We start from the raw sequence: 72,089 nt of genomic DNA on the forward strand, positions 1-72,089 counted from the left end.
GAGAAAAGTTGACATTTGGAAGAAGGAAATAATATATGAAGATTTTGCCAGTTTGTGACTTTTAGCCTGAAAGCAAGCTGAAATTGATTATTTGTGATGTGGTTAAAATTCTAATAAGAACCTGCACGCTTTTAGGCCTAAAGAAACATAATACAGACTTTAAGGAAACCATAGTCACTAAAAATGAGAGAGGATCCTAGAAAGGAGAGCTAGAAATGAGGAGGCTCAAATGCTGTGTAAAACTTTTCCCGAGTCTTTGTTTGAACTAGACACAGGACACAATACAGGAAAGGATAAAGGGCTGACAGGAGATTCGAGCAGCTCAAAGGACAGAGTTTACTTTTTGAGTCCAGCCAAATTAATGACCTGCTTGTACTAACAAATGGATTCTTCAGAAGTTAAGACAATCCAGCATCTTTGCAGCATAACATTGACAAATCCCAGCATAAAATTAAACTTACCTGGCATTCAAAGAGCTAGACAATGGACCCATCCTCAAGCGAAGAAATAATGGAGACCAACTTTGACATAACTCAGATGTTGGAATTTTCAAACAAGAATTTTAAAGCAGCTATTCCTTTGGTGTTCAAATATATAAAGGATAATACGTTCATAGTGAATGCAAAGATAGAAAATATTGTCAGAGAAACAGAGTATGTAATAAACAACCAAATGGAAATTCTAGAACTGTGATTTCAGAGAGCTAAAAAGGAACAGGGAAATCTTTATTTCATTGTGTTTATTTTAAACTTTTGATTATGAAATATTTTAAAACTATACAAAAGGTAAGAAAAGTATATAATGAGCTTCCATGTACCCATCACCCGATTTCAAAAAACAGAAGCAACATTAACTATTTTTTTTCTCTTCTCTTCCTCCTACATTTTTAGAGTATTTTAAAGTAAACTAATCATCCTGTCATTTTATCCATAAATAACACAGTATGTGTCTCTGATAAGGAAATTTTAAAAATTTATCTATGATATCCATGTTTATACCTGAGAGAATTACCATTATTTCTTTAATGTTATCTAATATCAGTGAGATATTCAAATTTTCTCAATTGTCTCAAAGGAAGCTTTTGCTAGTTGGTGGGTTCCAGTTTAATTCCAACCAACAAGGTCTACCCATTGTATTTGGCTGTTGTTTGTCTTAAGTCTTTTTTTTCTTCTTTTTTTCTTTATTTGATAATTCCCCCTTCTTCTCTTATTTTGAGAAACTTGGTTTTTGTCCTTAGATTGTCCATGTTCTGGTTTGGGTTGATTGCATTTTTATTTGCCTTAACTTGTTCTTCTATGCCTCATATATATCCTATAATCTGACAGTTAAATCTAGATAAAGTGGTTCTTTCTTTTGTAGATACTAAAATTTAGGTGATGTTATTCACCTCCTATTGCATGCCATCATTAGGTTCATAATGTCTGATTTCCCCAATTTTATCCATTTACCTTAAACTGGAAACTCATCAGCCTTTCTTTACATATGTTCTCTTTTCCTGACATCTTTAAGTTTTGATTCAAAGACTATGTCTTTCCCTAATGCTACCCACCTATTTTCAGAATAAGCAACTTACAAATGAGACTCCTTAGAAGGTGGAGAAAAAGACACATATCTGTGTTTTTTTATTATTTTGATTTCTGCCACACTCTTTATAGCCCTTACACTTTATCATTGTCCTTTTTTATGTGAATGTGAACTATTTAAAATCAAATTATGCCCTTTAAACTTCATCTCCAACACAGCACCCACCTCAGAGCACATGATAAATGTGTTTGCTGAGTAGATGACTACTTGAAATATTAGATTTGTCTTTATAAAAACTATTTCTCATTTTCCAATGTTATCTCACTGTTCTTCCAAACATGTAAGTGTAGATCCAAATAGATTAGTTGCAAATTGTTTTGACAGAAATCTTAAATAGTGTAATATTTTAAGTAATAAAACCACATGTAGATCAGCTTTCTATAGTTTCTTTTATCTGTATGTAAACTTATTTTCTTCTCACAAATTCAAGGAATTCTACTAGGCTCTATGAGGCTTTCAGTTCTTTTGTGAGAATTTGATTCAGATTAAATTAAATTCAAGTCTAAACCAGAAACTAAAATGGCAGTTCACTTGGTAAGTTAAAAGATGAAAAAAATGCATAAGCAGTTGTATATACACACTCTTAATTGAGTGCAATTTCAGTGAGAGCCATTTTACTCAGTTCAATTATAAAACAAGCAGAGCCACACATGAATAATGTACAAATCAGAAAGGTAATTGTGTCAGTCTGAGAAGTAAAAAGCATTATTATAAAATCAAATTGTACAAAATCAAATTATAAACATGTTTTGAAACTAACCTGACAATATTAAAAGGCTTTCTGGAAAATGACTATTGGGATATTTTTCTGGTATTAATCACATAATACATATTTATTGAGAATCTATAATGTATTTTGCACTAAGTTAAACAGATTCAATGATTCTTAGTGCTGATAGGAAAATAGTCTTAGGGCTGATAGCTCTTGACAAGTTTTTAAAAAGTCTTCTCATGGGTAGATACCAGATATTCTTTGGTGATAATCTCAGAGCATGAAACCAAAACAAATCAACTTTAGGTTTCAATAATAATTGGTTATCTTATCTAATTTTCTGGAACTATAGCATTTTCAAGGTAATCTTGCTTTATAGAATATTTCATTACAAAATATTTCAAGTAAATCATAAGTAAATATCACAACCACCAAACAATAAATAAAAAATCATTTGTATGAGAGCTTCCATGTAGAGCTGCTTTCTGTGGAGTACTGAGAACCTTGGCAAAGAAAGGTAAAACAGGAAGTATAGTCCCTAATATTTGTCAGGGATTTGACAGTTAAATAATGCTATCTGATTTACTCCTCACACAGCGTTCAAAGATAACTTTTCAATTTAATACATGAGGAAACAGTTTGCAGATGATCATATAGCTCACAGGAGAAATCTTCAGATTGAAATTTAGGACAGTTGACTATGAGTCTAAAAAACTTCTCACTAGAACATATATACGAAACTCACACTTATAATAAGGTAAATTTGACATTTCCCATAATGAACAACCTAAAACTTAATTCATGAACTCTAATCTGTAAAAATAAAATTAAACAATCTGTGTGAAAATGCTTTATAAACTAGAAAACAATAGAAATACATTTCTACACATGAATCGATGATCAGGGTATCGACATTTGACACTCAGAATTAAGTCTTCACATTTAAAATAGCCTTTTAAAAAACATAATGCATGCATTTTTTGTTTTTACCTTTTTTACTGTTAATATAGAAAATAATCTACTTAACCATAAGAAAATTATCAATAAAGATGGGAAAAGATAAATAATCTAGTAGTCATAGAAGAAACATAAATGGCCAACTATGGCAAATAGATGTTTATCCGCATTAAATATTAAGGAAACAGAATAAAAATTAGCAATGAAAAATAATTTTTAAACTAAACCAAAAAGTTATTAAAAAGTGATATAATATCCAGAGATGGTGAAGGTGCTGAAATATGGACTCTAATGAATTAATTGATACTGATTAATCGGTACCTAGTTAGAGGGTAATTTGACAAGCCTTTTAAAGTTACCTGTAATTTAAAAAATGCAGTTGCAATATTATAGGATTATATTTCATAACACAAATAAGAAAAATACCACAATGATTATATGATAAATTTCACATATGCGCGTATTTCTTGACACAGTTGCAGCCATTCTTCATAAACAGTATAAATATTTGTCACTTTATATTTCATAAAAATGTTTTTATTTTACTGTGTAAATGTCATAATTATTATTAGTAATAGTTGTGTTAACAATATCAGTCCAGTGTATGTAGTACAGTTTAATTAACATTCTTCTGTTGCTAGATGTTTAGGTTATTTCTACCTCACTAGTTTACTTAATGTCATGGTAAACATCTTTTACTCAACGCCTTTCTCCTTCCTTACCATTATTTTCTGTAGTTTTTGCTCTCAAAACTTTTAAATTTAGATACTTCCAAATTGTAAAGAATAATAACACTTTTACTTGGACATCAGCAGTTTATGTATACCAATATATTTTTGAAGATTTGGAGAATTTAATAGCAAAATGGAACCTTATTTTTGATCATTATTTAATTACTACCAACGTTTCTTTCCTATATATTTTATTAAGTTCTTTTTTTTTAACATTTTCATGTCATTTATTTACTGGAATGTTGATTTTCTGATTATATTCTTTTATCATTGCATTTGATACAACTATTTTCCTCAACCTACTTAATCTTTTTCTGAATTTCAGTTTTAACTTTTACATATAAAGTTTTTCATTCTTTTAATATCTTTTAACCCAAAATGTTTAGATTTTTAAATGTTTTCTTCTCTAACTCTCTTATAGTTATTTTGAAAGTAACACTAATACACGTGGATTTATTTTAGTTTATAGTGTGAGTTATAGGTCTATAATAGATTCTTGTCTTCAAATTCCTAACATGTATATTAGTGTCATTGATTAAATAAAAATTTTTCTATTGTTTTCAGATGCTTCTTTTATAAATATTAAATATTTATGTGTTATTTTATCTATTCCAGGAGATTTTTTTACACATTGTTTTAATTATTATTGCTCATAAGAAGTTTATTATATGGTAGGGAATTTTTTTCCTCCTTTGCTGAATATATTCTTTCATATTTTTGTCCAGTTTCCTGCTAGGTGAAAGATCTGATTCTTTTTTTTTTCTTCTACAACAATCTGTATTACCTTCTTGTTTAGTTCTATAAACGTAAATTAGTTGGAAAAAATTTACACATTTACAATCTATACAATATTCCAAGTTTTATATTACATCTTTCTGAAAACTTCATAGTTTTTCTTTTTTTCAGGTAGGTTGAATCATTTCATACAATTAAAATTATTCTTAGTTTATATATATATTCCCCCCCCCCCCCCGTCTACCCCCTCCCACCCCCACACTGTGGTTCAAGCCATTGTTTCTCAGTCTAGTTGTGTAGGACACAGCTCACAGCTCCCTGGCCCAGGCTGGTGTTATGAGCCTTGCGCTCCTCCCCCCCACCCCCCCAACCCCCCCCAGGTTAGGCAGTCGGTGGTGGGTCATCAGGTGGGCTGCTCACGGCCGACCTATGGCTGCTCATGGCAGCCCAGCTCACAAACTTAGCTGTAGAGGGCACAGCTCACTGGCCCATGTAGGAATCGAACCAGTGACCTCAGCGTTAGTAGCACTGCGCTCCAACAACCTGAGCCACCAGACCGGCCCAGTTTATATTTTTTTTCTCATTGTAAATGGTTATCTCCTGGCACATCTCAAATGACTCTGGCACATAATAAAACAATATATGTACATATCTATATGTATATATAAATATTGATCTATTCATTTATTTTATTAACTCCTTTGTTAACTTAATTTTTTAAATTTGGTAGTTTTGGATTTTTCTAATTACAATAGTATATAACTTTCCATTGATTCTTTCTTTGATACTTTTTATTTCTCTTACCATGTGAACAATGAAAAATGGCAACATGTTGATGGCATATCAGTACATTTTTCTGTTGATTTTAATGGCTGTGAAATTACTTTTATTTGGTAGGGCTTAACAATAAAGTCAATTAAATTACTTCTAGAAATATTGGTTGAAAATATACTGAAAATAAATGTTACAAAATATATAACATTCTAGGCGATGAGGAGCTAAAAATGTATGGTTCCACCCTCAAACTGCTTATACATACATATCCTTACATACATATACTCACATCATATTATAGCAAATTCATAAGTACCAAATAATGTGGTACTGTCAGTGAATACTACGGGTTAACAGAAAAGCTGACTGTTACCTGGAGAAGGTAGATCTTTAACGACGAATGGGTTTGAATGGATAGAGAGCAGAAGGAAAGGCATTCTTGAGCATGGAGAAAGAAAAGCGAAGACACAGATATTTTATTCTCAGGGCATATGCAGAGAATAGGCAGATCAGTCAGTCTTCCAGGTGACAACAGTGGGTGTTTGCCTTTCTCTGGCTCATTTATGTAATTTGACTCACTCATGATCCGTGCTTTTGCTGGTCCTTAGAACTGCCTAATATTTTGGATAGTGAGTTTGGATGAGAGTTTTCCCTTTTTCCCAAATTGAACCCAAATCTCTTTCCTTGGTTTCCTTTATCAAGATTGCACACGTTTTCCTTTGTATTCTGATTTACTCTCTAATGTAACCTCTTTCAAATTATCTCCCTGGCCTCTGGAGCTTGACTATTGAGCATGATTTGTGGTTTGGCAACTTTTTATTATTGGTTTTGGTATTGACTTTTATTAAGAAAATCTTTAGTAAATATTTTATTATTTGGTTTATCCCTTAAATATTTATGACATGTCTAGTCTTTTTGCTCTTCCCATTGGGGAGGAATTCTCCTCTTAACATGCAAAGCTAATATTGGGCAGATGAAGCTTTTGAATGCTAAGATAAGAAAATTATTCTGCAATAGAAAGCTCTTAAAGAGCGTATTCTACAGTTTAGAACTATAGAATAACTATGACTGAAAGGATGCTTTACATTAAAAACATGTTGTATAGTTATTTCTTCAAAATCAATCTTATGTGAAATATGAAATGAGGTAGACTTTCATAATAGGAAAACAAGCTTCTGCATGAATATGGAAGTATTTGCATCACCAAAAGAAAGAGTGGATCACAGTATTTGTTTAAGAATGAGTTGGTTAACTTCAAACCAAACCAAGTAATTCCCAGTTACCCAATCACAGTGACCGCAGCGATTAGTAATTTGGATTTCTCTGTAAACTCTTAAGATACAATCTTGTGGTAAAAACTGCATATTTTTTGCTTTTCTGTCCCCAGTTCCTGAGCAAAACCTTGAATTGAATTCTTAAGGCCTTCAAAGCCTGTGAGTTCATCTATGTTCCTCATCAAACATAGGAACCTAAAATGGAAAAAAGGAAATACTGCTTTTTGCAGTGATATTTTCATTTTTCCAAAACATCCTTCAGTGGGTGAAACTTGTCTAACTTTGCAAATTCTTTGAGGGACTCAGGGTTTTAACGTTTCTAATTAGTCAGTCATCTTAGAAGGCACTGCACAAGACTTCAGCCGTTTTCATAGCTCTGCCACTCTTTCAGAATTTGAGGATATTTGCATTGTGTCTTCATTAAATTAGGTGGAAATTCCTAGTCATCAATGTAATGAGGACTTTCCCCCTAACTGCTGGCGGATACTCAAGCCTGGAGCCAGTGACAATCCACAAGAATTTTAATATTCCAAAATTCTATGGGTAGTCAAAATTTGGAAGAACGTAGAGTCCTAATAGATTTTTGGTAAATCATTTGTGGATTGCTATTAAATTTACTATATGATCTCTATGATAAATGGTATATGTGACTGTAAATGGTATCACCAGCCATCATTTTGTCACCTAAAATATTATTTTCTCACTGATTGATTTGATAAACCTAGCAGGAAAGTAGGTCAGGTATGGCTACATTTTTAACTGTACACTTATTTATACTGGCTTTGTTTTTCATTCTACACTAATTCTACAAAAGTCAGTCATCATTTAACTGCTATTGTATCTTTAAGGGTCCTAAAAGAAGAAAGTGACACATTATGTAAATATTTCTTTTGCGTTTTTTTAAACGGAGCTCCAAGTGAAATTTGAGACAGTAAATTAACAATGCTTTAGAAAGCCTTGATATCTCAAGAATCCTCTGTACACTTTGGTTGATTTCCAGCAACTAAATATTAGAAAACAGAATCTGAATTTAGCATCTTTTCATCATTCTGACGACTATTACTGTAAAGTATATAGCATAAAGGAAAATCTTGTTTGGCTTAAAACAAAAAAACAAAAAAAACTAGATTTATTAGCAGCATTATGGTGACCCTGAGGACAAAGAAAACAACTGTGTTTAGTTTATTTATTCACTGCTGGCACTGTGTGTTAACAGTCCTAAAATGCTAGTTGCACTTTGAATGCCTTTTCTTGCAAGTTTTCCAGCTGCCATAGGAAAAAAGGATGTGAGAACCTCAAAATATTCTGAGTTCAGGAATGGTTTATATAAACAGCTCAAAGTCAGCAAAAGGTTTTCCAGAAACCCTTGTCAGATTTCTGCATATAGCTAATAGGCTAAAATTTTGTCCCATAGCCATGGCTAGCTACAAGGATGGTGATAAATGCAACTGTTTAACTTCCACATCCTCTGTAGAGGAAGTAGTCAATAGAGAAATTGTTTGGAAATGACTATTATTAGATTGGTGCAAAAGTAATTGCAGTTTTTGCAATTATTTTTAACCTTTTAAACTGCAGTTTCTTTTGCATTAACTTAATAGATTGGTCACACAACAGGATATGTACCTAAATTTTATTCCCTATGATGGACCAGTCTTAATTTCTTCTTTCTTAGATGTAAACAGATGCCTTTATTTATTATAATGACAGTAACATAATTTATGAAATATTTCTGTGTACAAGGTAGTATTCCTGGCACTTTCCTAATATTAATTAATTCTCCAAGAATCTCATGAGGAAAGTTTCATTATGCCCATTTCACAAATAAGAAAACCGAGACACACAGAATTATTTCAGGTTCATGCATCTAGTAATTGGAGAAACAGAAACACTCTTGAAATCAATGCCTCTCACTTTATACCACCCCTGAACTGTAGGTTAATGATTATGCATGGTACTCCTTCAATGTCTTTCTTTTATCCTACATTACATTATTTATATTTTAAATGGAATTCACTGTTTTTATTTGCAGCAAATGTGGATGAGATGATTTTCTGAAACATAATTAGAAAGACAACTTGGCTACACTATCATATGGTACATGTTACTCCAAAATGCCTCATTTTTCTTTTTGCAAAGTAATGGATTATTCTACATGTCCTCTGGCAGCTCTTTAAGACCTAGCACCGATCTCTGAATTTAAAAAAAAAAAAAAAAATCTTTGAGGGTTCAGCAGAATAGTTACCTCAGTCCATTTTTTTATGTTGGACAAAATTTTCAGATTGTTTGAGAGAGTCATCACTGGTAAGTTTACAAAGAATTTTCAGTAAAAAAATACAAAGATGATGCTTTGAGAGGAAGGCAAAGTGACAAGAAGCTGGAATGAATCAGTAATAAAGGAATAAGAGATCTTTTGACTTCTCACATATATTCCTTTGCATGAAAAGGAAAAAATGCAGAGTTGATAGCTAAAACTATATTTGATTCATAGGTTGATTTGGCTATAATGTAAAAGTAATTGTAGTAAATTACTCTGAGAATAATCTAAAAACATAAGGAATGCAGCATTTTCCTACTGTATGTGATCCCTCATTAGTAAAAAATGAAATAATGCAGACTCTAACAATTCTCCCACACTGGACAAGCAGGCCTCGTGCACGATGTTAATGACTGGAAAGACAGCCAACTGTGGGCAATGTTTGGAACTGAACAAGCACTCATACAAACAGGTAGACGTGATACGAACCTAGCACGGGCTCAGGTTTGGCTTGACCACACTTTAGGTTAATCATGCTGCACAGTAATCCAGAATGATAAGTGAGGAGATTTGAAAGCATGTTGTTTAGCGTTCAATGGGAGTGCTCTACTAAACATTTAAACAGTGATAACTGTGATTGCATAGATACAGCGTAAGACTGATAATGCATCAGTGAATAAAATTCAGATAGAAACTGTATCCTATTATGCAAGGAATCAAAACCCTGTGGAAATTCTGTCTACTTTCTTCTCTCTCCTTCTGTCATACCTCTATCTTATTTCCACACTTTCCTGAGAAATCCTTCTTTGCAAAACTGGATTTAAATCTTCCGGACTTAAATGGTATTGGACCACATAGCAAAGGCATGTTGGCTGTACAATGTAAGTGTTTGCAGACACATCTTCTTTTAGTACATCTCAAGCCAAGAAAAGACATCTTGAGTTAAGTGTAATGATTTTGTATTATAATTTGCATGCTGCAAGAAGTTCTGTAAAGCTTACGTTAAAAATCTTAGACCTGGCCATTACTATTTGAATGAACTGAAGTTATTTATTTAAAGACTTACCTAGGATGAAAATAGCATGGATTTGCTATTGTACCTGAGGTCATCAGACTCTCCCAGCAGAACAGTCTTCCATGTGTTGTAGTATCTAATATTCAGTATCTGGTGTTAATCAAGGACATAGGTATGTTCACTCACCTTTGTATTTGTACTGATTCTATTTAATAAATCCATCTCCTCAGAACAGCTAACAAATAAGTGCTATCTTAGCAATGACTCTATTGACAATCTCAGAACCACCAATTTATTAGCATTATCTTAAATAGTTCTTTTGGAAAATGGTCCAGGATTAAAACACAATTTAATGGCAGTGAGATTTATGCAGAGATAATTTTATTACATTATATCTCTCTTAATTAAATGAAGAATAAAATACCATGTTTCCCCAAAAATAAGCCAGACAATCAGCTCTAATGCGTCTTTTGGAGCAAAAATTAATATAAGATCCGGTCTTATGTTAGATAACACCCAGTCTTATATTACAGTAAGATACGTTTTAAATATATCCCAAGGATATAATTTACTGATTTTGCATAAATTCAATAATATCTCTTTCCACATTGGACCATGCTTCTTATTTAGTAACTAGCATAATGTTTCATAATTGTCTTTCTTCATTTCTCCTTAGATTCTATGTACCATATGGGCAAGACACATGTCTTATCAACATAAATAACTAAAAATATTCTAGAAATTATTTTTATTTTTTACTGTAGTTCAAGTAGCATTTAAAATAAAGACAAAAGGAGGCAGTGTTACTGGCTACAAATGCATTTTATTGAAACCAATAATTATCAGTACTTTTATAATACATGTTGACAGTACAGAAAATACATCTGAAGCTTAACAACTCTTCAAACAAATGGCCATCAAATGGTAAACACTTCAAGATAGGACAAGTCTGAATGAGTTATGAATCACTGAAATAAGTAAATGAAAATTATCTCGTGGACATTAAAATGTCCAGTTTAAAAAAATGGCTGATTTGTGCTCGCTTCGGCAGCACATAAACTAAAAAAATGGCTGATTTTCCACTTAAGCAGTGTGCTAGGGAGATTACAGAGAACACGACTGATCTGCCCATGTAAAATGGTTTAACTTATCCTCCCGCGTGTACTGTGTGCTTCTTAGGGAGATGTACTTTCAGGGCTTCCTCCTAGAGTACAGGCTGCTAGTGCTGTCACTAGCTGTTAGGAGCCCAGGGATATTTGTAGCATTCATCATGTTTATTCATGAATTTGGAAGGAATAGGAGTTTGGTCCCACAGGAATTGTCTTAAGACATGATTTATGAAAATTGTGGGCACCTGGCCAAATCCTAATGTACCCTCTCACTTATAATTTAGCCCAGAACTCTTTCTTGTTCAGATATATACTGTCTTCTTTGGCAGTGAAAAAGCATAGAACTAGAGCACAGAAAGAAATAGGTAGAGGCATTGTATTGTAAGGTAACATATGTGTAAGTTTTGAAGATTAGGATGTAAACATCTTTGGAGAGTCATTATACTGCATACCAAAGTTCATTCTCTGGATCCACATAATGTTTGTCCATTTTATATGCAAATTACATTCACCCCATTGCAACATCCCCAAAAGTCTCAGCTCAATATCACATCAACTTTAAGTCTAAAATCTCATTTAATCATCTCACCTCAAAAGTCCCACCCTTCTTCATATTATCTAAATCAGCGATGGGTGAAGCTCTGGGTATAATCCATCCTGAGGCACAATTTTTCTTCCTGTCAAACCTATGAAACTCAAGAAACAAGTTAATCTGCTTCCAAAATACTGTGGTGGGACAGGCATATAATAACAACATTTCAATTCAAAAAGGGAGAAAAGGGAAGGAAAGAAAAGGGTCATCAGTCCCAAGTAATTTTAAAATGTAGATGAGACATCAGCTTTAGGTTTAAAAGCCTGGGAATAATCCTCTGTGGTTTTTAGTTCTGTCCTCTGGGCTTATGACTTTTCCCTCAGAGCTTGAGGACCCGCCCTTGGAATCATCCTCCCTGTTTCATTGGAGTGGCATGTATTTGTCCTGAATAGTTTTATCAGCTTGTCTCTAGACTACAGGATTTTTAAGGATCTTACAGCCTTTCTTCATTTTGATCTATCTCTTCCAGTCCAAACTGGCAATGTTTTTGTTGGTATAACATTATCAAGAACCTTATGATTCTCCTGTGTATGTCACAGGAATTCACCCCATTATACAAGAAGCTTCTCCACGTGCTTCTTTTAGATTATCCCATGACTATTTTTGGTTTCTGCTGACATGGTTGAGGGGATCCAGGAGTCACATGCTTAATCTTTTTAAAGAGACCTCTCTGTAACTGAATACTCTGATCTTTTGACCCATGAGATATTAGAATAAGGTCCAGCTACACTCTTGCCTTTCTTGCCACAGCACGTTTTCTTGACAGCAAATCTGCTAAATTTAGTGTCTTTTATAGACTGGATAGCAAGGAATTTTCCATTTCATCAAGTCCTGGTTCCTCTTTGAGTAAGTTCTTCCTTCTTCCTTATATTTTTCCTCTTGCATTTTATTATTAGAAGTAAGAAGAAACCAGCCACATATTTAACCATTTTGCTTGGAATCTCCTCAGAAAAATAACGCAAATTCATCATTCACAAGTTCTGCTTTTCATATAACTGTAGGATACAGTTCTGCTAAACCTTCTGCCACTATATGACAAGACTTCTCTTTTTTACAGTTTCTAATAATGTGTTTATTTCCTTCTGAGCCCTTACCAGAGGTGCTTTTACTATCTGTTCTACCAATCATCAGCTTATGATGATTTAAGTATTCTCTAAAATAGTATGGGTTTTCTCTCCTGTGTTCCTTACTTCTGAGTCTTTACTAGCAAAGTTATTAAAATCCATATTTCTACTAATAGTCTGTTCAAAGCAATCTAGGCTTTTCTTAAATCATGCTCCTGAAAATTCATTCAGTATCTACTCTTTACTCAGTTCCAAAGCAACTTCCACATTTGTAGCAATACAACAACATCCAACTTCAAGCTACTGAGATATGTATTAGTTTCCTATTGATGCTTTAACAAATTACTATAAACTTAGTGGCTTAAAACAACACTAATTTATTATCTTGTAATTCTGGAGTTCAGAAGTCCAAAATGGGTCTCACTCAGTTAAAACCAAGGTATCAATAGGTCTCTAGGGGATATCTATGTCTTTGCCTTTTCTTGCATTTCTTGACTCATGGTTCTTCTGCTTTCATGGCCAGAGTATAACATAGTCACAACTCTTTCTCTGGCACCTCTGCCTTTATCTTTTAAGGATCCTTATAATTACATTGGGCCCACCCAGATAATCCAGGGTCATCTTCCTATCTCAAAATCCTTAACTTAATCACACCTGCAAAATTCCTTTTGCTGTGTAAGGTATTCACAGATTACAGGGATTAGGATACGGACATCTTTTGAGAGGTGGAGCATTATTTTTCCTACTAGAGAAACATACTTTACAAATGAGTTCCTTGAAAGCAAGTTTTATACTTTCCTCCTTTTTGCATCACCAGAACCTAGCACAATCATTTCCTGGTACCTAGAAGGCACTCAATAAACGTTTAATAATTGTTGTAATAAAAGTAACATGTACTTGGTATCTGCTTTGTAACAGACACTTTTGTAAGAGATATGGCAGTGAACAAAATACAGTTCTTATTCTCATAGACCTTCCATTCTACTGTGCGGAAGCAGAGAGCACACACACAAAATATGTATTAGGTGATGGTATGAAGACAAATCATCCAGGGTAAGGACAGAATGTGCCAGGTGTGCTATGTAAGAAATCCTCTCAACAAAATGCCATTTGATTGGAGACCAAAAAGAACTAGGGGATCAAGACTTATGAATATTTGGGAGAGTATTTCAGAAAGAGAAAATGATAAGTGCAAAGCTTCTGTGGTAGGAACATGCATGGGCTTATTGATTTTTAAGGAATAGTAAGGATGAAAATTAGGTGCACAAAGAAAGAAGGGGAAAAATGGAATAAAATGAGGTCAGACCGGTAGAAAGGTAGCAAATTGCCTAGGGTTTTGTAATCTATGGTAAAGATTTGGATTTATACATGGAGGGAGGGGAAGTATATTACGAGGTTAGAACAGAAGTTGGCAAAATCTGACTTGTATCTTAAAAGATTATTATGGCTGCTGTGTTGAATACTAACTGCCGGAAGGTAAGGGTGGAAGCAAGGAAGACAAGATGGCTATTTTTCCCTGGGACCGCTCCTTACCGCTGTCCCAGGGAGAGATGATACTGACTTGGATTCGAATGGTGGTAATGGTAGTGTGAGAATTTGTAGCTCATTCTGAATATATTTCTAAAGTAGAGCTCATGAGATTTGCATGACAGATTGGATGTGGTGTGAGAGAAAGAGAGCAATTAAGAATGACTTCAAGGGTTTGGAAGAAGCATCTGATTAGTGTAGGCACCATTTACTGCATTGGCGAAGATGACAGAACAAGCATAAAATTTCAGTTTTCGATATGTTTAGATTGGGATGCTTATCAGATGTTAAGTAGAGATGCTGTGGAGTAATATAAACATGGGATACCAGAGTTCAAGGGAGAGACTGTGGCTGGCGATACGCTTTCCAGAATCTCAGCACGCAGATGACATTTATACTGTGAAACTCGATGAAAACCATTTTTGAAGGGAAGCGGTGCCATAATTGAGCAAAGAGGCACTCTGGTGTTTGGAGGTCAGGAATTTAAAGAGAAAACAACAGCAGAGTGTGCCAACAACCAGGCAGTGGGATAAGGGGATCCAAGAGAGAGTGAGGTCCTAGTAGCCAAATGAAGACGGTCTTTTGAGAAAGGAGCCGTTAAATGTGTCAACTGTTGCTGAGATGTCAGTAAGATGAATCCCTCAAAATGACCATTTATTTTGGCATAATAGAGGTGATCACATTTTGATTCAACTGGGGATACAAATATCTGTTTGAAGTTATTCATGGAGTTCCAAGGGTCTTTATAATCCACCCAACAGCAAAGAATCCTTACTGTATTTCTGAACATTGACAAATACTTGAAACTTTAAAAATTTGTGTCTGACTGGTCATATAAATATTGCAGTTTCTTTGAAGTTTAATTACGACTTCTGAGTTAGTCATCTAGAGTTCCTTTATTTGCTGAACCCCCAAACTGTACAAGCTTTAAATTGTCTAAATTCCTTACCTTCAATTATCCTCCCTCTCATTATAAGACAAGTCCATAAAAATGGTGAGATTAATATAACTGAGGAAAATTCCATTTCTCTGGGAGAACACAACTCAGTGCATGCAGAATAGTTTGAAAGACACTTTTGCTTTAACATTTTTACTCCTTTTCCTTATGGTGCTGACAGAGATCAAATACTCTAGGTCAGAGATTAGTCATGGGGATTCTTTAGTTGAAAACACATTCATTCTCTTCAGACCAATGATGGTAATTAATGTTGTTTAATTGCGTATTCCCCTCCTCTTAGTAAAATCAAGTATCAAAACATTGTTGGCTTATATGTGACTCCACATATATAAGTCAGAGACTATATTTGGTGTCTTTTGAAAAAACAGGCATAACTGGGAAGCACATAAAATATGGAAACTCATAGAGGTAAAAAAAATTCTTAAGTATTTTGCCAATGTTCATTACAGGTTCCTTAAAATATAACATATAAATAAAAACTATTCCTTGCACTTCTTTCATATTATACTCTTATGATTTTTCATTTCCTTTCCACACGGGAAATTTATAGAAGGCATGGGATAGACAAATAGCAGGGAAAGCTGACTTGGAAAAGGAGGGTGTAAATGAAATTTGCCAGATTGAATTTATAATCTGAAACTGTGATCTGAGGACAGGCATGTCTTCAGCGTGCCTGGCTTGATCTAGGCAAATGTTGGATTGTGAAGGGGTTAGAATTTGCCCTTGATACCTCTTACACTCTTGTTGTCTGCCCACTTCCCTCTTTCGGGGGATGTGCTTGCAATGCCATAGACACATTATTACACATTTCATTACTCTCTATTCGAAATTCATCTGTCTTTGTTCTAAGAATGCTTTATTGGCTAGTTCATAACTCATACTCTTGGATTTTAATCTGGTAAACAATCTGCACCAAAATTACTTGGTTTAATTTCAGATTAAAACCAAACAAAATAGCCAACCAACCAGCCTTATTAAGTTGGATGTAAAAATAAGCAGAGAAGAGGAAATATATGATGAGAGACAGTTGGCCTGTGGCCAACACCCTGGTTCACCTATAGGCACAAAACTGACTCCAGACATGTGATTTCAGAAAAGCATTCAGAAAGCTCAGTATTGGAAAACGCAGGTTCCACTGACTGGAAGAAAAATGTTTGGTCACTGTTTTTTTTTTTTCCTTTTTCTTTTTTTTTTTTTTTTGTCACAGGCTTATATTTGCTTTCTCATCTACACTTTATTATTTAACTTTAATAGGTACCAGTGGGGTTACGGACGGAGTGTTGTTAGGAATAAGACAGACCCAGTTCAATGAGCTTTGACACTTTTCTGAGTGATTTCACCCAGTTACCTACCATATATGTGCCTGAGTTTCCTCAAATAAAGAAGGGACAGTTCCCACGTCATGAAATTGTTGTGATGAGCATTATACCAATCAATTTGTAGAAAAGGACCAGTGTAAAATATAGACCCTATAGGTTTTAATTGAAAAATGAATAATATATGTCCAGGAAACAAAAAATACATTTGACAAGTATATAATAGGTATGTAATAACAAAGGAAAATTTTGGGGAACCATGTCTTGAATATGGGCATTTTTCAGTTATACATAGAAAGATTTTTGGATTCATATTATAAAACACTAAGTGCAGAAACATGTATCATTACAAAAAAACAGTTTGAAATCTCACTAGATTCATTCACTAGGAATCACCAAGGCAAAAGAAATGTGGAGGATTAATAATAACACATCAAAACTAAATGTTCACTACATGAGTTTAATTTTCATGTCATTGCAGAAAGCTGAGAGATTATGTATCCATCACAGGATGAAAGGATATTATACTAGACTTCATAAATGAATTCTGCCTCCCAACCTATCCATCCATCCATCCATCCATATGTATATATCCACGTTTTTGCATATCCTATTAGAACTGAAAAATGTATACAAGTAAATGTCAACAAAACCTCAAAATACACTTTAATTTAGGACACCTTAACTTCTAATCACCTTCACATCTGATCTAAATTATTTGCAATTTAGGAGAATCATATATATTATCAGACAAGTTAATCTACAGTTTGAGTTAGAATTACTGAGGACAAAACGCTGATCTACAGTATGAACACAGTTTGAGCTGAACAGAGTGCATATATTTGGGGCTTCCAAATGATTGTCATAAGAAGTGTGTGACTAAAAGGATTGTTGACTTTACCCTAGGAAGTTGTGGCCTAGAAATAATGCCCAACTTTTATCTCAAACATTTTGTTCAACCTGATACACAAACAGCAATAAACCTCAACTTCTTCTGGAAAATGAAACTTTGAACCATTTAAGAATACAAGCAACAAAATTAACTGTTATCAGACTTTGGTTTATTGTAAAATTTAGCAAAGTTTTTCTTGTAATCCCTGACCCCTTGCTCTGAAAGCAAAAGTAGAAACATAATTATTGCTTATTCTTTCCCCCTTCTTTATTTGTGCCATTATAAAAGAAGGGAGAAAAATCATTGTAATAAATAAAAATAGAGATATAAGAAAGAAAGATAAATCAGTCCAGATTAGAAATATTAGGAGCAACAGAAATATCATCAAGCAGTTTCAAAATAAGCTTTTTTTCCCCCTAAGGCTGTCATATAAAAAAAGAAAAAAAATCACACCAAAATATAGCAGCGGAGAAGAAAGATAAATATGAGTTAATTGCACACCAATCCCATGCAAAAAACTGGGTCATTAGCCAAAGCAGTAGTATTCGGAATCCAATTTGGGAGGCTTGTGCAATGCCTGGGAGTCCTCTATTATGGAGCTATCACTGAATTGGTCCAAGTCTGACGGGGTCTGATGGCCTGGGACATCATCTGCCAAAGTGTCCAGGTAGCTTCCCACAGAAATACCATCCAGCCCATCACTGCCATCATGTAGGCTATTGTAGCTGCCACGCAAGGAGGTGCTCTGACTCTCCAGTAAACTACACAGACTGCCACTGAGACTGCTGCCTCGGCTAGTAATCGTGGCTTTCTCATCAATCATCCACTTGATGGACTCAATGCTCTCATTGATAACAAGCAACTGGCGCATGAGCCTGACGTCTGTGGCTCTGAGATTAACCTGTGGAGAAGAGGGGGAAAGGAAAGATATGACAGTTACTCGACATCTTTGAAAGACCCAAAATTCATTTGGATTCTGTCTTCTTCAGTCCATAATTTTAAATTTACAAAATTAAAATATAAATTCTCCTGATCTCAAGCTGTTTTGAAAACTGCTGACCGATGGTAGGAGTCATAATCAAATAACTTCCTTCCTGCCAGACTCCGAAAGGAACAGTAAAACTCCCACTGCATTCCCAATCCTGACCAAGATGCCTGGAAATATCATATCGAATGTCAGCGTCTCTGCTAAGAAACTTATTCTATCTCTGGCCATATTAATAGTTTATCCAAGTTTACTTGGGAATATGTGTGTGGATGCTAAGAGGTGGGGAGAAGAGGAATGAGAAATTAAGGATTTGTCCTATCATCATAGTAGCGTCTCCTATTTTTTGAGTGATAACGTGCCATGCATCTTTATAAAACCTCAACATTCATTATAGAAACAATCCTGTATCCTGTACCACAGGTATTATTATGTTTACCCCCATTTTATAGACAAAGAAAAAGAAAAAAGAGTACAGAAAAGGTTTGTTCTCTTTATGACTATATTGACATATACGTAGTATGAATAATGCTTTTATTTTTAAGAGGAACCAAATTGTTTTAATATTGAATCCAAAAGGGAACCAATACAATTGGCTGATACACGTTAAAAGATGAAGTGTATAGATATTGAAGTGTAAATCTATATTATTATTTGTTTCAGAGACCTGAAGGGCAACTCTGATCAAAATTGGTATATGAGACTCTGAGAAGGTTCTAAAACTTCCCTAAGTGACTTCAAGGTGTGTAGTTCTTCTGGTAGTTCTCAGTTAACTTCAGAGAAATGTGTTTTCAAAGCCACAAGGCTTTGTAGGCCTTACAGTTCAATGGGAACACCTAGGGTGTGGTGATACTGGGGAAGGCGGGGAGGGGAATGCTGCAAAAACTCTCAGAGTTGGAGACATAGCTCCTATAAAGACTCCACTGCCTGGACTGGGAGACAGGGACACATTTGGCCACTAGAGGTCCTAGTCATTCATTATGGTTTCAAATGGATTCCTCTTCTTTCAGTTGGGGTCTTTAACCCAAGAGGCTGGGTTTTGCTCATTCTCTCTTTAAGATCCAGGGCTAGGGCCGGCCTGGTGGCTCAGGTGGTTGGAGCTCAGTGCTCCTAACTCCGAAGGCTGCTGGTCCCATTCCTACATGGGCCAGTGGGCTCCCAATCACAAGGTTGCTGGTTTGACTCCCACAAGGGATGGTGGGCTGTGCCCCCTGCAACTAGCAAGGGCAACTGGACCTGGAGCTGAGCTGCGCCCTCCACAACTAGGATTGAAAGGACAACAACTTGACTTGGAAGGGTGTGAATTTACTAAGTCTTGAGATCCTTTTTACACACGGTTCTCCAATAAAGTCCCGTCCCCATCCCCAATAAAAATCTTAAAAAAAAAAAAAAAATGGATGCAGGGCTAATTCAGGTTTGTGGGTTTCTAGAATTAGTCATGAGTGACTCAAGCCATCAAGGAGAAAGGAGTCTATTGTCTTCAAATGTATGCATTCATATTGTAGAAATATTTCCTGGTTAGGAGTTAATCCATAACTGATGGTGAACTTTGGATTGTGTGAATCTGATGAACAAACATTAGGAGAGATGGAATTTCTACCAGTGACTTCAAAGATGTAAGATCACAGGTTAAAATATACATGTCTAAATAGAAAAAGTGCAATGTACAATTTAAAAACCCTTAATTTTGCTAGGATATTGAACAAAGTGACTTGGGTGATCTCCTTATCTTCTCTGCGAAAAGCACCGAAAATAAATTCTGCAGAAGGTAACCAGTGAAACTCATTTCTGTCTGAGGTGTTCGCGAACAGAAGGGTGTGAATTTAGTAAGTCTTGAGATCCTTTTTTACGTCTGATGGCATCTCAATGAACTTGCAGTAATGTGGTGTTGGGGAAGGAGGCTTTCTGGCAGTCTTCATGTTCAAATTCACCCACACACCCCATGAGCTATCAAAATACTGCTCAAGTTACATGTACTATAACAAATATTTAGAAATCAGTGACAGTTTACCTCAGTCCCATGAGGAGCCTAGAAAATCAATATTAGCCAAAGTCTTACAAAATTCTTCAGTTAGGCATCAGTAGCTGATAAAACTGGGCTGCCTACCGTGCCCATTGTAGGCATGGTACAAGGTAAATGTGACCATTTCCTGAGAGCACCTCAAAGGAACCACAGCTGCGTTTGTTCACATCCCCACCCTTTCCCCTGAAAGAGTTCCAGCCCATGGCAGGCTCTGGGTGTTCTCCCTGTTATACTTCTGCCCCTCACTTGAAATACTTTGGCTCTCTTCCTTTCTAAATCCTCTCCATTCTTAAAGTCATAATTCTTCCATCAAGCACTACTTGCTGATTCCAGCCTCCTCTGCAGTCCTTTTGGTTTTGTATCTCATGGTATAGCTTAATTTTGTACTGCCTGACATTGCAATCTATTACTGTCTTTTAGCCATTTCTTCAATTAAGCTTTATATTCCCTTAAGAAAGAAACCATGTCTTACATTTCTTCTATCTCTTCAGGTCTGTCAAAAGCATTGATTGATCTTTTTTACTTACTTATTTATTTATTTATTTTTTTAGAAATAGCCATAATTTTAGGATCTGTGGAAGTTCAGCTCTTAAGACGTTAATAATAATACACATTCCTAGCATCTGTGCCACTCAGGGGTTAAAACATACTTAGGGTGATTTTTCGCAGTTTTTGTCTGAGCTACACAGTGGCTGCATCAAATAAAAAAAATTTAAATGTTATTGAGCACTATGAATAAGAGGGGAGTAGACTATGAAATAACAAAAGCTTCCTTTAACCATGACATGATTTATTTAAATGAAAAGAAAAATTCTTTTCTTCTGAAAGCAAACATTCGCAGGCCATTGAACCACGGATTGGGGAAAAATATGAAGAAAGCAAGTCGGCTAGAACGTGTTGATCCGGCTGATAATGATTACAGATTTACTGGGTCTCACTCTGTCCTCCCTGTGCAGAGTAAACAGCTTCCCACGGTGGGAAAGCGGGGCTAGCCGGTTCACACGGTTACCCGTCCATTACCTGGATGGAGCTCCAGGCTGCTTTCTCCACTCACTGCTTTCTCTTAGAACCAAGGAGTGGTTATGCTGCTACTGATGAAACTTGAAAGTAAGAGCAATCTGCCACAGAACTAAATCACAAAGTCACTTCTGTCTCTCGTACCTGCCTCATCTTTCCTCACTATTATTCATGCCAGTCCTTAGGAAGTCTGGCCATCGATTAAGAAGAGAGTAGACTTGTCCCGTTGGCAGGAAAACAGTGGTTTCTTGTTTTTCCTTCCCTTCATAATATTATGACTAGTTGAAATCATTCTGCTTATTATTTGCTTACGTATTTTCTGTCTCTCCCATTAGTATGTAAGTACCACAGAGTGCAGGGGACTTGGTCTGTCCTGTTCACCACTCTGTGCCCAAGACCTACAAGTATCTCCTAGGTGCTTGATTAGTATTGAATCAAGGGCTGAAGGGTGGTTTCAGGTTGGATCATCTGTCAGGAACACCCCTCCCTTGGGTTCTGCTGTGGGCCAGTGATTTATGACTTGAAAGGAAGGAAAGAGGCAGCTTCTGGAAAGAGCATTTCTTACTGAAGCATTCCCAGCCTGCAGTCCCATTCCTATTCATTAACAAGACTCTGAGAAAAGGATGCAAGGCTATTCCTAACTTAAATATACATATTATGAGATAGTATCTCTGAAAGGAAGTGGACCTGAAGGTGTGAATCACTCTTCAAACATTATTCTGTTTGTTCGGAGGTGATTACTGGAACTAGCACAGCACAGGTGTTCTGTAAACACATGGTGAAATGAGTTAAACAGAGGGAACAAATAGGACATTTACAGAAACAAATACAAGTCTGCACTAATTGATCTAAAGAGATGTGGATGTCCTTTCCTCTTTTCCTCGTCATTCTCTCCCACTCTGCCCTATAGTTACTTCAGTGTGGTTCATCTTCATACTTAAGTCTCTCATGCTTCACGATTGTAGCAGACCAGAGCTGGACTCTAGACGGAATGAATGCTGAAATTTCATGTCATTTTTGAAAAAGTGGTGAATTGGGTCTATGGTAAAATTTGAAATGAGGGATCTTCAAAGAGCAAATATTCTTAATAATAAACTTTTCCTGATCTATATTTCCTTCCAGACTATCATTTTAATCCTTAAAGAATACAAAGGTTTTGAACTGGCTCAATAGAATCCAAGAAAGAGAGAATGTGGTCAAATTTGCAATTAATAAGGGACATGCCAAACAAGTCAACTTCTTTTGTGGTGTTGCAGGAAGAACACGGTACAGGGTTCTGCCACTGCCAATGCATACCCATGTGACCTTTGAGCAAAGTACCTGGGCACATAGGACCACAGTTCCATATACCTAAAAAAAAAAATTGTGGGGCTTTATTCTTCAATGAGCAGACTCAGTGGAGATAGTAAAGAAGTCTGTGAACAAAGACTGATTTCTGCCCAATAGTGAAGACTTAATTTGGCCGAGGAACCCAGCTATCCCTTTTGTCTGCTTTTCCTATTGAGGTTTCATTTGAGATGTTATTTGGCAAGAAGATTCTGTAGATAAGGTCATCTCAAGATTCCCCTCCATTCTGACATTCTCTCTGATTCTTTGTCATTCCTGTGGCCATTGGATTACTAAATTGCATCTGCTGAGAAAATTGTGCAAGCTATAGAGGAGACAGAACAACCAATTTTGCTGTTCAGTATCTCCGAGAAGAGATTTCACTAGTAAAAACTCATAGTTAAAGCCAGAAGTTCGAGGTTTATGTGAATTTTTATCACCTTATCAGAAATTGTGTTGTAATAGTAATTTTAGCTGTTGACATTTGGGTTTAAATAAAAATCATATTTGTGTTCTGCTCCAAGGTAAACATACATATCGTCTTTAATATGTCTATATATTAACTGCAGTAGGCACATGAGCTGCTGAATTGCATCGTCCATATAGTAACATTATTCCCTTTTTTTTGTCATACTGCACCATGTACACATCTCTCTCTCAAATCTCTCCTTCACTATTTTTATCCTTTAATTTTGACTAATTGATAAAAGCAAAATTGACTAATCAGATAAAAGCAAGCCATCTCTTAGCCATGCATTCCTACTGTAAAACCCACAATATCCATGATCTAAATCCCAAATGTCCAGCAAGCTGTAATATGAATTAGAAGCTAGACAGACTACTTTGCAAGCAAGTCCATAATCATGTACATGAAGAAAACAAAACAGATTAGATTTGCCTTTGAACGTGATGCTCTAATCCATGTTTCAAATTAGAAGAAACCAATCAGCATTTTTTTTTCAGATTTGTAATTGGTGGAAGGCCCCTTTTCTAGCCATATTTATTTTAAAACAAAAGCAAAAAAAATCAAAAGCATCTGTATGCATTAAAGAGCTGTTGGAAAGGTGCTTGGAAGATTGTTTTTGCAGCAGTTTATTCCAGTTTATCTGCATATTCACTTTGCATAACCTTCTTGGGCCCAAATTTGCTTCCTCTCCAAAACTACCACATCCTCAATTTGACAATCACAGAAGATTTTCTGCTTACCCATCCTTAAAATTTCTGGCAGTTTTATTAATAGCTTTATTTATAAAGCACTCCTCTAACTCGTTTCTCAGGGGTCCATAGGATATTATTGTCTATTTGCAGTCTCAGAAGACATTCTGCAACATTTCCACCCACTGCTTTTGGTTTGGAATGCTTCAGGAGGAAAGCCTGCGGCCATGTACAAGTCAGTGCTATTCCACCAAAGTTTTCCTCTGCTTTCTCAGCCAGTTCAAAATTTACAACAATATTTCTGTTTTAACTGGGCAACAGAGGATTCCATTTTTATATCAGTCAGCTTTGTCTTCCTCCATTTGTTTTGTTTATGTGTGGAATTGAACAATAACACAGTCCACTCTTTTCCCCAAATTATAGAAGACTAGTTTCCCCAAAGACTGAATTACATATATAAAAAACACTGTTCTCAGCACAGCTGACTGACTGATGTTGTTTTGATAAATTAGGAAGCTGCATCAGGTTTATTTGAAAGGGGCACATATGACTCCCCTGAATCTTAAACATAAATTCCTGCCTGCTCATGAAATCTGTATAGTTTCTGCTGGTGAGTCCTCCGATTAACAAAGCAAGACAGGGAGCTTTTCAGTCTTATTCCATCAGGTTTTAGGCCCAATTGATACATGGTTGCCTGTGAAGTCAATTCCTTTTCCATATCCTAGTACAGAAAAACTCTTTTCCTGAATGCTTTCAATATGTACATGCAAAGGGTAATGAACTGAACTCAAAATCATTTGGAATAATGTAACAAAAACATGGACTCCCCACACTTGTAGCTGAGAAACTCACACATACAGGCCAGACAAGAAGTGTTTCCACTCATTTATAAGAAATGTTCTTTCTGTGTGTGCATTTTTCTAATTTAGAGCTTAAATAGTATTATTACATGGAAGATTAGGATATGGTAATGTGTCCCTCTGTGATATGTAGTAGCCGTGCTTACACTGGAAGGAAAGGAAGGGACAGGGTAATGTGCTGGTAAATGCTCAACAAATGGCCCCCTGGGAAAACTACATATATATATATATATATATATATATATATATATATATGTATGTATGTATATACATACATACATACATACATACATATATATGTATATACACACACACATATACACCTATATATATAGGTATATATATATAGGTGTATATATATATATAAAACTACATAGCTATATATATGTATATATAGATATATGTATATATATGTACACTTATATATGGGTATATAGAACTATATATATAGGTCTATATACATATATAGGTGTGTGTATATATATATATATATAATAGAAATTGTTCTGATACAAAACATGCAGCACACATTTTACAAATAATACTAAAATATACAGCACCTCTCATTGTAAATCTCATATAACTAATTGATTCTCAGAGAATGCTTTTATTCATTTTTGCTAAACTCTTTTTGTTCATGTTTCCTGAACTGAACCTATGCTTGCAGTTCAACCATCCTTCAACACACAGAATTGATCCCGATCCACTAACTCTTTTCTCAGTAATTTTCTGTCATTAAATCTGATATGTGATCTACTGTGAAACTATTTTTCAACCTAGTACAGATTATATTCGTTAAACTGAAATTTCTTTCAGCTGCAACACTAGCTATGTGCCTTAGCACTAGTCATGTCTGAACTTTACTCATTTGTCAGTGAGGTGAGCTTCTTTGCTAAATTGGCTAACAGTTTTTGAATACGTGAAGAATATTTTCCTTTTTTTGGTGCTATTGATAGTGTAATAGCTAAAGATATGACACACCTTTAAATTTAATCTGCAGTATTAACATTTTTCCCATCACTGTTTTATGGCAAAATAAAAGTTAAGTTCTGATTTATAGTGTTTTCCAATTCTGTTCTGTCAATACTCCTAGCATGGTCAATTTCAAGCTAGCAGTGTGATGTCACATAGAGTTGGTAGGAGATGCTCAATAGCGCAGCATTATATAGTATTTTCAACCTATAGATACAATAAATGTTTTAAATAACCTCAAGAAAATACTTAACAGTAAAATGCAGTAAAATCATTATAAAGCTATGAGTTTTGAGTATTTATTACCTTATTTTTCATATAACGTTTTAATTTGTAGGTTTATATAAATGCTTTGTTTTAATAATGACTATGACTAAAAACTAGTTCATAAAACTGAACATTTAACAAACAGCTCACACACCCTAGTGGGAGTTGGCTTTAATACACCATTGAAGGTACAGAATGCAGGCTTTACCTAATCTACTGCATTTTTGTGATAAACAGATTAGAGACTTTCTTGTTTGCGCCCTTAGGTCATTTTCCTATATAAGATTAAAAGCTCAATGGAATTTTATCTTTTTCACTAAGAATTTGAGGAAAATGTAAAATATTTATACCAAAGTTATTAGTGTTTTTTAAGGAAAGGTTTCAAATATTAATATAAATTATTCTTTAAGCACCATTGAAACATGAAATGTACTTGGAAAGGCCATTATCGACATTTAAAACTAACTTTAGCATTTGCATTTTTATTATAATTTTTGATGGATATATTTCTAAAATATGCTACATACTTACCTATGTTGGTAAACGGAACCAAGCAGAATCAAGTAGTAAGGAACCATATTATAAACAGCATTTCTAATGCGGTTACTCAGCAATGAACTTAAGGGTTGTTGAGCAAACAGGACTATAGTCCTCTCTTTACATCGTTCTAGATAGCCCTCCCCAACCAAATACTTAATCTTCTCTTTCAATAATTTCTTGATGTTGGTATTAGATCTATTTGTCACAGTCCTTATGACCCCTTTTTCTTCTTCCATCTCCAGTTCTATTTCTAAGTACAGTAGTACTTCAGTACCCTAAGTTTTTTGTCTTTTTTTTTTTCCTATCTGTTGAGTAGGGAGGAACTGAATTGCAAAGCAAATGGATCTTTGTACTTAGAAAGTAGCATTAACTAGTGAGTAAAATTAAGTGGGGAAGCAGCCTCTGCAACAGAATAAAGTGCCTGGGCTTTGCTCCGTAGGATAGTGTTTCTCAATCTTTAATATGCACATGGATCACCTTGGAATCTTGTTAAAATTCAGATTCTCTTCACTAGTTCTGTCGCCCTGCATTTCTAAGTTCCCAGTTGATGCCAATAGAGGTAGGCGACCTCTAAGATATCTGCCAATGACTCCCTCTTTCCTGGTATCTTTATTTTTGTGTAGGTCCCTAACCTTGAGTGTGGACTGGCCTAATGACTTGTTTTTTAAGGAACAGTATGGTGAAATGATGGGATAGATGTCACTCCTGAGAAAAGGTCACAGAAAGGTTGTGGTTTCTGTCTTGGGCACCCTCTCTTACTTGCTCTGATGAGAGCCATCCTTCTGGATGTGAACTGTTCTATTGCGAGATCTGCATGATAAGGAATTGAAATCTCTGGACAACAGCTAGTAAGAAGCTAGGCCTGCCAGTTGCTACAAGCTACCTGAATGATCTTGGAAGCAGATCCTCCCAAAATCCAGCCTTGAGGTGACTGTAGCCCCAACTGGCATGTTGACTGCAGATTTGCAAAGAGACCCTGAGTCAGAGGTACTCAGTTAATCTGTGCCCAGACTTCTGACTCCAGAAGCTGTGAGATAATGTATTTGTTGTTCATCTTGCTAAGTTTTAGGGCATTTGTTATGCAGCACGACTAACGAATACACCAGTGCTGTTGTTAAATGGACCGCACTTGGAGTAGCAAGGGCCTAGACATTTTTTACTTGTGTATTATTAACATTTTGGGTAATGGACGCTGTATCACTCTGTCTGTGGAATGCTACTGTACTGATAAATTGTTTTATAGTTTGAAAAAAGTAAAAAAAAAGTAAAGTAAGTAAATTTTTAATGATGGAGACAAAAAGTGTTCATGGAAAGTCAAGATCTTCATTGAGGAGGCCATCTGCATCTCCCACTCAACAACCTTCCTTCTGCCTATGAAAAGGTGGTTCACTACTCTGAAGAAGAAATGACAGACTCAGATATAGCACAGACTTAGTTACTTTAAATTCCCAGTCTAAAAATTCCAATGATCAATATGCTAAAGAAACTGATGAAAAATCTGGTCAACATGTAAGAACAGGTGGGTAAAATAGCAGAAAGATGAAAATTCGAAGAATCAAAAGGAAATACTGTAAATCAAAAACACTGTAATGTAAATGAAGAATGCCTTTAAAGAATGTATCAGTTGACTGGACACAGCCAAGGAAAGAATCAGTGAGCTTGAATATGTGTAAATAGTTTGAATGCCTCTAAGAATATGCTGAAGCACAGCCTAAGAGGCCCACTGAGGTATTATTTAATTATCTATGTGACCCATTTACTACTAATTTGGCCCAGACCTCCGGAGTTATAAATTGACTTACAGATTTGTTTCTGGAAGACATGAAAACGACTTCTGTCTAGTTAAAAAATAAATAATCTCACAGGCTATGGCTTTTTTGTCCTGCTGGACATTAAATACTTTGCCTCTAACTTAACAAAATGATTTCATATGTCTTTCCTGAGAAAATATGCCATCCATTCCTCTAATTCTCTTTTGAGCCAGCTATACCATTACAGATGGAAAAGTGGTTGTACAGAAGGTAACCTCACAGGGTGATCTGATCATGAATTCCTAACTGGGCAGGCCATAGTGAGTAGTTACACCCCATGACTTCTTTAGTAAAAGGCTTATCTTTGCCTTAAGCAAGTCCTGTCCATTGTTTTTGTGCATCTGGGTTAACACACCTTTAAAATAAGCCATAACCACCCTCAAGAAAGCACATAATCTTCTTAACTATCCTGTGATCCATTCCCCACCTTGCTTTCTCCCACCTTCGATGTAATCTTCCTTATATTCTCTCCTTAATTTTAAATGCATAAAAGAAACTGTAAACTGTCATTCTCTGGAGCATTTGAGATCTTGCTTCCTGGCAATTGATGTCAGTTTTGGTTCGGGTAAACTCTTGTGAAAATTCTCTATAGGTTTGGGCGTTTCTTATACTGTGTTTTCCTGAAAATAAGACCTATCGGGACCATTAGCTATCATGCATCTTTTGGAGCAAAAATCAATATAAGACCTGGTCTCATTTTAATATAAGACTGGGTATGATATGATATGATATGATATGATACAATAAGACTGGATCTTATATTAATTTTTGCTCCAAAAGACGCATTAGATTTGATAGTCCAGCTAGGTCTTATTTTGGGGGAAACATGGTACTGATACCATCTTGCTGGTTCTCTCACTGAATGAGCTAAATAAATCTCTGACATGTGCTCCCTCTATGTTTATATGAGAGTCATGTTTTCAACTTCTTGAAAATTATACTTTGATGGATTTGGAGGTTTCTCTAAAGATTATCAATGTGCTCACGAGCTAGAACTAGTTAGTTAAACAGAGTTGCCCAATTCCAGTAAATTAGCCAATTCCAGGGACTCGTGGGTACTGATCCACTAGGCCAGTCAAGGTCGCATAATCTGTAAATTATTCCCCATTTGGAGTAGCAATAATTGACAGTCTAATTTCATGATGTGATCATGTGGTGATCCCTGTTAGGATGATAAGAATCTGTTCTCTGTTGGGTGAGAGATGACACAAAACATGATTGGTTGGTCTATATTGTTTGTTATTGGTGTGCTCAAATCCATGGAAAATATTTCCACTGATAAGGAGAATAAATCTTTGAGAATGTGTGCTCTGTGTTTCCTTGTGCCCTGTGCCTGAGGTGGTAAAATTGAAGTTTCAAAACCCTGTGCCTGAGGTGGTAAAATTGAAGTTTCAAAATCCTAAAGTTTCAAAATTGAAGTTTCAAAGTCCTGTCTTTAACTGAGAAAAAACTGTTACTGCTCACTGATAGGAAAATGAAATAGTTTCCTACTTCTAGAGTACATTAATAAATTATAAAGTCTCTTAAGAAAAATAAATTTCTAATTATAGAGGCTAATAAATACTTGCAAAAATTTAATATTCTCAGATTTTCAGAAAGTGAAAAAATGAAACTCTAATACACTGAATGTATTGACTTTTTTAAGGAAAAAAAAAAAGAAAAAGCATAAACAAGAAAAAGAAAACAAAAACCATTCCTTACAGACAATGCTAATTCAGAAGCATTTTTGTAGAAGAATCAAAGCGAATCTTCAGACATGAATTGTTTGGTAATTTAGGTTGTAAATAGTTAAATGTCTTTTTCTTGATTTCTTCAGTATAGAGAATAAACCTTATTTTATTTTTTGAAATTTGGATTTATTTTCTAATAAAGAGACTAGTTAATATTAACTTCCTAAATTTCTTATATTGGTTTACTGATAAGCAAAGATCGAATATTGAAACACTGGTCCCTAATTTTTATGGATATCTTTGTTTTTTATTTTAATAGTAATAAAGAGACTATATCTTTGGGTCACTATAAAGAATATATTAATTTTGTCACCTATTAAGGTGTGAAGAGTAGGTTTTTGGCTGTGGAGATCTTGTGTAGTGTGTAAGCTTTGCTGCACTGCTGAAATGCTTGAATAGGACAGGCAGTGATTACTCTATTTCCAGTTTCTCTCTGAAAGATTAGTAAGTTTTATTAAAAATTATGGCTTATCTGGGTGGTTGAGACTACACTGGGAATAATCATGGCAAAGAACTATAACTAAAATAAGGTTTTGTATATCAAAGAAGAAAATATTTTTGTTCTTAATTAAATTGTTCCAAAATGTGAAGGACAGAACTGGACTTGATACGGAAAGCTGGATATACAGAAAAAAACCAAAAAACTTTGTTTGACTTGAATTATAGTATCTACAAAAAATAATTCTGAAAATAATAAAACGTGTAAAACTGTTGGTAATGTTTGCTCAGTTTAAGGTGGATTTATTAGAAGATAAATTTTCAAAGGAGCTTGCGAATAAATGACTGCTAAATACTGTATTAAAGCAAAGCTTGAACTAGTTTTTTTCCATCTGTTGGAATGAAAAATTGTCATAGAGGAATTTGCTTTGCTCTTAACAAGAGATAGTAAAAGGTTATGCTTCTGTGTTATCTGCCCAGATAGCAGAGATTCCATATCAACCTGAAAATTTTCCGTGCTTTGTGCTGACGCAGGCTTGTCCTTGCTTTTTTCTTTTCTTTTCTTTTCTTTTTTTTTTTTTTTTTAGGGGAGGGGGGGTTGTTTAAAATTGTGTTGTATTCTTACTCCAAACTATAACCATTCATTGTTTACCGACACATATGATAGTGTTTTTAATCAAATAACTAAATGTACTCCAATAATATTGAAACCCTTTTAATTTTGCCTTCCCAAGATAAGACCCTAAATTAAAGGGGAAAAATTTTTAAGATGTCTTTGAGGTTTCTGCAAGAGCCCCTGGGCAAGTGCTTTAGATGAAGACTGCTAGATAGCAGTAATAGCAGCTATAGTAAAAGACTGGGCATGCCTGTGTTCCAATAAAAGTATTTACAAAAACAGGCAAGTGGGATTTAGGCATTCTGTTGCCCCAGGGTCCCAGTGTTACAGGTATTTAAAAAAAAGAAAAAGAAGAAACCCAAAAAGGCACTTCCAGGTGAATTTAACTCAGTATATCTTTCCTAAGGAATTATTTGACCTCTGCTCTCCTGTTTCTTCCTTTATCTTTTCCATCCTGATGGTTCACCTCATTAAAAAGTTTAATAATCTTTAGCATATACTTGAGTTATGTGTATGAGTCATGTTTTTAACTTTTTTGTTGTTGTTTGAAAAATATGCTTTGATAGAATCACATAACAGCTACAGGAGGAAATCTTGTTAGGCCCAGCACAAATGCAGATGTCCCAGAACAGCATAGATAAAGCAGATGATGGGAAGGAACTTAAAAACTGTGACTCTGTTGTAATAAAAGTTTCTGTTAAATATCTGTTCTAGGTTTTTTACTTCTTTTTACCCTTATTTAATCACTTCTTAGCTACTATTTATTAGAAAAGTTACCCTTATTGCATAAGAGAACTTTTATACCCTAGTAAATTTAACACTTAAAATAAGAATAAATAAGTTTTATCTTTTCAGTGTGAACCAATGTGAATTCCCTGAGGACTGGATTTGCTCTTTATTTCCAATGGTTTAATCTCTCTGGGTATGTGTGATTGGCATATACGGAAGTATTGTGATAATTCAGTGCCCTTAATCTTAAACTGTTTACATTTTATTTTCCACAAATAGCTTGATGACATCTCTGGCGCTACAGATTATCAAGGACTAAATTTATGTGCTACTATCTTCAGTCTTTCAGAAATTAAAGTGTTTAAACTGTCCCTTCGCAAGATACCATTTTGAAAAATTGTGTTTGATTTATTTTCAATTAAATTAATTACAGTCATTGAAATGATACTGCCTAAAATATATTCATTTTTCCAGTTTAGTATTCTCATACAATTGTAGTCTAATTAATGTAGATGAATTTACCAGCATATGTGAGAGTTTGCTCTCCTCTGAATGTAATGAAATTTGTCATGTTTATATCTATATTGACCCATTTCCATCAGAAATAATATGCAAAACACTTAAAACAGAAGTGATCTCTGATTTGTTATTTATTTATACCAGTGATGCCCTGGGACCCAACTACCTATTGATAGTGTGCTCAGTGAGAATAGCAAGGAAACCTGAAATTTTAGTTCTAGTCTTGGTTCCATTACTAACTTAACCTGGGCCTTGTAACAAGTCATGTAAACCACCCAGGCCTTTGTTTTCCTGTCTGTTAGATGATAATACTGAAGATGATCTTTAAAATTCCTTCCAGCCCTAAAATGTCTTGATTCTTAGACACAGCACTTAACAGTATATGATCAGCATACAGTTTGCCAAGAAAAGAGATTTTTTCCATGTGTCCAACAGCGTATTTGTAATGATCTTAATGTTTTACTCTGGGAGGTGACTATGTTGGCACAAAGAGTTTGCACGTGAACAAAAGGGATATTTCAAGATAGAGAATTTTTAGATATGGGAGAAACAAGCACATTGGTGACAATTGAATATAAAAACAGATTACAAAAACGTGGTAAGCATAAACTCCTCTACGGCAGTGGGTTTATCCTGTCCATTAATTCCAGTTTCTAACCAGGATTATTAGTACCTGGCAAATCAATAAACATATAATGAATGAAGAAATGGATAAGAAAGGAAAAAAACAACAACAACAGAGGAACATATGTATATGGTAATGTAGCAGAGAATAAGTATGGGTTGATTTTCTTTGGGAAAAGAAGGTATATGTCAGTTAAACAATGAAAAAATAAGATGGATTTGGATGTAGAGAGACGTGTATGAATGGCCTGTGTCAAGAAGGGCATTGCAATTTGAGCCTGCAACGAGGAAAATAAGCAAAGGCCTAGATATGTAAAAGTTCATTTCATGCTCAGGAAGTAGCAAGCCAACCAGAGGGACTAAGGATCTAGAATGTGGTAGAAGGTAAAGGTGAAAAGGTAATTTGGAGGCATATTCTATCTGAAATATTGAGCAAGGGGAACTCTGAGAAATGTTGGGACAGTTTGTCCATTCCACACTAGAGCTCACCATGTTGTCTTCAAAAAAAGCTTTTGATCAGAGCATTACCTCACTGCTATGCTCTAGGTTACTGACTTCTAACTGACCTCAAAAGAATGTAAGGGATCAGGCATCTACATCTTCCCTGAAGTGGTTTCCCTAAAGAGATAAGTGTCCATCGATACCCTACAAAATCTTTACAACATTATTGATCACTGCACTGTACACCTGAAGCTGAATAATAATGAATGTCAACTACAAGTTTATATATATATAAACTTGTAGTTGACATTCATTATGTCATTATATATTATGTATATGGTTACAAGAAGCGGAGTACAGCATTAGGAATAGAGACAGTGGAAATGTAATGCCTGTGTGTGATGTCAGAGGGGTAGTGGATGTGGGGAGGGGAGTTGATACACTGTGAGGGATATAAATGATAAATGTGTAACTATTACATTGTTTTGTGCACCTGAAACTAAAAAAAAAAAAAAAAAGAATATAAGGGGGTTTCATTAGCATCTTAGGCCCATTCTTTAGTGTGGGCAAAAATTTACTAATTGCAGCAACAAAGGATATTAAAAAATAATTTGATTGTGTAGGGAAGTTAGAAAAGGACTGCAGCTTAGATTGACACCAAGCTATTTTTGTCATGTACAGCTCTTTCTGGAATGGATATTAACTTTTCCATGACTATTTTGCTAAACTGTGAGTAATCTCTTATTTCATTCTCCTCAACACAAAGTGATAGATTCACTCTTAGGGGGAATCAGGCTAACAATTCAAAGAGAGCCCATTTGTATATGTGAAGCAAAGCTGTTTTCCATTTTTCCATGAAAAGCAAAGACAGGCTCAAGTGTTTTTCAAGTATATGACATAGAAAAGCTGAGGTCTTGACTCCAAATTCTTATTCTGATCTCCCATTTCCTCCCCGTAAACCCCAACTTATTGTTAGAATTCTCATGACAAATGTGTTCTTCCTGTTGGGTTTTGATTTGTTCTTCCAATTTGGGGACATACTTGAGTTTCTCTGAAGTCAGTGTTTATCCTGCCTTTTTTTTTTTTTAATGGACAGAAAGGAAGTTGGTTACATGCCTTTCAAATGCAATAACATTAATTGTTCCTAACTTAATTGCTAAACACACTTTCTTTTTAAATGTTCTCAAAGCAAGATTTCCTTCTTAGATTGTATTTTAATAGCAGTTTAATTAATGCAATACAGTAAAATTTTCCTAAAATGATGGATGATTTAAGAAACATTTCCATGTTTCCCATTAGACAAAAAAAAAAAAAGTCTGGTGCTCCATTCTAAGGAACAAGAATACAGATTCGTAAGAAATAGTTCCAGGTACTCCTAATTCATTTCACTACAAGCAATAGCTTTTGCCATTTTTAATATATTTAATCGCCTTTTAAATAATATCCTGATGTTACTTCAGAGAGATGCAGCTAAATTAGTTAGAACTTGTGGATGATAATTTATAGTTTTGACAATTAGTTGTAGATGATTTTGGATGAAAGGTGCTATGTGGAACTGCAGTATGATTATTATAATTAGGATATCACATTCTCAGCTTATGCAACTCATTGGGAAAACATTTTTGTACCAAGATAAGAATTTGATCTTTATCGTTATGTAAAAGCCGTAAATATTTTCAATTGCTTTTACACTTTAGGTATCACAATTAACTTTATACCTAGTCAAAATTAAAATAAGCGTACCATAGTTTCTTAATCCAATCGTCTACCCATGGGCATTTCGGTTGTTTCCAAGTTTTGGCTATTGTAAATAGTGCTACAATGAACATAGGGGTGCATATATTTTTTCTAATTAGCATTTTGGATTTCTCTGGGTAGCTACCTAAGAGTGGAATTACTGGGTCATAAGGTAGTTCCACAGTCTCAGAGATATAGAGAAAAAACAGGGTTTCTAGATAGGAAGGGGGTGGGTATGAGGGAGGAGGTAAGGGGATAAGAAAGCATAAATTAGTAACCATAATATTGCCACGAGGATACAAAAGGCACTTTGGGAAATATAATCAATAATTTTTAAGACTTTGTAGGGTGTCAGATGGGCAAATGTCTTATTCGGGAGACCACTTCATGGACGGTGTAAATGCCTGACCACTGCACTGTACACCTGAAGCTGAAGCTGAATAATAATGAATGTCAACTATAATTTAATGCATATATAGTCACACGATGTGGAGTACAGCATAGGGAATAGAGTCAATGGAATTGTAACAGCAATATACCGTGTTTCCCCGAAAATAAGACCTAGTCGGACAATCAGCTCTAATGCGTCTTTTAGAACAAAAATTAATATGAGACCCGGTATTATATTTATATTATAGTATAGTATAGTATAATATAGTATAGCTAGTATAGTATTTTATATTATATAAGACCTGGTCTTACATTAATATTTGCTCCAAAAGATTCATTAGAGCTGATTGTCTGGCTAGGTCTTATTTTCAGGGAAACACAGTATGATGTCAGAGGGTCAATAGATGGGGGGAGGAGAGTTATCACTTTTTGAGGGGTGTATATGTCTTTTACATTGTTTTGTACACCAGAAACTAATAAAAAAAATAAGAGTTATCAGTTTTTATTTGACCTTGTCAAGAAAGACTACCATCCAGACACTATTTCTTTTCCATTGGGAAAATTATAGAATTATCAGATATCCAGATGATCTTAACAGATTCTTGCTCACATGTTGATTATATTGCTATAATCATAATATCATAATATAATTTAATACTCATATATGTGTGTGACCATATATAGAGAGTTTACCTATGTGCTTTCTCTTAAACCAAATAAGGAACAATTATTTTTGTTTTTGCTTTATTTTGTCTTATTTGTTCCTTTTTGACTTGGTATGTTTGGGCATTTCTTTGCTGTATCCTTATGACGTTCAAAATGAAAACAGTGTATGAAAATGGTATCTTAGAAAGATTGGTCCCCTAGAAAAAATATGGGTTTGGCTCTTGAAAGAGCAGGAATAAAATGCAATTCTTCCCAGGATTAGCTTCTTGGATTTTAGTCAGTTGGACATGTTACTTAATAATTTCTCTTCATCAATTTTTTAATCCATAAAATGGATTACTCGATTAGTAGGGTTGGAAGAACTGTGTGAGATAATGTGTATATGCAACACAGACCCTGGCCCAATGATAGTAAAATTAGTTACCTCCTGTAAGCACCTACTTTAGAAAAGAAAAAAGATCTCGAAACAGCAGCCTAACTTGACACCTCAAGAAACTAGAAAAGAAAAACAAAATAAATCCAAAATTAGCAGAAAGAAGGAAATTAAAAGAAAAAAAAAAAGATTTCGATGGAAATAGAGAATGAAAATTTGATTTTTTTAAAAGATCAACAAAATTGACAAACTCTAAGCTAGACTAAGAGAAAAAAGAGAACACTCAAATAACAAATCAGAAATGAAAGAGCCGACATTACAACTGATGCCACAAAATAAAAAGAATTATAAGAGACTATGGTGAATAATTATATGCCAACAAATTAGATAATCGAGTAGAAGTGGATACATTTCTAGAAGCATAAAACCTACCAAGACTGAGTCATAAAGAAATAAAAAAATGTAAATGGACCTGTAATGGCATTTAGGATAGGCTTCCCCCAAAATGGCACCTTGGTATACTGACTATTTGAAGCTGAAAGAATTTGAGAAAAGAGCAGGAGCATACTGCTAGAGCTAAAAGACACTATAGTTAATAATCAAGTCATGCTATCACATTGTATGAGGCATGTTCAGACTCAAGATTGATGACTTGCCCAAAATTGTATCACCACTTACTGAAAGAAAATAGGACTGACACTTTGGTCTTCAGATTCCAATTCATTGATATTTCCACAATACTATGTAATTGATAAATATTACATTATAGTCTGATAAGTGTGATATTCTATTCTATTATCCTTTAATATTCTGTTAACTTTCTGGTGACAGGTTAGGTTTTGGTGAAAATGAATCATCTTTTGAAAAAGAAACAATTCTACAACTTGGCTTGAATAGCCACTGACCTCCGTAATTATTCGTGAAAAATTCGACCCTGTTAGACAATGTCATATTCACTTTAATGTAAATATTATACACATTTTACTATCAAGGATCACTCCTCACATTTTATTGTTAAGAAATGGAACCACGGCGGGATTACGATTATCTGAAAGTTTTATAGCTATTCAAAAACAGGTAGCTGGAAATAAAAACACATTGCTGATTTCTATTCATATCCTTGTGTATTCTCTTATATCCGACAATCATTGCTGCCAGATTAAATGATTTGCAAATCGCTGTTCTCTTGCAGTAAAAATTATCATACACTCAATGTTAATTTATCACTTCTATCTTTGAAGGATCACAAATGAGGGTAATAAAAGCAGATGCCTGGCATATGGCAACAGATGGGTCACATTTAAAAAGAGCTCAGATGATAAAAAAACACAGTATATTCATACATGTTATACTAAATAGTAATTGGAATTTATTGGATATTACTGTTTGCCATATAATTAGCTAAAATGATACCACATACAAAAGAGCCAATGGGAATAGGGTGGTTCACTTTTCTCAATTCTTATCACACATAAGGTGAAAATAATGGGGAAGAAGACAATCAAGGCAATACAGACTTAATTGGGTCCTAATTTTCCTATAGCTTTTAAGTGTCCTATTAAACTATAGGACCTGTAGTTTGCTAGTATGTTTCACGTTATAGCCACGTAGAAAAATCTGTATTAGAAAGAGTCAAGCAAATATAAGTAAGAACCTACAACACCAACTAGCAAATATGGCTGCTGGAGGCAAGAATTATTGGAGCAGATGGTACATGTTGAATTCATCAGGACATGTCCAGACACCCAATTTCATAACACTACCAAGTTTTTTTACTATTTTTGCTCAGATGATGTCTGATCCTAACATTACACTGAAAATTTCATTCATGAAGCATTTACAATTGATAATTACACATGGCTTTTTTTATAAATTAGAAATAAGAATGATGCTTATGATAAAATTTTGACTAATACCTATAAAACATTACACAGATAACAAAGATGGGATGCTTGCCCAAAGAATTAGCATTTAATTTCTATTCATTTTTAAGGAATATTCCATTATCTATCTAGAATTGGTTCCATAAATATAATTGTAAACTCAGATGATAAAAAAGAAAAGCATATTCATACGTGGTAAACTAAACAGTAGCTGGATTTTGTTGGCTATAACTGTTTGCCATATAATTAGCAAAGATGATACCAAATCATGTTTTCCCTTGGATGTGAATTTTCTAAATAAGACTCCATTTGGTTTGATTTAATCTCTCTCTATTAAAGAAAATATGTAATTCCTACTCAAATAAAATACTTAAAGGGTGGCCGGCTAGCTCAGTTGGTTAGAGCGTGGTGCTAAGAACACCAGGGTTGCCGGTCCGATCCCCACATGGGCTGTGACCAGCAATTTCCTTAAAAAAAAAAAAAAAAGAGAAAATTCTGAAGTTAAAACTCAAAAGCATATTCTAATAATAACAGAATAAAATTATAATAATAATTTAATAAAATTATAATACAGAAAAAGAAGACAAAGTTACAATAAAGCTCACACTATCACTAGAATTTGAGGTTATTTTCTACTAATTAAAATCTTGGTGGATGTTGTTTAAAAATGTACTCAGCGTTATACTTAGGCTCCTCTAAAACAGTAAAAGAGCCTATTTTCCTTCCCCACTATCTGTCTACTGATTCCGAAATGTCATTTTTTTTTTCAATCACCTAAAACTCAGCATTGGCCTCTCCTAATACTCTGTATGTGCTACTTTGAACTGCTCAGAATGTGATGCCCATTGCCAATCTTTAATGGCGATAACATCTTTCTGGGCTGGTTTTGCAGGTATCAGAAGTCATTGCTCAGGAAGTGCGGTAAAGAGCACCTGCAGGGGGTGTGTTGAATTCTGGGAAATAAGCAGTTCCCATTAGTAACTCCTTTGCATTGATGGCAGGTATCGGGAGAGTCCTGGCAGCAGTGCCTTTTAAAGATAGTGGAGGAGGTTTTGTTTTTAATAATGTGTTTGTGTTTTGATTTCTTATTGTTTTTGTAATCCCAGTCCCACACAGAAATTTTAACTAATCCAAGTTTACTTCCATAGTGACAGCAAAGAATTACAACAACAACAGTAGCATAAACAATAATAGCTAGCCTTTACTAAAGCGCTTCTTCTAGGCACTATGACAAGTACTTTATATATATATGTATATATATATATATGTATACACATATATATATATATATATATTTTCACTTAATCTCAATGGTAGATATTATTATCTTTAAATTGAAACTCAGAGAGGATCTCTAATTTGTAAATGTTGTGTAATTACGAAGTAATGGAGCTGGGATTCAGACCTCTATCTATTTGGCTCCGATCCTGGTGTGCTTACATGCTCCCTTTCCCCTATTGCAAGAGCTCAGAAAACACAGCATGCATATGCCCCTTCAAAAATAAAAATAACAAACAAACAAACAAACAAACACCTATTAGAATACTCAGTCTGATAAGGAAAAAAAATCAAGAATTGGAAAATCATATTGGAAAGGAATGGCATTTATTTCCTCAGCCTAGGAATTAAAGAAATAACCCGAAATGTCTCCACAACAAATATATAAGAAAGAAGTTAAATATTCAATGTGAGAGAAATGCTCATAAAGTGAAATATCTTTCAGGCAATAACAATTAGTTTAGAAAAATCACATTGTAGCATATGTGATCTTTCATTGCATACTGATTGCTCAGTAATCACATGATACAATGTCAAGGAGAAAAGTAGGCCCTACAAAAAAAAACATAAGGTATATATTGTAATTTCAACAATGCAAAAGAAAATTACAGAAAAAATAATTGAATAAAATAAGACAAAAAATATACAATAATGGCTTCGGGTAATGTAATCGTGAATTTTTGTTCCCCCCTTCCATATATTTAGGTACTTTCTAAAATGTCTATCAGGAGTTTATATTGCATTTTAGTCAGAAAAAAGTTAATTACAAAATAAATAATACAATGATAAACAGAATTATATAAAGAGCTAATCATGGATAAGTTTCAATTGAATGATTAAAACATTAATTTTGTTTAGAAAACAACAACATACTAATAAAGGCAACTTTGATTTCTTTAGGGCATATTGTGTAATTATAAAATTTGTGTAATTATGAAATTATATCTGATAGGAAGAAAAGAAACATTTTTTGAAATATTTATATCTGTACAAGTATAACTTTCTGTCCAAAAAATATTTTTGTCAGTTTTTTATTTTATTGCATACTTTCATTCTTCAGTAATCAACAGTGTGCTTTCTTGTTTATGAGTATTTCAAAAGTACAGCATACTTTAAGGATCCCATAATAGAAAACACATGGAAACTGTTTAGTTCTCAAGAAGAAAGTTTTAAGAAAAAAACTGGAGTAAGTATGCAAAAATATAACACAGCTTTCATTACATAACTCCCCTAAAATAACAAGTACATTTGGTCCTTATTGCCTATCCAACCATATTCAAACTTCTTAGCTCAGAATTGTCTATTAATTGGGATTGTTTTATCTTTTCTGTCTTATTTTGATTAACTCCAACATAACCTTCCCACCTACCTCAATCAGTCTCATTACAGATTCCTGGGTAATCAATGTTTGTTCTACCCCTACCTCTACCTACAGTTATCTTCTTTGAAAGTCACTTTCTAAATAGCTTTAGTAATTTATTCCTTCAATGCTGAATGAGCTCTTATACTTTGCGGAATTTATAGAGATGAACTAAACCGGACATGGTTCTAGCTATGAAAGAACTTACAGTCTAGAGGGGGATATAAAAGTAAAAAAAAAAAAAAAAGAAAGAAAAATACAGTACAGTGTTATCAGTGGTATGATTTGCAGGATAAAAAGTCAGAGTTAACTGAACAAGGTGTGAGAGAGAGGGGCAAAGGAGGAAGAAATATCCAGGCAAAAGGAACAACATACACAAATGTCAAGAAATGAGAGTGCACACAGAGCATCTGAAGAATTGAGGTGGGACTGGGATTGTACGTGAAGATGTAAATGACTAGGTCTTAAGTGGCACAGTATTAAATGGTTATATTTTAATTTGTTTTTTATAATTTTTTTTAAAAAAATCATGGGACTTTGGAATGAGACCAGAAATTTTAATACCATGGAGGTTAAATATTGGTTTTGTTTTAGTAGAACCTACCTCCTACCTTATTGACCTGATTGATTTGCAAGTAACCTGAGATCCACGTCATGAACTTCCATGTGTGTTTCTTCTGGGGCTTATACAGAAGTGGGATGTAGTTGATGCTTAAAAATATATATTGTATTTACTTGATTACTATGATAGTAACATTTCTAGACGCAGAGGTGCAGAACAGTGCCCACGGTGAATATTTATACTTAAATGGTATGCAACTGAGAGTTTTCATCTGTCTTTAAGGCCCAATGAGGAGTGAGGATTTGGAAATATGTGTATTTACTATAAATATGCATCATCAGTGTTTAATTGGAACAACCGATAATTTGGCCTGGGTCCATATTAATATCATGCATAAAGTCAAGAGATGGCAAATAGATTACTGTTGGACTCATTTCCAAGTGTGTGAATTGCTTAGTGTATACTTATTTTATTTGTTCTCAGAAGAGTTAGCAAACTTGAATAGCACTAAATTCTGCTTACAGAAGGCTTTGGGTTATTTTTGTGTAGAGGATAACTTTTTCAGGTTATGCGATACTGATGACACAGAATGAACTCAATAATGTAAAATAAATAAATAAATAAATAAATAAATAAATAAATAAGTAAAAGTGTATTTCTCCCTAAAGAATTGTGGATGAAATACAAATAGAATCAATTTGTCTTAAGGCTGAAAGCAAACAAAAATAACCCAATGTTTAATGTTATGAAATTGCTGAGCATTCCCAGTAATGATGTTTGGGCTTTTGGAATTAAAGTGTAAATGGAAGTTCTTTTATTTATATTGGCTGCTCCATGGCACCTAGAACAACCACTATGGAAAGTGAAAAACCTGGCCTTGTCTTTATGTACTGTAAATCACCATCTCCCTATCTCCATTTCCAACTCAGCAATGTGAGCAGTTGATAGTGCTCCTAGGAGACTTAATGGTTAGTGGTTTTGAATATAAGTGTTACAGACTCTAACAATAATCATTTCAACCCATTTGCTTATTAATGCCAATAAAGTAAGATGGTTGTGCTGTGATTACTTAAAAGACTCCAACACAGAAAGTAGTATCCATTTGTGAGCTCAATGTTGTTATTTATTTATTATTGACCGCTAATGATCATATTCTGAACTCATTTCATTTATGAATTAAATAAAAATATCCAAGAAGTTCCATTTTGTGTTGGCACTGTGTTTCAAAGCATGTTGATTTTCCATGTCTGGTGCCAAGTAAAGCTATGGTTCACTGAAAAGATTACTTTGTATCATGACTGAAAGGAGTACCATTTGAAGAAGCTTTTTTACTGTGTCTTTTAAACTGCCCTTCACATTATAGTATACAATATAATACATGAAATTAAGATCTTCTCAAAATTTCTGATCTTATCATGTGTGGATCCATGTTAGGATTTTAGCTTTGAGTGGAAGTAGTCAGTTGCTTCACTGAATAAGTTTTCCATCTTCTATGAAATGAGCCTCTTTTAATCCCACTTAGAAATTGTAACCTGGTTGGAAAGGAGGGCAATTAAATATTACTGCTGTTGAATAACCGAACAAGCCCCTCAAAAGTTTACCATGAATGTTTATCAGTTTAAATATACTCCCAAGTGTAGATCAAGGTCATGAACAACAATGTATGCTAATAAAAACCAACCTGATTAAGTGATAAACCAAAGATCTTATACCAATACAAGCATCTAAGAAAATAGTTTTATTTTACAGTAAGCATACTGGTGTAGAGGATACAGATTTAATTTCCCTGTGGTACTAGATTACCTTGAAGCAGAACACGTTTGTAGACATTGTGGTAATGTATAGAATTTCCTAGGCTACTGAAGGATGGTGATTGGAGGGAGGGGAACTGACGGAGTGGGGGGAAATTTCAAGTTCCATTTCTATATCCTTATTTAAGTTTGGTCTCTATTAAAACCACATATAACCTGGGTTCATCATAATGAGTCCAATGTCTTCCCAATAATCCTTGTCATATTATAGTTCAATTTATCCCCACAGACAAAAGTGCACATATAAAGAGGACCATAAATCTCTTAGCTATCCTTACTTTCTTCTCACATACTAATTCTGGCATTTCCAAATAAGGAATAATTGGAAAAAGTATTACATTACAAAGCAAACACACAAAAATATTTTTAAAAATGAAGTAGTAAACTCAAAGTTAAGGAGTAGAATATAAAAGTGAAAATTCTATTTCATTTCATCACGGTGGTCAGAGCCATAGTTTCTGGAAAACTCTAAGCATTGCCAGATTAATGAAAAACAAGTGGATATTTTTCAAGAGTTAATTCAACATATGGATTTTACTATGAAATATTATTCTCAAAAGGAGTTTGAGTTTTAAAAACTAAATTTAATATAGCACCTGATGATAGTGATAGTATAACATCATTCATTATTTCCTTGGCTAAGTAACTATAGTGTCAGGTAGAAGGCTATTATTTTAGTATATGTGCTGCCGAAGCGAGCACAGAAGGCTATTATTAATAGTCACATTTATTGGGCAAATATTATAAATATTATATTCTTGCAAACATATGCTATAAACATTGTACTGAAACATATGTAGCAAGTGTTATTTTCATTGTCTAATCATTACAACCTTAGAGGAGAGAAGATAGCATATGTAAAAATACTTTGTAAACTGGAGTATAATGCAAAATTTTCTTAGACAGAAATGCTCAAAAATTATTTCCTTTTCCTGTGTCCTTTTCTCTCTCTTCTCTCTTTTCCCTCTCTTAACAAAACTGGATCTTCAAATCTTTGTTCCCATCCAGTTTCAATCGAAGGCAATAGTGTTGTTACTGTATCCAGCATTCAAAATATATTTACTGACTACCACCTGTAGTCCAAAACCTTCCAGTTACTATTTTATATTTTCTTATGGATCACAAGCTCTGGTTGAAGAGATGATTTTGTATGAACAGAATTTATGGCTTTAAGACAACAGGAAGGTGAGAAATTAAGGGCATGTTTTTCTGATTGCCCCTACTATGCTTTAGTTAGACTCTTCTATTATCTAACTGATGCTGGCTTAGTCTAGGTTTCTGATTGAGGTGAGGTGGCCACTTGTAGTGCTCTGTTGAAAGATATTCTTGGGACAGGTCTGAACTCCGCAGGAAAAAGTGACTTAAGTTGTTAATTATGACTGCAGTATATACAGGAGAGAGGAAAGGAAACGTTTAGGACCCAAAACTGTTCTTGTTTATGAGAAATGCTCACTAAAGTACTTAGAGGTAAAGTAACATCATATGTGCCACTTTTAATTTGAAGAATGTTTAAGGAAAAGTGTATGTGTGTGTGTAGAGAGAGAGAGAGAAGCAGACAGTGACAGAGACAGAGGAAGGGAAGGGGAGAGAGAATGAGGAGGTAAATGTAAAATGTTAACATGGGGGATCTGGATAAGTGGTGCAAAGTGATTTTGGTACTATTTTTGTAGGTTTTATGTAGTGTCTAACATTTTAAAATAAAAGGTATTTTAAAATGCCTGCCACATATTTGGAACTCCTGTGGAAGACATAAATAAGAAATAGGATGAATAAAAGTAGCAAAAGCCCATTAGTGTAGCTTCTTGGAAGGTGGTAAATCTAATGCTTTTGGGAAGTGACAATTTAAAAAATTCACATAGGGACAAAATAGTACAGAGAAAGCCCATGCAGTTGCTGGTTTAGCGGCCAATACAAGGGTATTTGTGGCCATTTTTCATCTTTTGAATCTAGGTCCCGATTAAAACCAGAAAAATGGGTTGATTCCTTGAAACTCCTTCAAATTCTGAAATCTTTCAATGAACACTCAGGAAACCTGGCTTTTTCATTCTGTCCATCGAGCTTACCCATCTGGACATTGATAAAGAGATGCTCACTGCAACTTTGTCAAACTCCCTCAAACACCTCCGATACAATGCGCTCACGTCACACTGTCCTCATAAATCCCCAAATACATGTTGAGTGCTGTGCCAAGAATAGTCAGAGAACTAATGCCCTAATGATTAATGCTACCCAGGTTCTAAATTAGGCTGCTGAAATAAATGATTATTTGTATTCAACCAAAACCACAGAGACTGTTCTATGTAGCAATATGCATACTATACAATAACATAAATAATGCTTTTTTTTTGTATTTTAAGTTCTTTCTTTTCACTCTGAAATTTCAAAACCTCATTCCAGAGTAGGAAAAGAGGATGGCAGACACTAAAATGTGTACTTTCTTTATGCACTTATTGGGGAAGAAAAGTAACTCTTTCATTTCTACATTCTGCCAGTTCTCCTGAGAACAGTGGTTCCTGAGACTGATGATATCTGAGGATAGAATAGGTCCTACAAACAGGAAGAAATTCTGCTATATCACTTCAAGGAAGGCAGGAAAGTTCCCTCCTTTCTTTAATCCTTCCCTCCCTCCGTTAGTCAAATGGCACAGTGACAGATATTAGAAAGATGTTTTAGTTTTTCTTTAACCAAGAACTTAAGTTCCAGGTAACTGGTCTTGTCTGGTGGGAGGCAGAGGAGTGATTTGGGTTCTGCATTACAAAAGGGAACGTTAGTAATACATTGCAAACACAAAAATTAGAAGCAGGACTAGGCTATACTTTAGACATTAAATGCTGAGTCCCTAACTAACTGTCTGGGCATTAGGGAAATACAAGCCTCTGTCCACAAGGTGATTGTAGACAAGGAGGAAAAGATAGAGAGCAATACTATTCACCAAGTTGAAATATATAGCCTAAAACTTGGCACAGGAGGAAAGTGACATATAAAGTCATATACATACAGAATTTTGTCAGACTTTCACTCTGTGGAAATACTCAGCCCCAGGGACGTATAAATGTATTTTAAATATTGTGCTTTTACTGAAGAAGTACTTTTGTCAATAAACAATATTAGACTTCTACTAAATAATTCTGTTTTATAGTGTGACTAAAATGACTAGTCTCGGTGATTACCTTAAGTTATACTTGGGAGCTTCTTGTGTATTATTTCTTCGCAATACAGTTTTATCCTCACCTTTTAAGATGGTATGGTTTCAGATTCTTGCCCATGAAATCCTAAAAAAGTGCTTTGTCTGTATTTGATTTTTTCTTATCCTTTTCTGCATTCTGAACAGTGACTGATTTTCTTTCTAAAAACATATATGAACATCTATCTGAGTCTTAATATTTCCTACTCACCTATTTCTGGCAAGAAGCATCAAGAAGCATAAGGCTCATATGAAGAGACTGTGGAACACTTTGTAAATATTTCAGAGTAATCATCAACTTCATTGCCTTATAGTGAATTTGTCCATGATTAGCATCAGCTATTATGACTAAAGTCCTGAATGGTCAGTTGGTGTTTAATTCATCTTACTCTACAGAGAGGATGTCCCAGAGTTGAAGTGGCCAGTTCTTACTTGGGCACTAAGCATTACAGGTATTGCTTCTGAGTAGGATGCTCAATCAGACATAGTATGTGCAGGACAAGAAGTTATTTTTTTAAGTAGCCATGCCCCGTCTTCTATGAAATGGAATAAAAGGAAGAAATATAAAGATGAATAGTAAGAACGCGTCTTGCCTCATCTTTTCCTGTAACTGTCCAAGAGTTAAGCCGTTAATCAAATGGGAAGGACAAAAAAACTAATGCTTAATGAGCACTTACTATTTAGCAGGCAGAACCCAACTATTTTACATATATTAAACTCATTATGTGCTTAAAGATACTTAGCTGGTGAAAGGCAGGGCTATAATTCCTTGAATTTAGCTCTACCTTATTCTGAAGCAGATATTCTTTTATTTAAAAAATGTATTTTTTAAATCGAAATGCAATATATACTTAGTGCAGAGAACTTGGATAAAATAAAAGTTTGACAGAAAAACAAAACAAACAGAATTATCACCCATAACCCTACCATCCAATAGATACCACTATTGACATAGGATATTTTATTTCTAGCCCTTTGTTCTGAGCATGTTATATCTCAAACCATTTTGTTTCTTCCATAAATAAGTTTATGACATAATTTTAATAGCTACAAAATTTTCTATCATATGCACATAAATAACCTACCTACTATTATGGGTCATTCAGAGTATTTCAATTTTTCAATCATACATAATATCAAAAGTAAACACCTAAATGATATTTTTGTACAATTTCATTGATTTTTCATTAGGATACTTAGGATATTTATCCTAAGTATTACTGGCATCATAATTGCTATGCCAAATAGTATCTTTTTTGTTTTCTTTTTTTAATGTAGTGTCAAGTTGACCTCTACAGGTGCCTTCTAGCAGCAGTGAGGGAGAGTGCCCATTTCTCTCCATCCTTGCCAATCCACGGCATTGCCATTCTTTTCTCATTTTGCAAGAAAGGCAAGAAAGTCTTTCATTTTAGTCATATACGTATAAATCTAGGGGGAATTCATTGAGCTTTTATTATATTTTACACCTGATAGTGCTTCCAGCTTAAGTTATAAATCCATGGCTCGTAGGTACACACACTGGAGCATTTTTTTCCCCCATAGTGAATGATTATAGAGTTTGTCTTTTGAGGAATGACTGGAATTGCCAATTAACAAATGTAATGAATAGTGGTTTCTGGAAATGGAACGTTCTGTCTTGGGAGGCAGTGAAGTCCCCATCACTGAAGAAGTTCAAGCAAAGAATGGATGACCAACTGGCCAGGAGACAGTGGGGAATTGGTCTAGATGACCTCTACAATTTCTTCCTACCCTAGGGTTCTGTGATGCTCTTTTCTATTTCTAGACATTATTGACTCTGTCCTTTTGCCTCATCCACTGCAGTAGTTTTATACAAATGAAGTGACTCTCTGTGACTGCTGTCCTTTGCCAGTCCTCTCTCCAAAGTGGCAGCACTGTAAGTTGTGCTTCGAAGCACTGTATATATAATCAATACCAGAGTATTTGCTGAATCTGGAAAAACAGCTGCAACATAAACTCCTAAGCGTCACAATTAGAAAATTGCGCATGCACATACATTCACAAATATATGTCTATAATTATAACAAAAGCTATGTAAGAAACTACAGCTATGCTTTCACATGTTCAGAAAATTTCTAGCAGGATGTGTAAAATCATATCCTTAGTAGTTGTCTCTAAGGAGTGGAAATTGGGATAAGGGATGTGGGGAAATTTCATTTTCCACGTTAGATCCCTTTATACTGTTTGCATGTTTCAGTAATTGTATCATTTTAATAATAATAATTTTATGAAATTAAGAAAAACAATGGAAACAAAATTAACTTCACATCAATAAAAAGCCAGTACTAGCTATGATTATATTGTCAGTGAAGCAACTGAAGGTGGTTCTCTGAATTGAGCAGCCTTAAAAGTTGGACTTTATCACCACGAGGAGAGACTTTTCTTCCCAATTTTGGTATCAAGTTTTGTTTGGTTGGCATCAAAACAACAAATCAGTGTAGACAAGTCTAGTTAAATGTCTTTGCAAAAAAAAAAAAAAAAAGAAAAAGAAAAAAAAAATCAGGGAAATTTAGAATAAGATCCTGGGCTAGCAGTTACTGAATTGCAATAGAAATATCTCACCATATGGAATATTGGTGTTAAAACCTTTTTATGAGTTTACTGAGGAGCGTATTAATATAGCAAGAATTTTATCCTGCTCACTAAATATATGGAAAGTTTAAGACTTAAATCTGGCTCATTTCAAGTGTCCTAATTTAAAATACAGGGGGGAAAAAGAAAATTCCATAATTTTAAAATTACAAACCAATAATCCTGATCATGTTTTAGTTAACATAAAAAAGCTATATTATTCATCAAATGTTTTTTTTAAAAAAGGAAAATTATTCTACAAAAGCAATGTGATAGTGAGGGGTGGGGGGAAGGGACATGCATGTGACTGTGATGTGTCCCCTGGAACTTAGAAATGAGGGAAATGATTATCCTCTGAAAATCTGAAACTGATCCTAAGACACCAGAGGCCAAAACTGAAAACTCATCCCTACAGACAGTCCAGATATGCCAGGCTCCTGATGGATGGGATTAACATCTTGAAGAATAAGATATGTCAGTCGGAATATAGGCTTGACTGCATTGGACATGCTGGCAGACCCAACAGAGACACAATCCAATTCCTGTCTTTCTCTTGCCCTGATTCCTCGCTTCGCCAGTCTTCTAGTTTTCCATGACCTAGGCCTTTATTGATAGGGCTTATTAGTCAGTAATACGGTTCTAGTTTTATATATCAATTTCTTGTAAAAGCCATTTTGAAAGATATTAAGTATTTATCCAGTGGAAGAATAAAATGTTCTGATTATGTCTGACCTCTAGAAACAGAATGTTGTTGTTGTTTTTCATAATGAGCATTCCAAAGTCTGAACAAATTTCAGATGTTTTTGAATCACGAGGACAGAAGGCACGCTAAATTCTTGGGTGGCCATTTTGCCTTTTCCGTGTGGCATGGATTACCTTGTGCCATGTTAGCCTTTGGGTCCAACTGTAAAGGTTTTATGAATATTATCACCTGCAAAACTCAACAAGGTTGTATTAAAACAGTATATGATTAAGAAGATGTACATTCCAATTTGAAGATTTTTTATTCAATTGTAGAATGAAGTATTCTGATGAAGTCAGAAATCTGTGGATGGAATTTACTTTCTAAAAGAACTATTAAATACTTGGAGAATCACTTATTACAAAAAGTGACATAATTACTCTTTATTTTAATCAGTTACTAGTTGAGGTTCATATAAGAGGCGTGACAAAATAAGGGTAAAATTTACTAGATAAACATTTCTTAAGCTCTAGCAGGAATCTGTTTATATTACCTAACACCCCATAGTGGGTGAGGAGTGAGAATGAAATGACATACTACTGTTTATAGTACTAACTGACATATTGTAATCATCCAGTAAATATCAAATAACATAATAAAATGTTATTATGTAAAATAAGGAAAATGAAATCTAAACAAACCAAAATTGTGTAAGTGTATGTGTGCATATACATGCAGGGAGAGCCATAAAAAGAGACCAAACTCTCAGCAGTGGTTTCTTTTGGGGGATAGAGTAATATGGGGGAGGTGTAGTACTTGGGGGAGGTGAAGGGAGACTTTTTTCTTTTTATAATATGTCTATATCTGGAAGTTTTTTAATGAGAAAGCATAGATTTAATTTTAAAAAATACTGTTTTTAAAGGAATACCAAAAGATCCATTATGAAATTTCTGTGAAAATGTTCACAATAAATGACCACACTTCCTGGTAGTTAGATATAGTATGATTTGGGACTAATTTGGATCCAGCACATAGCCAGGCTCATAGTTGTTCTTATTTGAATAAATGGCTGGGAAACCACTTATAGTGACTTAGTAAGTTAACCCCTGTAAGCCATAGTTTCCTTATCTGTAAAATGAACATAATGATAGCTACATGTAAACATCAAACACTGCTTTAGAAAGATGAATTATTACATTTTATTTTGAAGTCTCAGACTGAGACTTTTGAAATGTATGTTTCAAAATATAACCTATTTTCCTTGTGAATTCTATAAACATAGTTTACATTGAGCACAGTTTGGGTCAAGTACACATTTGAAAAATCATGCCAGGTGTCAGCTTTCCAGTTCTTTCTCGTGACTTATCTAAGATTCACGCTTTATCCTGAACAGAATCTCTCAGGGAACTAAAATGTTACGAATGGTAGGCTTTTAAAACTCTACGTCATAAACACAATTGAGCTTCACTACGAAGCTCTAAGCCTTGAACTGGTCAGGGCAGGGAATTCTTCACTAGCAGCTCTTTTGAAGTGGGAAGAAGTGTTTATGAAGATCTTGCTGATAGTGGCAGAAAAAGGGTATGATTGCTGAGAACCAGGCAACCTGAACATGTGCAACAGACCCTTGAGTGTTCCTAAGACAGAGACTTGTCTTTTGTTATTGTTCTTCCTGGGAGGGCTTATGGAAAATAAGCATATCATTTAACATGTTTAGTATTTTGAAATTCTGGAAGAAGAACAGGTATATACATGTAATCCTGGGTGTCAACAGGAGCATCGTGGACCTCTAACGCATGAGATGTAACCCCACAGTCATAGTGAAAAGCTCAGATTCTGACCCCAACCTAGCTTATCCTCTGACTGTGTTGGTAGTCATCAGCATTAACAATAAACCTCAAAGCTTTGTCTATAAAATAGTTGTGAAAATTATGTTTAGTGAAGGTTATTAAAAGGTTTTAATGAGATAAATGCAAGATGTTTAACAGTGCCTTACATATAGAAAGGTCTCACGATAAGTAACCAAATACCAATCTCAGTTCCTCAGACTCCTGGAAATTAGGTTCTTTATTTTATTTTATTTATTTTTATTTTTATTTTTAAATTGGGGAAGATTGGGGAACAGTGTGTTTTTCCAGGACCCATCAGCTCCAAGTCAAGTCATTGTTTTCAGTCTAGTTGTGGAGGGTGCAGCTCACTGGCCCGTGTGGGAATTGAACTGACTGCACATATTTCCTTTTTGCTTTTGTATAGAAATGTGGTATATGGAAGACCTGATGACATGGGAGGTGCTATGCTAGTCAGTCTGGTAGAAAAGGTGCCTACACTTTGGATCAATCACAAAGCCACACTGCCCTTCTAGGGCTACTTGTGTAAAATCAAAAGAACAGCCATGTAAATGACATAACACCTATTAATTGTCAGCATCCTCACTGTTTTCAAATGCCGATGTAATATTTGATTTTCTTATATTACTTCACTGAGTTCTCTCAATGCCTTTATAGAGATGTTTTTATCCCTGTGTGAACAAGAAAGTTGAGTCCTAACGTGGTTATATAATTTGCTCAATGCCATATACCGGTGAGTGAAAGAGTCAAGACTAAGATGAGGGCCAATGACAGCTGGACAGGCACTCCCACTAGGGAAAATGGGACAAAAGTCTACACAGGGATATGGTGTGGGGCCTTTGCAGCCTGCTGACCCTGTTAGTTGTATCCTGATTTGCTATAGACATGACTGGAATCCCAGCTTGTCTGATTCCAAAGCATGTAAAGAGTCCTCCAAACTCAGAGGTCCACCACTTGAGTAGTGAATGAACAACCTGTTAAGAAGAACAAAAAATAATGTCCTACAAAGAAAAGAAATAAACAAATTCTCGGGGACCCCCCTGAGATTTCTAGCTAAGAATTCCAGTTTCATAAGTAGTACCTTAAAAAACTAAAGTCTCAGTATTTGAAAAAGTCTTTTAACTGTGACTCATCACTACAAAATGGAAGGTGAAATATGTATTCTTATGCTATCACGGAAGTGAACATAACCGGTTTTGAAATTCTCAGGAAATGTTGTCTCTCAAGATCAGGGCAGTATGGTTATGCAACTTGAATAAAATGGGAGATAATTATTTTTTGTCAGAATATGATCCTCATGAGTGTACCAATCACTCAACATACATTCTTAGGAACATGGCAGGGCTCATCGTTGTTGTTTTTTTAAATATCACTATTTTCAAGGTATGTATAAATCCTCTAAATTCTGTTTTATATGTTTCTAGTGAAGTAAGATTACTGCCTTTGTCTGCACTGTTGTCAATTTTGAGCCACTGTGTAAGGCAACATGTTTCAACAAGATTTGTTTATTAGATTAAGTAAGTGTAATGGCATTCTGTATGCAAAATGACAGAAGAAGCCACTGTTAGGAATCACATTTCCTCATCTCCTTGATGTCTTTCTCCCTAATATTAAGCTCTTAATTTGCATAGTTGTCAGCACTTTTAATTCTTTGTACAAGGCACATTTGCTATGAGAAATCTCCTCAACTTTATCTGTTAGTCTCAACACTTACGTCTGATCTCTGCTGTGGCATCATGCATCTGCTGACGTGTTGGATGGTAATCTTTCCCTGGCCAGTTCCCATTTAATCTTTTTATATTTCCATTTTATTTTTTCAGCTGTCCTGTGAACTCATCAAGAAAGGTGCCTTCCACTTTACAGTTTCTCAATTATGTACCTAAGGGTTTTCCTTAAAATTTTGTCCAACTTAAAAATAACTAAATGAATCTAAAGAAAAGAATAAGTGAATGAGCTAATCAGAAACAGTTTTGGGGACAAAGAGGAAAAACTGAGGGTTGTTAGATGGGCGGGGGGGTGGTGGGAATAAGGGGGAAAGTGAGGGGATTACAAAACAGACGGTAACCACAAAATGGCCTCAGGGTTTTTGAAAAATAATTTGGGGAACATAATCAATAATGTTGTAAAGATTTTGTAGGGTATCTGATGGACACGTGTCCCATTTGGGAGACCACCTCAGGGATGATGTAGATGCCTGATCACTGCACTGTACACCTGAAGCTGAATAATAATGAATGCCAATTATAATTTTATATATATAATGTGATGGCTCGGTGTGATGTTGGAGGGATAGTGGATGGGGGATGGGGGGAGGGGATCCACAGTGTGAGGGATATAAATGATGAACGTCTAAGTATTAAAAAAAATAATAATAAATAAATAAATGATAGAACAAATGATAGAAGTCTTCTAGACTATTTAAAGTATGTCTGAAGCAACTGTGAAGTTAATTTAATGAAATTATTATCTATTTTTGAGGGTATATAGTGATGGAAGGAGAACTGACTCTGAGTGGTTAACACATGTGAGATACAGATGTTGTATTACAGAATTGTACACCTGAAATCTATGTAACTTTACTAACAATTGTCACCCCAATAAACTTTAATTATTTTTTTCTTTTTATTACAAATTAAGTCATTTAACGCAGGGGTAAACACATGAAACAGATCAGTAAGTGAAAGTATCCATAATAACAAAGTGTAAATACAACATTCTCAAAAATTTTGACATTTTGATTTATGTCCTAGTGTCACGTATGTGTCTCTATGTATGTGTGTTTGTGTCTAGTCCTGGGTATTGCCCAGAAAACTTTATTAAAGCAAGAGTTGAGGGGTTGGGTGAGGTATTTAAATGTTTTAATAGTAAGAAAAGATAAGTAACTAGCTGGAGATTGTTTATACCTCACTATTATATAGCTGCTATGCAAATAATTGCTCACAATATGGAAATCAGGACACAGTCTTTTCAGATTAGTGTCCATAATAGCACCACATTAACCATCCCTAAATAATAAAGAATTCACTAAAATCGAGAAGATGGCATCAGCAGGTAGTATATACTTCACTTCAAACTATATTTTAAATTCATGACCAGTAATTATGTAGGAAGACAGACATGGGAGGGTGCACCAGACTCCGTCTAATCCCAGGTTATTATTCTTTAGGGATTGCTTTTATAATCTTTATATTTCAAATTTATTCCACAGTAAATTGATGAAAATAGCTTCACTCTTAAACTCTCACTCTCAAACTTTCACTCTCACTTTCTGTACTCAAACTAGAGGTATGCTATAGACATATTAAAATAGCACTAAAACACTTTGAACATCTTATAAAAGTGCGATATAAAATATATCACTCATAGGTAAAACACAGGTTTTGACAGAGATTATTTACAGTTATTGGAAAAATATTTCGGACATTATGAAATACTCTAAAACTTAGAGTAAAGCTATTTGATCAGTAATGCTTAAAGTCCCACTCTTAAGATTATTTTGCAAAAGGATTCTTTGTATACACAGTGGGATGAACAATCCAAATATAGGACAGGATCTCTGAAGACTGACTTTCTAAAGTGGGCATTTTGTTCTGTATTCCTGAGGTCTTGAGGCAGGACTGGTACATGGTAGGCACTTTATAAAGGTTTGTTGATTATTGAATAAAGTCATATCTCAAACAACCTTGACATGCATCCTGAGGGATTGTTTTTGTTGGTCCCTTAGTACTCGACGGGGTGCTAAGATATCACAGATTCATAAAAACTACAATTTGAAGGGAAATTGTTGGGATGCAGACTGGAATGGGTGAAAAAGCACAGTATGTAGAGTCAGATGACATGACTACAAGTTGTGATTCTGTTCAATAATGAGCTTTGTGACCTTGGCCTGCTTTCTCAACCATCTCTAAGCTACAGCAATCAGATTTGTAAAATATGGATGAAATTAGTTCCTCTTTCCCAGGATGCCTTAGGCTCAAATGATGTGGCAGATATTAAAACACTCTGTGAACTGAAAAGTAGTGAACACATATTATTGGGCAGACTTTGTACAAGAGGTCTGAAATCTATTCCTACTTTCATTATAAATTTCCTTTGTGTGTCTCTTCATTTGCCTATTGTATTGTCAGATTTCCGTATATCGAAAACATACTCAAAACATCCTGATAGTTACCTTGAATTGGCCTATTGTACCAGATATATTTCTGAAAGTTTTCTGTTCCAATATTTTCCATCCTATACCCTTTATTGTGTATAGTACTGTTAATAAGGGTTTCAACATTAAGAAATTTGACCACAGAAACAGCTTCTCCCCCCTCTTCAATCTCTTTCAACTTGTTTCCATTACAACTGTATTGCACAGACCTCTGAGGTCATTGATTATAACATTTACAGATAAGAGTTATGGAAACTACTCATAAAAGCATAAAAGGAGATAAGAGAAACAATGATAAAATCATATGTATGTCAAGAACTTTAAGCATTGCGCTTTCTTTCCTGAAAGTCTGTGCTGTATTGTGTCAATGGTCTACTATCCATTCTAACAGGAAAAAATGGAAGGCTTAATACCTGGGAGTCTCTAGAAAGGCTTGTTCATGGCTAACGTGTTTCTTAGGAAGGAGTTCTGAGGGCAGGACCAGAATTTGATAAGTCCAGACTATCCACAGGAAAAAAAATCTGTGAACCACTCAAAATAATGAGTATGAAATGTGTGGTCATGCATAATACCAAGGAGGTTAATTCCATGTAGACGGTCGAAAAGGACATCAAAGTCATGATTAAGAGCTCATAGCTCGACTTTTCTACATAGAAATGGTAGGAGATAGGAAGAACTGCAGAACTGCATCTGTTCAGTGTTTATAACAAAACTGCCACGTCTACATAAAAGCAAATCTGTTGCTTTGCAATTATGCAGAAGCTGGGATTTTCAGTACCCACAAGAATAATGTAAAATGAGGGAAAGCCGTCTCATTGACAAGGGAATATACCTGTTTTCAATCCCTTCTTTCTAAACTTCCATAACCAATGTTATCATTTTCTCAATGGAAACTTTTATCAGAGTACAAAATTAAACACTTAACATCTGTACTGGCATAAATTCTCCTAAATTCATGGATATAGATGTTTCACATAGAAATTATCATGGTGAATTTAGCAATCTGCCTCTGCTGTTAGTGTTTCTATATGCTTTAAAAAATCTATTAATATACAATAATAATTATACATAGCAAAATCTGGTTTGGGGAAACATTTTTATGAAGTCTATGACATTTTCCTTAAGAAAAATAGGTATAGAAAGTGTTGAAGGGGGCAGAATATGTTACACCAATATATGCCACTTTGGCATGTAGATTATTTTGAGCTGAAGACAATCAAGACCCAGCAGTCTCCAGAAAAACTTTTCTCTCTCCCATAACTACCGAAAAGAATTTAAACAGTTGATCTGGTTCAGAGAAAAAGCTATTATCAGAAATATATTTTATCTGAATGACCTATCTGTATAGCAGGGCAAACATCTAATGTGCAGACATCTGCTTTTCTTACTGTCCTATGAATTACCCTTCTCCCCTTGGAAACCCCAGGCCCTTATGCCATTCTGTTTCTTAGGATGGCATGTAAGTCACAATTACCCGACTTGCCCTTGTGTCTCATATTTTAACGGGACTACAGTACGTACAAAATTAAATTTGATTTTCTCCTGTTAATCTCTTACGTCAGTGTACTCATTAGACTAGCCAAGAAACTAAGAAGAGTAGAAGCAAAAGTTTTCCTCCCCAACAGTGTCTTTAGTTGATAATAACCAGATTTTTCTTTCCCTACAGAGTTCTAGAACATATGTGGCTTGATATACTACAAATAACAAATGGCAAATGAGTGCAAGAAATTCAAGAACCCTAAATAGACAAGCTCCTTGACTTTTTCATTTTGTATTTTCGGCACCTGGTTAGTTACCAGGTGTAAAGACTTAATAATACTTGCTGAACAACTAATATTTATAACCTGTGTATATATTTAGACAGAGAAACACACATAAAATCATTTGCATTACACATGATGTATGAATACACAAATGCCCATATATAATGTATACACACACACATACACACATATCTGGGCATTCCAAGTAGGAAAAAAATGAATACTTAAGACCTGAAAATTATAGACTGTCTTTAAAGATCTTGAGAGGTTTTTAGAGGGCTATCCTAGAATCTTTGTGTGGATAGTATGGTGACAATTCTGAACATAGGACTTCATGATCTCTGAAGACAGGCTTTTTGCACTAATATATTTGCCAAGATTATGCAGTGGAATTTATTTCCTCCCAAGTGTTCCAACTGCAGAAAGAGAGGAGCTAGGAAACACCTTTGGTTACTTTTTAATGCAAAGCCCCAGCTGGTAGACAGGGTCATTTATGTAGAACATTCTTGTCACCATCCTCTGAGTGACTGAAGCCCTCTTTCAACTTTCCTCCTCTTGAAGCTGGTAGAAAATACTATTGCTTTGTGGCCACTTTCTTCAAAAGATTTAGGAAGGAATCATTTCCTCCAATCCATGTACAAATAAACTGAGGTCCACTGAGGCGAAATGACTTGCGCAACAGCTTATGGCAAGTAAATAAGTGCCTCCATCTAAATACATCCGGAATAATCAGTATTCTCTGACCCTGTATCGTCCAATTCTTAGGCTAACATTTGCACACAGCACAGAAAACAATTGCAGATCAAGGACTGTGGGAGAACAGTAAGTGGTCATTAACAAATCCCTAGGCCTGCGGATCACCTGCTCTCTTGGATCAAAACAGTGTGACAATCTATTCGTAAGAACTTCAAGGACGAGTGGGCTATTGTTTCCAGAACCAGCTGTGCAGAATCAGTTCAACAGTGGCCTTGGAACAGCTGCAACTGCTGCACCAAGGGGCGGAGGCGGTAGTGGTGGAAGGGGAGTGAGCATGGAAGGAAGGCTGCGGGGACCCGCCACGCCACCTTTCGGCAAACCAGGAAGTATTTTTGCAATAAGTGCAATAGACCGAGCCACCTTTTGAACCGAAAGTGTGAAGGGATCTTAGCAGGCCCCGGATGGGTGTAGTAACTGCAAACCCTCCGCGCGCTAGTGCAGGCGAGGCTGCGGGCTGGCAGCTGAATGGTCAGACGTGGGAGCACCGAGTCCGCGCTATCAGAAAGTACACAGAGCAGCGCAGACTCTGCTGGCTTAGCAAAGCCTGACCGAGCAAAGTCCGTGGTAAACAAGCCTCGCGGCGGTCGCCTCCAGACGCGCACCCCGAACGCGCGTCTACCCCTCATTTCCCACGCGCGCAGCAGTCAGAGCTGCAGCCCCAGCCGCGCTTTCTCCCCCGCCCCATATTCTGATGCCGCATCTTTCGGCCCGGGGCCCCCTCCCACAGCGGGCGCACCGCACTCACCATCTCTTGTCTGAGGAGGTGAAGCTTGGTTTCCAGCCTCTCCAGGGCGCTGGAGTGGCTACGTGGTGGGGAGCCAGAGGTTGGGGAGGACGAAGAGGAGGACGACAAGGAGGGAGGGAAGCTGCAGCAGCTGCTGCTGCTGCCACTACTGCAGCCTCCGCCACCACCGCCGCTCCCCCCGCCGGGGTCCCTGTCCCTTTCCAGGGGAACCGGCTCCTCCCCACGGAGCGAGCGCACTAGGCTCTCAGGTACTTTGCGTCCCAGCTTCAGCTCGATGTCTCTGAGGTCTGGCAGCGGCCCGTCTTCCATGACTTTTCAAGAACGATGGTAATGGTAATAAAACGCTATGGATGAGAGGCAGCAGCGGCCTCCAAGGCTGCTGCGAGATCAGAGAAGCCTTCGCCGCCCCGTCTCTATCCTCGGCAGATGGAGTGCACTGTCCGCTCCATAACCGCCTGCGCGGTTTCAACCCTGCAATCTGCACAGGACGCGGCGGGTCGCAGCTGCAGTTCCCTGGGCGCTGTAACTCCTCTGACTCGCAACTAAGATGATAGAGACCACTTCATCTTCTTTCTATTGGGCCACCTCACTGCAAAGTTGAGTTAATTGATATTGCAGAGGGGGAACATGCAAGTAGTACAGAGCAAAAAAAAAAAAAAAAAAAAAAAGAAAGAAAAAAAATGAGGTCTGTTTTAGCTTTATGGAGGAATAAACGCACAAAACTGTCCGTTCACATCCCTGCGCAATTTACGGACTGCCCTTCTGCTACCACGCGACTCAATATAATGATGTGGCCACACTTCCCGCGTCGTTTCATTTTCCAGCCATGAATCTCCAAGCTTTCGGCGTAGCCTGGACTGTCAGAAATAATCTCTAGTCAGTGATAGAGGAGGTCAGTCGCGTGCTTGGACGCATGAAAAAAGAGATAGTTCGGCAGGAGTTGAATGGCTTCCTCGATGCAGCAGAATTATCCTTCTTTCCATTTAGGCTGTTTGATCCAAGTCATTGTGTTCTTCCGAGACTCGGAAACTTTAAACTCCTCTGGCAGGTGGACCAAACCAGGGCCAACCCCTGTACCGTATATCACTGGCAAGACGAACAACAGAAAATTTCCCACATCCGCTTCTAGTGGTAGTTTCAGCGTCATGCTTTAGTTGGGAGTTCCTAATATGGGTATTCGATTTTCAGTTTTACCGGCGAAATTTCTTGGTACCTGAAACCTTTACAGCAGTTAACAAATGTTAGAGGCAAAGAAATGACTTTAAACGACATTAAATTTAGTGTCATCGCCCACCCCCTATCTTCCTGAGGCAAAAATCTAGCCTTAGAAGCCTTTACTAATAATTTTATACTTATAAAAAGTGTCAATATTTCACCAAAAGTTCAGTGAGAATGTACAACCTAAATTAATCGCTTTACCAAATGTAACAGTATGCCCTGCAAGCAGAAGTGAAGAATTAAATAGCCATAATAATATATATGGCTATTGAAGGTAGCGGTGGATTTTAAAAGGGGGAAATTATTGAGCTACTTTAATTATGGAGGAAAAATGTTGAGCATAACTAGTGAAAAAGTTGTCTTTCATAAAAGAATGCCGCCTATTGATCTGAGATACCTCTGCCAAGTAAGTTATTATGAGCTACATGGATTGTAGGTTTGATTCCACATAGAATTTGTGCTAATAATCTTCAAGTAGAGGATACTATTTTCAATACGGTAAACTCTGATTTTGGGGTTCCATTGGAATATTTCAAAATACGGCCCTTCTATTTCTGGGACAAATAAGTGTTTGTGTTCTTGGTCCTGAGCCTTCTTCATTCTAAAAGACATCATTCAGGTTTTCCCCTTGTAGACGCATGGGCAGATATGCATACATCTCAGCATTTGTTTTTTAACACAGCCATATCTAGGCAGCATAGGGATAGGAAACAGGCCTTCTGGATGAAAAAGTTCATGTTGAGGAGAAAGTTGTTCAAGTTCTCTTGTCAACGTGTCAGAAATTTGTATGTTATTTCTTACTCTTAAAATAAAGAATTATAAATTAAGTGGCCATTTGAAAGTTGGAACAACCATTTATGGACTCAAAAGAGAACAAGAGTAAATCTCAACTCACTGATAAACCTACATGCTTTGTCCTAAATTTGGAATATCACAAGCCCGTTGAATAAGAATTGTACTGTGACATATAATTATGGAAGGCTTGCATCTCAGTCAAGGACTGCTTTTTATTATGAAACCCTTACAAAGTTCATCATAAGGCTGGCTGAGAAGAGTTGCATACAAATGCAGTTATCTACCTTGACTTGGTGAATAAAAAAAGCTTATTGTCAAATTATCATCAACATGACCTGCAAAAAAAGAACACCTCTTTTGCTTAGTCACAGACAGTAAAATCAGTATTTGATACTGATGATAACTAAAACAGAAGGATTTTTTTTTGTTTGTCTGTTTTTGAATTTTAAATGTCTGCAGAGAAAAAACCCTCTGAAATTAAAAATATGACATTTATGGAAAGTAATACTTTGTGCTAGTACAATATAAAATGAACATAAACGTTGTAAGAAATGCGTAGTTAAGACTTTGAAAATTTCTTAATGCTTTCTGACAATTTTAGTTTAAAATAGAGTCATTCTGAATGCCAAAATGCTGATTTTTAAAACATACTAGAATCACAGAACTCTTATTAAGCCTCTAATAGATTGTATTAACCCTATCATTACTGCTTATGTGGTCTGATCTGAGAACATTTCTTATCCAAAATGTAAAAATAATAATAATAATAATAATAATAATAATAATAATAATAAGTGTGTTTTTTTTGCCTTTGGGTCTTGAGAATATTTTTGTTTGCTTTAAAGATTTTTCTATGATTTAAAAACAAAATGTGTGAGAGGTTTAAACAGTTACTATTAGCCTGACATAATTACACATCTTGATTTGGGGCACTGGTTGACTAGAACTTGTCAGTAATCGATCTAGAATGGAGGTTTGGGGTAGGAGTGAGTAGATTTATCAATGAAAAGAAGAGGTCACATAGGGAGAACTGAGAGAGAAATGGGGGGAAACTCTGCAGAACAACCATTTTATGTTTTGCTGAGCCCTTCCTGTTTGTCTTTCTGTCCATCTCCAGCCACCTCGTTTCCTTAATTAACAGCGTCTGCAGCAGCAACCTATACTCAGGGTGTTTCCTCAAGCCTAATATATTAAAAATGTAAAATGATGAAAGTAGTTAATAGTATTTGTGATACATTTTAGATCCAGACTACCTTATATTTTCTTTCTTTTCTGACTGCTTTATGTATGAGCTGGATATGCCTTTTGTTCTGTCGGGATTGCCTAAGGAATCTTCGAGTGGCTGTGAAGCTATGGAGAACTTGAGGAGACTGAGCTTCTTCCCCAGTTGAATTGTGTTTACAGAGAAGGAAAGGGAGCCTCTTATTTATCGTTAAAAGAAAGCTAGTGGCTAATTTAATAGGAACATTGTTGGACTTCAGATGACAGCTTTTAAAAGAATGTCTCAGTCACAAAAACAGTGATGTGCTGCATGCTTCATGCATTCCACACTTAGAACACTTCCTGGTATGAGACACGGTAGTTACAACAAAAGTCAACTTAGCAAGACTTAGTCTGGTGTGAGTAATGCCACTCCTTCATCTGCTGCTGGCATTGTGCTTAAAAGAGAAAAGGCCTTCCCCCTTCTCCCTGGCATTGATTGAAAGTTTGTAGCCTTCCTAACACTTGCTAGCACAGAGTTCAAGGACTAGGTCAGATTCTCTAATAAGAGACTCCGTTCTCCACAACGCAGAAAAATATCAAGCAGTTTACAGCCTTCAATTATCCTTCAGAATTTTAGGAAGTAACTTATTTAATGGGTATCAGCTTCTTTGGATCTTTGTTTTAAATGTGTAGAGGTGCTGTTTCTATAAATATTTTTGTTCAGCTGATGACGTGCTTCACAAGGAAGATGTCTATAACAAAACCCAAGAATGTTGATCCTATCCATACAAAGTGAAATTATATATCTGCTAGAGCTACAAAGATTTTACCCTGCCCATTTATAGAGCAGTTTAACTCACCTATAATTTTGTAGTTGGGTAGAGTCTGTTTTACAGCATGAAATCATCTAGTTGGTTACCAACTTGAGCAATTTATGCATGTGTATGTGATATCTATCACTGTCTGTCTATCTATATCTGTCTATCTATCATCTATCTATCATCTGTCTATCTGAATTGTCTCTGCCCAAGGAGCACAGATCCTCTAAATAGTACTCTGATTGGAATCTAATTAATATTTATAATCGGAGCTAAACACTTCCCTGGGAGATTTAGTAGACAATACCAAAAGTAGGTCACCAGAATCTAAGTCGGCCTTATCCCCTCTTCACAATCCCTCTCAAATCTCTCTGCCTTCATTATTTGCAGGAGTCCTTTATTTGCTTTTACTTGTTTTGCTGAACTCTGAGTTCCTCTGAAAGGTACAAAACAGGGCTCTGAAAAGAGATCTCTTCAGTGAAGCTAACCTGGGTCTGTTCCTCTCTAGCCATCCCCATTTGGCTTATAGAATAGATGCAGAGGTTATTTCAATGATGTGCTGATAAATGTTTACATCCATCTCTCTGAGAGTATGAAAATAACTGACTTGTAGCTTTTGACTGTTTTCATGGTGTAAAGATTCCACCATGGCTGATGTCAAGCTACCAACGTGAGTTAGGAAAAAATGGGCAGTAGTGCAGCATTATATAGCATTTCCACCATTTGGATACATTAAACATGAATAGCCTTATGAGTATAGATTATAGGAAAATATAGTCAAGGAATTAGGAAGTGATGAGTTTTGATTATTTGTTACCTTTGTTTTAGTATAACTTACCTAATTTAAAACTCATCCAGTATGATTTTTAAAATAATAGCTGTGGTTAGCAATTGGCTGAAAATTCCTAAAGTTTTACAGTTGGCTCCTGCAAACTGGTGTGGGCTGGCTCCAGTGCACCTCTATTTTATAAAATATTGGCGGATGATCATTAATTATAGTGAAGAAAGGAAATACAACTTAAAGACAGAAAAAAAGAGTGCAGTTGTAAGTCTAAGGGTTGGGAAAAGTGATAATTGGGCAAATGAAGTGCCAAAGTCTAAAGCAGAAAGATTAGAGACCTCATAAAAACGTGTATATCAGTGTCCTTGGGCTACAATAACAAAGTACCACCAACTGAGTGGCTTAAAACACCAGGAATATATCCTCTTAAAGTTCTAGAGATGAGAAATCCAAAATCAAGATGTTGACCAAGGCCATGCTTTCTCTGAAGCCTTTAGGGGAGGGTCCTTTCTTACCTCTTCCAGCAAGTTGTGGCCCCAACTGTTCTTTGTTTTCACTCCAGTGTCTGCTTCCATTGTCACCAGGCTGTCTTCCCTTCTGTATCTGTGTCCATATTTTTTATAAAGACATGGGTCACATTGGAGTAAGGCCCCACCCTACTCCAGTATATCTCCCCCCCCCAATATTTATTAATTTAGCAAATCAAAACTGCAACAACCCCATTCCCAAATAAGGTCACATTTGGAGGTAGCATAGGTTAGGATTTCAACTTATCTTTTGGGGGGACACAATTCAACCCATAACACTGTAGAATGAATGGTGTTTAGTCTTGGGGTACACTTCAGATATGAGACTGTGCATAATATGAGAGAACTGGAATTTTCTTTTTCCTTGGTGCGTTTTTATGTTTGGCAGTGAGGTATGGGGGTAGCCTTGAAGGCTTCAAGTCACAGGGAAGAAAATAGATAATAGGCTTTTTCCTAACCAGGGCAAATGTATTAAAAATGACAGGCTAGTGTGCCCCTTTGTTAATAATCACCTGTGAGTTAGATAATAATATCTGTTAGCTTTTATTTCTTTTTTTCAAGTATGCTTTTAAAGGCTAGAAAACTTTGACCACAGAAATCCTTATCCTGCAATCTAGTGACATAGTCATGGACATAATTCATATAATCCACCTTTGATGTCTTTCACCAAATACCTTGACAATTTCTAAAATTGAATTTGAGGCGGGCTTTAACAATATATAACATAAACATTAAAATACACACAGAAGGCCTAAATAAATATCCTATTTCTATGTCTAGCTTAGAGACAATCTTATGAATTTGATTTGAAAAAGCCTTGACAGATTTTATTTGAAGCATTGCTTTTATTCAACACGAAAGCTAAGCACACTGACCTACAACTCCAGTGAGGGCAGAGAAAAGCAATGAGACCGGTTACAGAGAGAGTGGTATTTACGAAGGTTAGAGAGAATTGTGACTTTCCAAAAAGGTTTTGACCTGTAGATGTGGCACATGCCACAGAATTCCCACTGGAATGTCATGGCTTTATGGTCAATGCTTATTTCTAGCAATGTTTTAGGATTGGCTCAATTCCTCTTCATACTTTAGGCTTCTAGCTTCTCTTTGTCCTTAGTGTTATAGGTATGGAAGGAGGAGTCTTAGGAGGAACAGAATAGGAATAAATGTTTTCACACATTTTTTTAATTTTATAAAGGTCACAATGATTCTATGTGCAGGCATATAGGAATAAATTATCTGGGAATTAAAACTCCCCATGTTGGAATTGTAGATCTTAGCCTTCTGAGTTAAGAGCACTACTCTAGAGTTGAAAGTTAGCCTTCTTAAGCTATAGTAGCCTTGCTCCATGTATATATAGAGAAAGAGATACTGAGAGAGGGAGAAGAGGAGATGGAGGAAGAAGAGAGATATAAACGTGATTTTCTCTCTGAAGTAGGTATGATTCATTGAGAATGCTTTTGTGACTCTAATGAGATATTTTGAGTATATGCAACTTCTATTAAAGCTAAATACTATAATTATATCCTCAAAATATTAAGATAGCTAGTTACTGATTATTATATCTATTTGATGAATCAGCAGAACATTTCTTGAAGTAGAAAAGCACTTTTAAATCAGAGCAGCAGAAATCATGGTGATAAAGTGGGGAAAACTCTACAACAGTTTTAGCTACAAGGGGAGCTGTTGTGTATTAAACATTTTAGGACTGACTCTTCACATATTTTGGGCTATTTAATCCTCATAACCTAGAGAAGCAATATTAACCCTCTGGTCGTAAGATGAATTTGAAGCTCCAAGATGTGAAACACTCATCCAGTGTTCCAGTGGCATCAAGTGGTGAAGCTGGGATTTGCCCCAAATATTTGAATCCCAAACTCCTGTTTTTTCCATTACATACAGATGGGCATTAGCGCTTTTTCAGAACTGTTAAGGGGTTCCATTGTTGAACATGTATTTTTAAGAAGCCAACATGGACTTACTGCTTCTGATGGTTTGGGGGAATTCATATTCTAAATGAGGTAGAGATAAAAAATTAAAGTAGATAAAAAAGATAAGTGCCTTCATGGACACTTCATTTATAGTGAATCATGAAGGGACATTCATGTATTCTAGGAGACTGTTCTTGTTCTCCACCTTTCATTTCCTCTGAATTACCACCTTCTTTTCTAGCATGGGCTAGTATTGGAAACTGAATATGGCACTTGATGGAGCCCATATCTGAATAATTGTGGGAATAAATCCTTTGGTTTACAAAGTAATGACCCTAAAAGACGTGAAAGAGGAGCAAAGCAATCATGAAAGGGTGCTGTATGTATAAAAGCTTATGCAATAATCAGGGCTGGACAGAAGTGTATGACCTTTTGACCACGGAAACTTCTCCTTGCCAATCTGATGTGGAAAATGCCAAAGGCATGGCAAAGTTACAGGGGGAAAAAAGCCCAAGGCATCCTGCCATTCCAGAAGATAAAAGACAGTGAGAGTGCAATTGCTCAACCTCTTGTCTCTTTTTGTAATCTTCCTATACCCAACCCATGTGTTGTAACTGATTTTGTGGTGGCTGACCCTCGATTCCTTTGGCTTATAATCTTAGGCTATACTTTGGTAGTTCAAACACTTCAACATTTGTTTTAAGAACATTGCTAAGTTCCATCTAAATTTCATTATGCTCTACCAGAAACACTTCATATTCAGATTGAGTTTGTGAGTTAATGCTGGTTCTTAAGGGGTCAATTTAAAAGATGTGATCATAAATATCTGAGGTACCTTAGCACAAGATGTGCTCTCAAAAAGAAAGATGGGGAGGGACGAAGGGAAGAAAGGGGTAAGGGAAGAGAGAACTCTTCTGATAGATAAAAAGCTTAAAGTTTCATGCAGACATGTATAAAACAATACATGTGTGAAACATGTATGTAACAATAGCAACCAATCTCATTTGACAGCTGTGTAGAAATTTGGAGCAGAAACACCTCTCATTCTCATTCTCATTTTCTCTTTCTCAGTTTTGGTTTTGTGCTAAAGATGTTTTATGGGAAATAATGGGATTCCGAAAAGACAAATTTTGATTACTTGTACGTAGATTGTTACAACTCCTTTGCAAGAAAAACAGAAAGCAAAGCTATCTATCTATCTATCTATCTATCTATCTATCTATCTATCTATCTATCTATCTGTCATCTATCTATTCATTTATTTTCTTTTTTACTTTAAAAACACCTGAGCCGTGACTGTATCTGGGGTGAATTAAATGTACTGTTGGTACATGTAAATTGGTAACATTTTTAGAGGGCCAATGATAAAATGTTAAAGTCAGCTATACCATTACACTTAGCAATTCATTTTCTAGGAATTTATCTTTAAAAAGGAAATCAGCAATATGTGGAAAGATTTATTTATAAATATGTTCAATACAAAGCCCAAAGAAAAATAATCACGCAAGCAAAAGCTGCTACATAAAAGTCTGACAATAAGGAATTAGTTAAATAAATTATATATAGCCCTAGCTTGGACAACTCTGCAACCAATAAAAGGGAAGTGATTGAAAAATACTTAACAGCATGGGAAATATCGACAATACGTTGTTAAAAACAACAACAGCAAAACAAACTAAAAAAATGCAGATGTCAGCGATACACACACACATACACATATTCATACATATACACAGAGATATATAACAGTCATCTAAATTCATATATATTTGTGTATTTATCAAATAATGAACACACACACATTCATACATATACACAGAGATATATAACAGTCATCTAAATTCATATATATTTGTGTATTTATCAAATAATGAAGAAGCTATCACTGTGGTGAGATTATGGGACGGTTTAATTTAATCTTATGCTTTTCTATATTTACTTTAATTATAAAAGGAACTCCTAACATTGGTTTAAAATTTGTTTTTAGTGCTTTCCACTTTATTCTTAAATGTTTATGAATACCTTATAACAAGTGGGTTTTTTTTTTAACTAGAAGAAAGAAATTAAGTAGAATTTTTTTGAAGGGGAATCTTGGGTATTTTAATAAGTGCAAATGTAATTTATCCAATAACTCTATATCTTAGTTATAGGGAATTTCCTAAATAGCCTTAGTTAAGGCTAGATATTAAAACCCTAACTCTATACAGTGCCAATAATCCATCTGGCTACCACGTGGCAAATTTGTGTTCCACCTCTTCCATAGTGAAGTAGGTTGCCTACTCTGGCATAGTATATGATTTTGAAATAACTTCTTTAATTAGGGAGCAAAAGATAATTCTAGAAACTGGGAAGGATTATTACTTGGTGCAACATGGAATAAAATAGTCAAAAGCAGACTACGTGTGACAAAATAATGAGTTCTCTATATTTTTAAATAAATGATGTATGATATTTTTAAATAAATGATAATTCCCAAAATTATCTTCCCTACAGCACTGCCACTGAATTTTCTTGTTTAAACTGTACCTTTCAATTTTAAATATATCAGCTAGAAAGGAATTCGATCCATGAATGTTTAGGGACCATTTAACCTAGCTTGTGCCATGTTGGGTAGCAATCCCTAACTGGGTAGGAGGGATTAAGATACAAGATAATATTGTGGGAAAGTGTCAAAGCCAAAACTAGAGGGGAGGGACTTGGTTGGGGACCCTGTGTTGGGAGAGGTAAATGGGTCCCTGGGTGTATGCATCTGGGTGTGTGGGAGGGAGGGAGGTTTGAGAGATGATGGGTCATCAAATATAACTGCAGGTCCTACACAATTTTCTCTGTGGCCAACCCTGAATTGTACATGACTTACACATTAAAAGTTTGCAAAAGTCTCTGTTTACTAAATCTGTAAATCTTAAGTCTGTATAAAGGATTTCTCATAAAAAGTTGCATTAAGTCCTAACTCAATGAACTTTCATCATTTATTGATACTCATTTTCTAAGCACAATGTGAGCAACTTAAATTGAATTATTTTTTTTGGTTCTTGGGTAAGAACTGTAGTAATCTATAATAGACAGACCACAGCATATCCATTTCTTCAACGTGCCATCAACTCCAGACAGATTCCTCAGGCATTTGGGTCAGAGATTCATTAAAAGAATGGTTAGGTTGATGTATAACCTGGCATTACATCATTCCAAATTGTATGAATAGAGATTATAAAGAAAGATTTGCTAGTTTGCTGGAACGTAGCCTCTGTTTTATAGAACTTAAGTTTCCTGGTGTAATATAATATCTTTGCTTTGTGTTATAGTACCGTTCCTAATTATGTAAGTGTACTTTGTTTAAAATAGTGTATAAAGGTCAAACCATATTTGATTAGGAAAATCTTACAATGCACATTACCAAAGCATTTTATATAGCTTTTTATATAGCTATAGATACATGAAAAAAGAAGACACAGGAAATAATTAGATCAAGTCATATTTTATTCTAATCAGTTTTCATATGCTCAATACCAACGTTCTTTCCTCTGTTATCTTTCTGCTCTCCAATTAAGCTTTACAATGAGTTTTCCAGTTTCATTCAGAATAACATTTTTTTGTTCTGCTTCTGTTTAAACAACAAATAAATAATATATAAGAATTTCAAATTATAAGTATTTTAAAAATCTTTTCCCTGTTCCTTTTTACCATTGCTCTTTTCAACTTTTCCTAATACTTTTCTCCTTCATTCTGTTATTTTTGTCCCGTTTCTCCTTCTTTACCCATCCTTGCTGTGTTTCCTCTCATCTCTTTTCTGTCCTCCTCTTGGTTCTCTCTCTCTTTCAGTTTTTTGCTATTATATTTAAAGACTAGAAACTAGTGGTGTCCTCATTCTAATTAAATTAGATTTCACTCTGTTTTCTTTTAATAATGTTAACTACTGTTTATTGAGTAGTTATTTTGTACTTTACCGTATCTTCACACATTTAGGTTCTCTTGCTGTGCCCACATTACAATTTGTGACTTAGCTACATTCAGCCATTTTCCCATCGCCACAGTCTAGAATCTCTATGTTTTACCACAAGATGAACACTCTTCTGTCTGATTTGAGTCCTTGCACTTAATCATTACTGAATGCTTTCTCCACTTTTAATCCAAATCCCCCTTTGATCAGATCCCTTCCTTCTACTTGGTTCTAGCTCTTTGTGGATCTGCTATAATTTAAAAAGCCATAAATCCTTATCACCCAGTACCACCTTTTCCCTTTTCTACTTATTTGGCATTCCAGTTCTTGTGTTTGTTGAAGCTTGTAGACCAAATCAGTTAAATGTCTATGGCTTGTCTGTTCTTGTTTTATAGTTCGGAAAATAGAGATACTGGGTTGACAGAAGAAACCTCAGCCAATTCTAGGATTTTTCTTTTCTTTTTATCAGGAAATAAATTTTGTGTTCTCTATAATTTTGTTATCTTCTATCCCTTTGAAAGTGAATATGGGACAGCACATTCTTCTGCAAGATTCTAGAAAAAGCAGATAAACCACCTCTATATGGACTAGGAAAAAATTTATACTTCTCTCTGATCTCTGATTTATAACTTATATAAGATTTGACAATAACCAAGAATTCTGAAATCACCATATTATTTTATCCTCACAATGTCATCATTATAACAGAAATTTATGTGTCCTTTTAATATTTCAGGAAACATAAATACTCAGATATGTTAAATGACTTAATGAAAATAAAAAGTCAACATCTGAGTACCTTCTCCATGCTCTTTACAGAACTAGAAGTTTTGCTTATTTTATCTCTAATATGAGGCTCTTCTGCTGACTCATGCCATTTAAGATCATCGTGTCCAAGATTATTTTCTGTACTTCCTTATTTTAATTTATAGCACCACAATTTGTGAGCTCTACCTCTCTCGTGCATTTAGAAGTTTGGGAATATTTACTATGTCTCTGTCCCTTTTATATTCAGTTAATCCATTAACCCCCATTGATTTTTCTCAAAAAAGATTTTATATTTGGTGACCCTGCTGTAGTTCAAGTTCATCACCCCATGATTACATTATCATAATTGGATCTAAATGGATTTTCTTTTTTAATGTTTCCTTTCTCATCTACCTTGCATGATGCTGTTTCCAAGTAGTTTTCCTAAAAATGCTTTTCATCATCTTAAGAACCTATAATGGTTCCATTGCCTCTAGCCTCAATTCTAAATTATTTATTCTAACTTTCACACTATGATCTCCACAGCATGAAAAATGCCTTTCCTGTTCTACATATTGTGCCATGCCATCATGAAGTAAATTTCTTGTTCCAGTTAGAACAGCTTCCTCATTGTTTCACACACTCGTATATACACTGACACACTGCCAATTGTAGTCACTCTGCCTTTGCTGATAATGTTCTTTTTGTCTGGAATTCCCTACTTTTTTTCTTATTAGGATCTATTCTTTGATAACTGGATTCATCTGTCCTTCCTTTCAATTCTTCCTTTTCTACTTTCCTTCCTTAGTCAA

At 35.3% G+C, this 72,089-nt stretch overlaps 1 protein-coding gene across 1 annotated transcript; it reads right to left on the bottom strand.

Annotated features, from left to right (window-relative positions):
* Positions 1-16,486: 16,486 nt before the first annotated feature.
* Positions 16,487-60,360, bottom strand: LURAP1L (leucine rich adaptor protein 1 like). The gene is made up of 2 exons (XM_081065853.1): positions 59,324-60,360; positions 16,487-18,395 (listed from the first exon to the last, which is right to left on the bottom strand). The coding sequence occupies exons 1-2, from the start codon at positions 59,630-59,632 to the stop codon at positions 18,021-18,023; spliced, it is 684 nt and encodes a 227-aa protein (XP_080921979.1). The 5' UTR covers positions 59,633-60,360; the 3' UTR covers positions 16,487-18,020.
* Positions 60,361-72,089: the final 11,729 nt, after the last annotated feature.

This window comes from Rhinolophus hipposideros, assembly GCF_964194185.1.
Source record: "Rhinolophus hipposideros genome assembly, chromosome: 11".
Lineage (NCBI taxonomy): Eukaryota > Metazoa > Chordata > Mammalia > Chiroptera > Rhinolophidae > Rhinolophus > Rhinolophus hipposideros.

Bases quoted from the DNA above. Each gene is read 5' to 3' on its own strand.
- LURAP1L (XM_081065853.1), bottom strand. From the start codon at position 59,632: ATGGAAGACGGGCCGCTGCCAGACCTCAGAGACATCGAGCTGAAGCTG. The intron at 18,396-59,323 runs GTGAGTGCGGTG...TCTTCTCCACAG, and splicing joins ACCTCCTCAGACAAGAGATG to GTTAATCTCAGAGCCACAGA.